At 33.2% G+C, this 71,502-nt stretch overlaps 6 protein-coding genes across 12 annotated transcripts in view; 3 read left to right on the forward strand and 3 right to left on the reverse strand.

The window, feature by feature from the left end:
* The window catches only part of LOC110422498 (tRNA synthetase beta subunit family protein), a 14,306-nt gene extending 9,748 nt beyond the window's left edge, over positions 1-4,558 (forward strand). The window contains exons 17-20 of one of the 2 annotated variants that reach the window (XM_021436443.2): positions 1,805-1,900; positions 2,054-2,137; positions 3,879-3,969; positions 4,187-4,558. In XM_021436443.2, the coding sequence (XP_021292118.1) occupies positions 1,805-1,900; positions 2,054-2,137; positions 3,879-3,947 (249 nt within the window). In that variant the 3' untranslated portion in view covers positions 3,948-3,969; positions 4,187-4,558. The remainder of the gene's footprint in view (positions 1-1,804; positions 1,901-2,053; positions 2,138-3,878; positions 3,970-4,186) is intronic. The other variant, XM_021436444.2, reaches the window with a different exon arrangement.
* A 12,742-nt stretch (positions 4,559-17,300) lies between these two features.
* Positions 17,301-20,498, forward strand: RLK902 (receptor-like kinase 902). The gene is made up of 2 exons (XM_021436494.2): positions 17,301-18,992; positions 19,531-20,498. The coding sequence occupies exons 1-2, from the start codon at positions 17,636-17,638 to the stop codon at positions 20,151-20,153; spliced, it is 1,980 nt and encodes a 659-aa protein (XP_021292169.1). The 5' UTR covers positions 17,301-17,635; the 3' UTR covers positions 20,154-20,498.
* A 3,923-nt stretch (positions 20,499-24,421) lies between these two features.
* LOC110422877 (Protein kinase superfamily protein) lies at positions 24,422-39,383 on the reverse strand. 5 transcript variants are annotated; one of them, XM_021436896.1, is made up of 18 exons: positions 38,443-39,383; positions 34,747-34,811; positions 34,438-34,620; positions 32,990-34,360; positions 32,304-32,476; positions 31,872-32,118; positions 30,122-30,214; positions 29,903-30,043; positions 29,704-29,796; positions 28,996-29,200; positions 28,597-28,682; positions 27,384-27,472; positions 26,351-26,402; positions 26,170-26,226; positions 25,900-26,073; positions 25,733-25,810; positions 25,028-25,211; positions 24,422-24,935 (listed from the first exon to the last, which is right to left on the reverse strand). In XM_021436896.1, the coding sequence occupies exons 1-17, from the start codon at positions 39,128-39,130 to the stop codon at positions 25,128-25,130; spliced, it is 3,879 nt and encodes a 1,292-aa protein (XP_021292571.1). In that variant the 5' UTR covers positions 39,131-39,383; the 3' UTR covers positions 24,422-24,935; positions 25,028-25,127. The 5 variants fall into 5 exon arrangements, with proteins under 5 accessions (XP_021292571.1, XP_021292572.1, XP_021292570.1 ...); XM_021436897.1 differs by having other exon boundaries at positions 25,903-26,073; positions 32,990-34,363; XM_021436895.1 differs by having other exon boundaries at positions 32,990-34,363.
* An 11,872-nt stretch (positions 39,384-51,255) lies between these two features.
* Positions 51,256-55,932, reverse strand: JAZ3 (jasmonate-zim-domain protein 3). 2 transcript variants are annotated; one of them, XM_021436323.2, is made up of 7 exons: positions 55,688-55,932; positions 53,717-53,907; positions 53,187-53,476; positions 52,972-53,062; positions 52,544-52,874; positions 52,371-52,428; positions 51,256-51,611 (listed from the first exon to the last, which is right to left on the reverse strand). In XM_021436323.2, the coding sequence occupies exons 1-7, from the start codon at positions 55,770-55,772 to the stop codon at positions 51,503-51,505; spliced, it is 1,155 nt and encodes a 384-aa protein (XP_021291998.1). In that variant the 5' UTR covers positions 55,773-55,932; the 3' UTR covers positions 51,256-51,502. The 2 variants fall into 2 exon arrangements, with proteins under 2 accessions (XP_021291998.1, XP_021291997.1); XM_021436322.2 differs by having other exon boundaries at positions 52,371-52,431.
* Positions 55,933-59,174: 3,242 nt separating this feature from the next.
* Positions 59,175-65,425, forward strand: TDX (tetraticopeptide domain-containing thioredoxin). Its single transcript, XM_089784554.1, has 11 exons — positions 59,175-59,315; positions 59,433-59,551; positions 59,643-59,676; positions 60,022-60,174; positions 60,289-60,381; positions 60,472-60,547; positions 60,652-60,716; positions 60,804-60,944; positions 61,031-61,147; positions 61,666-61,696; positions 64,839-65,425. The coding sequence occupies exons 2-11, from the start codon at positions 59,436-59,438 to the stop codon at positions 65,165-65,167; spliced, it is 1,155 nt and encodes a 384-aa protein (XP_089640680.1). The 5' UTR covers positions 59,175-59,315; positions 59,433-59,435; the 3' UTR covers positions 65,168-65,425.
* A 1,570-nt stretch (positions 65,426-66,995) lies between these two features.
* On the reverse strand, positions 66,996-69,774 carry LOC110422428 (ABC transporter G family member STR-like). The gene is made up of 4 exons (XM_021436321.1): positions 69,409-69,774; positions 69,158-69,337; positions 68,813-69,081; positions 66,996-68,634 (listed from the first exon to the last, which is right to left on the reverse strand). The coding sequence occupies exons 1-4, from the start codon at positions 69,772-69,774 to the stop codon at positions 66,996-66,998; spliced, it is 2,454 nt and encodes an 817-aa protein (XP_021291996.1).
* Between the last annotated feature and the right edge of the window lie 1,728 nt (positions 69,775-71,502).

Consider the following 71,502-nt stretch of genomic DNA (forward strand, 5'->3'; position numbering starts at 1 on the left):
GTCTTTGGTTAAGAAGTCACCACCATATCCATCCAGAAAAAACAGGAAAAATGGAAAAAGAAAAGTGAGCAAGGAACTTTAAAAATGAAGCCTTTGCTGAACTTAGTCTGGGCATAGATATGGACATTGGTGGTGGAGCATGAAGCGTGGATGTAGACTTGCATGAAATGATGTTGGCAGGGCAAATTTAAGAAGTAGGTGAGGGTAAAAACTGGCTTCTAAGTTGTTTACTGCCTTTAAGTAGCACTTGGCTTATGGTGTTATTTAGAAAGAGAGGATTAAATTATTGGGCAACGGGTGGAATTCGTTAAGTGAACTATTGGTTAAAATCTGCACTGCAGGCAATGCCCAAAACAGTGAAATACAAATTCTGTTAATGCTGATCAATTAAAGTCTGAGAGTCCAATGTGGTGATCTTGCCTTTTATTCCATTCCCTTGCTTTTTGGTTGAAAGTAAATTGATTAAGAGGACGAGGATTGAAACTTTGTTAAGATTGGAATCCACTTCGTTCCAATCTCCTCCATCGGTGGAGTTTGAGGGGAAAAATGAAAAAAGTAATGAGAGTTTGGAGAGATACAAAGGGGATAAGTTATGCCTTAAAAATCCTCAAATTTTTTTTTTTCAGAAGAGGAATCCTCTTCATCCCGATGCCCTCTGTTTGGGGGAGTTTGAGGGGGAAAAAAAAGCAATGAGAGTTTGGAGAGATACAAATGGGATAGGTTATGCCCTCAAAATCCTCTATCCCACCCTTAAAAAGTTTCCAAATGAGAAAGGGAGTCCTCTACTCTCTTTTGTTCTCTACCTGCTTTACTTCTCTTCCCCTTTTACTTCTTTGGAAATCAAAACAGGATAAAGTTCCATGTAAGCGATAATCTACTGCATGGTTAGGCAGTGGGTTCTGGTCCAACTGGTGTAACTGAACAGGTCAATTATGCTAATGTCAGCATTACATAGTAGTTCATAGGCCAAATAAAATTTTTATTACATGCTATATTAGAACTCCTATATTTCTTCATGACTTATAGTGGTTACAGCTATCTGCCATGATTTAGCTATTCACTAACAATTAAAAATTTCCTAATGTTAGGGTATTCAGAGCACCACAATTGGCTTCCATATTTTTTTGGTTCTACTCTCCATCCCCTTCTAAGTTCCTATCTTGCAAACTTCAATCAGCTTCTCGCCTTCTTCCTTCCATGGCAATATCTAAGCTAGCAATGGTCACTAAGAATTCAACCAGCATTGAATCATCACCGCATGAGGCTAGAGATTACAGTTTCCTATTTTTCTTCCCCTTTTTCCTTCTCCTGTCTCTATGATGAAATAGATTATAAATCTGAGGCCTTTCTCTTTACGCACATTCATCCAATTTATTTAAGGTTTCATAGATTTGGTATGTCATGCTTCTAGACACTGAACAATCTTGTTTTCCTTTGAAATGGTCAGAGTAACTTTTCTGGTTCAGCCTGATTGGGTCATCCAACTTGGAGAAGTTGACAGTTGGGGTCAAACTGATTTGACCAGCCAGTTTGGTCCAGCTTTTAAAGCACTGGTTAATTGTGCGCAATGTTTGAAGTTGAATGTTATTGCATGACATAATACATTATGTGAGATTTCACTATATATTATTGTTTAATATCGAAAGCTGACAAATTGTATGGATAGTCAAGTCAAAAAAGGAAAAATTGATTATAATCTTGGGATGAGGAGTATCTTGTTCTGTGATCCAAATTATTATTATTTACTTGTGTGTTTGTTCCTCCTGCTTTGATAGAATCTAATAATATGACTTCTTGTCTACAGCTGATTCATAGCCTAGTGGACAGAATTATGGAAGTAATTGGGACTCCTTTTGTTGAAGCTGGAGATAATACAGGATACTATATAGAGCTTTCTGATGTGAGTCTCTAGTTCTCTGGTCTCTATTTTCTTTGTTGCATGAGAGAGACAGAGAGAGAGAGAATACAAGGAAAAAGACGTGTTCTTCAACTTGTTTCTTAAAGCACCTATTGTTTGCTCATGTTGTACTCACGACACTTATGTTTTTTGAAGGAACCTGAATTTCTATTGGGTAGGCAAGCCAAAATAATTTACAAAGGACGGTGCATTGGCATTTTTGGTATTGTGCACCCTGAGGTATTGTTCTCCATTCTGGGATAATGTGCATTCTCTTGATTTTTGTTTATTTGTTTTATCAACAAGCTTCATGCAGCAACCTTTCTGGATGCAATAGACATAAAATCCTCAGTTCTGTGTTTTGGAATCCATTGGCAAAAGGTTTTGAATATATGTATTGTCTGTTACTGTTGCAGCTTAAGAGGTGTTTTTCTCTCATTTTTATTTTTTTTGTTGGATACAAGAATTTTTTTTTTAAATTATCTTAATCAATACAATTTTTTGACAGTGAAGAGGATCCCATTGGAGATTTTTTTTCCTGTTAGATTTTGGTTAAAAATGACCTACATTTCAGCTAGTCATTTTCTTAAGTTTTCCTTTGTTTTATGTTGATTGTTCAAAAGTGTTGAATTTTTAATATAATGTCAAACACAAGAACTTATAGGATCGAATTTTGTGGTGTTTTATTCATAGGTTGCATTACTCTTATCAGTTATCTAACATTCACTCAACTTTAGTTCCTGAACCTCTAATTGTACCCTCTGTTTCTAATTTAGTGTTTGCTTTTTAAATTACTCATTTTTTTTTTGAGCAATTGCACAAAGATTTAGGTATGAGTATTTTGTCTCTTTACAACTTTTACTCTTTTAAGTTTCATAAAGCTAGTGAGATCCCCCTAAGTTAGTATTTCAATGAAAGCAACATTAGCAAAATGTTTTTTATTTTTTTGGATAGTGAATATTATTTTGAAACACCCTAAAATAGTAAGATGGACATTCGATTTGAAATAAAGGTAGCAATAACCTGATAACTTTTTTGGGTATTGGAAAGATTGTTGAAAGCTCACTTGTAATTTTGTAGCAAATTTTGTGTTGAAATCCTGCATTTCCATTCACCATGCCTTTGTTGTAGATTTCTCATGTTTGGAACTCCATGTGGTAAACTAAAGAAATTTTGGCCAAAAAAAACTAGAGATTAAATTTAGGAAAAGAGTTTATCAAGGGTGTTGGGCGCTGGCTTTTAAGTACAGAATGTCTACCCTCTTCTTTTTGTTGAGTCCATTTAAATATCTATAATTTTGGTGGTAATTGGAGCAACCTTGCTGAAATAGTGAGCATACATAAATCAGCGAATTAAAATTACTGATTTGAAATCTGACATTTTCCTTTTTAAAGTTTCCAAACATATCAAACCATGGAATTGAAATGAATTAATTTAAAGTTTTGAAAATTCATTTGTTTAGGCTAAACAACTAACCTCAAACTTCAAGAATAAGGCCAGCTGGCTTAGCTGGTATATTTTTGCTGCTTGTGCCGAGACTTGGGATTAAATGTTTGCATTCCTCAAGGTTTGGGGGCTTAAGGGAAGGGGAGGACAACAATCTTGTTTTGTAGCCCATCCTAGGACTAAAATTCCAAGTTTATGTAGATAAACAGAAGTCAAGCTAATGAGACTGATACTTCTCTTTTGTGCATTTGTTCTAAATGTTTTGCCAAGTTATCAGTGTATACTCAGCTCCCATGTAATTTATGAGGGACTTTGTAGAAACCTTTTCTTTTTCTCATTTTCATTCTTTTGAAAATCTCTAATTTGAAATTCTTACTTTAGCAGGTTGCTCTCCCTGGTTTCTTTATATTTTTCTCACATATTATGGTTCAGATTCCGTTACTGCATCAGGATCAAAATTACATGACTTGAAAATCTGAGGGTTGTGGTGAGTAATACTTAATATATCTAATCATATTTTTGATATGGTCTTCAGGTGTTGAACAATTTTGATATTCCGGATCCATGCTCCTTCGTGGAACTTGACATGGAGAGCTTTTTGTAGGATTTTTTCCATGACAGCAGATGTAAGTTTGTTCCACCCTTTTGTGTGTGTGTGTGTGTTTCAGTCATTCTACCATATTCAAAGCTCAAATGTTTTCCTCTACTTAGGTTTTTGCAGTTTTTATGATGAAATATTCTGATTTATTTTCTCATTACAGGCTTTATTTTCTATATAGGAATTCTTTGTTTATTTATTTATTTTTCTTTGCAGTTTTAATAATTTATGTTGTGTTCACATAGGTTAGAGCTATCTTGCATATTGAACAAACAGGAACATCAGTAGTGGCACTTTACCTCGATACTGGTTTACTTTGGAGTTACAATGTTTGCTTCAGATTTGAGAAGTGCTGATGGAAAGGAATTTGTTGATCCATTTGCGGGCATGGCAGTCAGACCTGATCTGGCTAAGTTTAGAGTGCAGTCTATTAAGAATTTCAATGTTAGTTGGCTCTGAGGCCTAGGTTGCTCTAATGTTGACTGCGTTATGACTGTTACTTCAAGGCAGATGCAATTTTTGCGATGCAGATTTTTTGTTTTCTTTTTAAACATATCGTGTAGACAGACATTCATCATTAGTCAGTCGAAATCAAGCATTAGATCTGATTTTTATCATGATCGAATTTGATTATAATTTATCAAAGCTGTCGGATTTAAACTGTTTTTTTTTCTTTTTTAATATGGAGAATGTGATTTGAACCTTTCTTTTTAAGTAAGAAGACTATGAACGAACTAATGAGTAAAATGTTGGGGTGTTATTTCTGATTTAGACTGTTTAGCATGCACTGCTTTCAAATTTCCAAAGAGGGTTCTGAAGAAATAAATGCAGCAATGGGTAAGTTTTGGTGTGAAGGCTGGGTTCGAGATTACATCTGCAATGGATGTTGGAGGCTGGGAATTCAAAGATTTGGTTCTTCCCAATTGTGTGGAAAAGCTTTGAAAGGTGTTCATTTTTATTTGTTCAATGCAGTCAATTCTATTTGTTGGAAGTTGAAATGGGAGGCTCGTGTATTGAACCAAACCAAAACCTGTCAAAATCTTTCACGTCCAGCTCTAGGGACCTTATAAAACGATGACCAAGATAAGAGGGGGATGTGATCATTTGACAGAAAAACCAAAGAGAAAACAGGAGAGATGGCAAGGAGCAAGGATGACATCAAGTACGCAACAGCACAGGCAAAGGTATCATTTCCAGGGCCACCCATCTGCCTGATTCTGCTGCTCAGTCTCAATCTAACACTGGAGCAGCTACCCCTGCTCATTCTCCCTCCGCCGAATCTACCCCTTCCTCTGCACGACGATATTCAGTTCCAGAGCTTCTTTGTACTTTCGTTTTCCTTGGTTTTAAATTCATCGTAATTAATCAAGCATTAAACATAAGGGTTTATTTGATTTTAAGATAAAAAGTAAAATAATTTAATTGAATGTAATAAAAAATTAAAAATTTATTTAAATTTTTTACAATAATTCGGGAATTATTTCAAGCATTATGTCTTTTTACTATTAAGAATAGATGGTATTTTTTTTTAAAAAAAAAAACAGACTAGAGACAAATAGGTGTTTTAATTCTGAGATTAGAAAAAGAAGACATATGTTGGTAATTGTATTCCTCGGTAGTAAAGTAATAGATCCTTTCTAGAGCAATATACAGCAAATTATATTCCACGAGTTGATTAGGCTGTTAGAAGGGTTTTGAGCAGTGAGGTCATCCATGGCTATGTGAAAAGTGAAGACAGACAATGCAGGTGGAACCCAAGTTATGACCCCTTGGGCCTTTTGGTTTAATTTCTATAATTAAGTCCCAAGTACACAAATTTAGAAAACTTTGGAAACTTCAAATGGAGGAAGGAATCAACACTTTTTTATGTCAAAATAAATAAAAGGAAACAGACTTCACATGAGTGAAGTTGAACAATGCATAGTGATTGATAATAATTGATCATTTTTCTCAAAAAGTTTTTAGATATTCTTTTATTTTTTGTTACGTTTAATTAAATTTATTATGAAATATTAACATGTCATATCAACATCACGTAACATAGAATGACAAGAGATATTTTGACTAATAATAGTTAATGAATCGTTAGTTATAAAGATTTATTTAACTCAAAATAAAAGTACAAAAATTTAATTTAATTCAGTTTTTAAAAAAAAAATTTATTTAAATTATTCAAGTTTTATTTTTAAAAAAAAAAGTAAAATGAAAAGTATTAGTCATATATGTAATCTAGTCAAACACATGTCTTTTAACTCATAATTTTGATATTGCAGTTGCAGTTGGTTAGATTGCCGACCAAATTATCTTTCTTGAGCACATTTCTTTCTTATCTCTTGCCACGATATCCAATCAGATACATTTCCTTGGCGGAAACAGTGGAATTTGGTCAATGGCAGCACATCCCAGCAATAGTCTTTCTTTCTTGCATTGCCAGTTATGTATGACATAAAGAAGAAGCAAATTCCCTCTCTTCTAATAGTAACAGTAATGAAGCTTGAGAAGGAAAGAGAGAGAAGCAAATCCATTAGCTATGGGGCATGGGGTAGGAACAACCACCTCAGCTAACTTCATTTCTTTTCCCTAACAAGCAAAACAAAAAGGGTAATTCTCACAAGCACTTCAGAGATTCTTCTAATTTATTCTCACAAGTAATTCTTCAGTCTCTCAATAATCAAATACTAGGAAATTCAAATATTAATCCATTTTATCTAATTTATAAATTAAAATTTTAATTTCATTGAATGGATTTCAATAAAAAAAAATTATATATTTTAATAATTTATTGATTAATTTTACAAAATCTCAACTGTATATAATTGAAATAATCATGTTTATATATAATTGTCTTTCAATTATAATTTTCTTTTATAGGCAATTAACTTTGTACTTTATAAATGTTTATATTTTATATATAATTATCATTTAAAGACAAATTAAAAAACAAAGTATTCTTGTATGATGTACATGATAATAAATGATAGACAAACAACAACAAAAAAATCAAATACGATTAAAACACACCAACATTGAATACCAAGTCTAAGACTACTTTGAATTCACATGATATAATATTTTAAAAAAAACCTCTAAATTAATTAAGAATCAAATAAATTCTTATTTTTTATTATATTTAATCAAGTATTTATTTTTATATTTTGAGTTAAATAAATCCTTATTATTAATAGTTGATTTAATTAGTTAAAATATCACTTATAATTTTAAACATGATGCAACATGTCAACATGTTATAATGAATGATAACATGATAACTTAACATAATTAAACGGTATTTAATTATGAATAAACAACTTGATCAAACCGTAACAAAATAATGATAATTTATTTAAAATTTTTATAAATAATTCAAAGATAGGATGGCAATTCAAATCTTTTCCTTTGTATTCTTCCTTTTATGAAATGTTGATATCAGCCTCGGTGGAATCTCTGGAGAGTTAATGGGGAGCTCTATGGGGTTTGGACCCTTAAATGCTGATGGGCGTCGAGCCTAGACTATAAGAAACCTACAAGAGAGGAGAGGAGAGGAGAGGAGAAGAGAAGAGAAAAGAAAGAGGGAAGGCAACCGACAGTGGGAAATGGTAGAATAAAAACAATAGGCATAGCTTTCCAACCAAGGGTATCTCCTAACAGCTAATATCTCCCCATGGCCTTTAAACAATTGGTCTAACCACATTCTCCATTCTTTTATATCTCAACGGCAATTTGCACTTAAATTAAAGCTTTGAATATGATTACTTTAGAGTTGCCATCTGTGTTCTGAGTATCAAATCTTTCATTTTCTCTCATCGGTGCCTTGGAAATTATTATACACAGTTAGGTCATAGCTGGTCCTACGTTGAGATTGGAACTACCACAATATCCTCATGAAAATATTAGCCAATACTCCATCGCTTTAAATATGCTTTCATTGCCACATGCTCCTTTAAACAACTAATATCCATCAAGGGAATTTTTACACCATAACTAGAGGCTGGCACATGCATGTATCTCGTAAAAAATATATACCTTGTTTGTTAATTTAGTATGAACAATCAAAATAAAATAGAAACAGCAGCTACCAATTTATATGTAGTTTCAATATATACATGAATGCAAGAAAACATTTAAGTTTATTAGATGATTTCATACATTGGTTTAAGAATTGAAAATAGCATTAAATAAATTACTAAGAGAAAAATATAATAAATAATATTGTTGTGAAGGTGTTTTGTGAACTTTCTAATTTGTAAATAGCAGTTAAGTTAGAGTCTCTTTTTTTTTTTTTGAAGCAGATTAAAGATTGGAAGAGGCTGTAATATTTTTTTTTTGTTAGCATATTATTTGCATCAACCATAATTTTTTAACTAGGTTGACATTTTGATTAAGTTATATGATCAAACAGGTTGTGAAAAGATAATTGTTCTTGTTAATACAAAAATGAAGAGATCGACCTATAGTTAAAAGACCAAATGCAAGAACATGAAGCACCAATAATTGTCAATTGTACATGTTGCATCATAAGTAACTCTAAAATATGTTTCATTTAGATTTTTAACTATAGATTAGTCTCTTCTTATGTTAACAAGAAGAATGATGTTCTTTTTAGAACTAAATAATTATAAATGAAAGAACCAAACATTGATCCATTAATGAAAATGAAGGATTATGTACAAATAACATAAATGATCTCCAACATTAAAACAAATATGACATAAGTTCTTTAATACATTTAAGAGAAAATATTTCGACAATACATTTCAAACTTCTTTCATATTTATAAATATTTAACTGTTTTTTCAAGAATACATAAATAAAAATAAAGGTTACTGAAAAAAAAGTACAAAAATAATAAAAGTAGTGAACTCATTAAAAAAAAAGAATACTTCATGATTGTGAGAATACTGATGTTGATTATAAAAGCATTCAATATCTATTTGAAATATAAAAAAAAAACAAAAGAAATAGAGAAAGAGAGTAATAATAAGCATCAATATTATCGGTAAAACAATCAAATCACAATAATAAAATATTTATCACAAAAATAAGAAACACTTAAAATTACAGCAATCACGATAACATTAACTTCCACACTAAATGCAATAGGAGGCAGAATAATAAGAGTTTGATTTATTCTCTGTTCAGACATAACAGAATTAACAATAGAAATAAATAAATGCTATTTACATAACGAGTCTCACCAATCAAGATTTTTGATAAGAGATAAGGGGAAATTTTTTTCATACTCCTTTTTTAAACCCAATTACAAAGCCACCATACATACACAACAACAATATGTCACCATGTAAAACTTAAGTAAGTGAAGATAAATGCATTTGGTTTCTCACGTTAATGTCTATGTCAGTCATGTAAATACTCATTAGATTTGAGATACCAAGTTGTCTTCTATGTGAAATGCTGTATATTTGATTATATCCCTATGAGTCCTACCAAGGATGTCAAAATAAGATATAGTTAGTTGTAGTATGAAGCATATGAAGATAACTAAGTGTTCAAAATAAGAATCATCATCTCAAGTGATTAAAGGGACATTTCTTAATAGTTCTTAGTTGATATTAACTTATTGAATTCCTTGGCCAAGATAATTTAGAGATCATAAAAAGAGTTTCATAAGTCTCTATGGAATTAATGATCTAACTTCAAGAACGATATGGAGATCTATGAGAGTAAAGATTATATCATACTTTTATCATCTTCAAGGTATATGATGAGGGAATGAATTACACTAAGAAACTAATTACTAAAAGGTTGAGTCAAATCATTTTGGCTCTTCTAACATTTAAGTGGCCATGATGCATTATTAGATGTCAATCTTGATCTATGAAATTAGATTGATTAATTAATATTACAATTTAATTCCATTGTCAACATATTAAAAGCCTAATGGGTCACACATAAAAGTTGATGATTGAGATTAAATTGGAATAGTTGATTAAGTTGGACTTAAACAAAAATTGGAAGTTACCAACTTCAATTAAACTTAATTAAATGATGTAATTAATTACAAGGACCAATTAACAACTTAATTAAATGGTTCAATTAAGTGTAAGGATTAATTAGCAAATTACATGAAAAACAATGTAAAAGCTAATTAAGGCTGAAGTTAGCCCAAAGTATAAATACCTTGCTATAACCTACTCCTAAAAAATATAGGAAGAAAAGAAACTTAGTCACTTGTGTGCTACCTCTATGAGTATACAAGAGAGAAAAACAGTTTTTTTCTCTAACATTTTAGCAAAGGTAAATCAAAGAGAAAAGTGTCGTGAACACTCTGTTAGGAATATGTTAGCTCAATAATAATAAGGAAGATATCCAAAAAGGGGTGAATTGGATTTCCAAAAAAAATTCTTTCTAACAAATTGAAACTTTGAAGCTTGATGACAATTTTCCAAATATGTTTTCTATTTTGAACAAACCAAAGAAATGAACAAACTAATTGAAAACACCTTTTCAATACTTTTTAAGGTGAAATGAAAATGCTCAAGTATAAAGATGATGAGTTCGTGAGTTGTAATTATATTTCTAAAATATTTTCATGATAAAAGCACAAGCTCAAAGAGAAGGGAGAAGGGAGATTCTCAAATCTTGCTCTCACTTTAAAACATGTCAAAAAACTAATTTGGAAAACAAATGAGCAAGCAAGTTGAAAACAAATTCTCAAAAACTCTTCAAAATGAATTTCATAAATCAAATGTGTAAAGCAAAATGAAGAATATATTGAGGAATAAAACAAGGTAAGGGTAGATTTTCAAAACTCTTCAATCCAAGGTAAAAAGCATAAATATTTCAAAGCAAGTCAAAAATGATTTAAAGATTAAGTTGAAGAACAAGCAAGTCCAAAACCAAATGTTCAAATCTCTCCACAGCCAAGTAAAATGCACAAGTAAGGCAATGAAGTGTAAAGAGAAAAATGCATAAGTTCAAGAGTAAAGAGAATAGAGAAAACACACAAATCATTTCTAAAGGTCCGTCCCTTTCCATAGATGCCTATATCTTCTCCCTTAGCTCACCAAGGAGTTTGTAATCTACTATGAAAAGTACTTTTTCAAGGCCTATACTTTTTTGTGTCCCTAAGGGAGTGATCAAATCATACCTTCAATACATTATATTATAAATCATACAAAATTTAATAAAAGTGACCTTGGGAAGAAAGTCGGTTCTTAGTTTCAATTTCACTACATTCTTATATTCATGTTTACTTTATATTTGTTTCAATTGTTGATATGGCATGATTAAACCCCTTTCCCAACAATTAAATAGTATTTTTCATAGTGAATTTAAAACTCTTTAGCATGATAAGGAAAAGTATGTAGGCAAATGAGAAAATCAAACCTCTATAAATATACTTGTGTCTTTACTTTTATAATTGTTTTGATTTACTCCACTTTATTATAAGAAAACCATTTTTGTAAATTACTTGAAGATTTCACTTACACTTTTCACTTCTTAGTTTGTATTCTTAGTTAAGCTTTCTCGTACCATTTTAACTTATTTCTTGTTGAAAGGATTTCTTGAAAATGGTTCTTGCTTATGTTTTCACTGGTTTGTATTCAAAGTCATCTTAATCATTTCAAAAGTGATTTTAGCTTATATTGGATTGTCTAGACTTGCTTATAATTGGCATATTCATCAAAGTTTTCCTTGGATTTTATTTTATAAGCCTTGCAAGCTTGTTTCTAGTCTAGGATCAATTATAGAGTCATTATAGTTCACTAGTGGGTTGTTCAAATAGCTTTAAAGAGGTTTTGTCAAAAGGAATCACGAGCATAGTTGACTAGGGATCTTTCATAGTTGACTACAGCGCTCTGTTTTAAGTTTGAAATATTTGTTAAAGGCTAGCTCACCCCTTCTAAGAGATTCTAGTTACTTATTCATTGAGCTAATATTTCTAACAGTATCGATACTTGTGAAGAAAGTATCGATACTTGTTCAACAAAATGCTTTGGGAAGGCATTTTGGACAAAAGGTATCGATACCTTTACCTAAGGTATCATACTATGAAAGCAGAAAGCATTATGCTTGAAAGGTATCAATACTTTGGGTACAGTTATTGATACTTAGCTGCAAAATTGATGATTTCCACTTTATTTGAAAGGTTTTGAGCTCCATTATGTTTGGATTACCTCTCCTGATACTTGAGAGGTTTTGTTGGACTCTGTGGTGTCCTAGGGTATGGAAAGTGTGGTTGATTGAGCATTGGTTGAGGATTGTGCGTATTTATTTAAAATGGTAGTTGCAAATACTCTTCATTTTAGTTTATTGCTCCTCCCTATTTCTGATCACTAAGATTTTATATTTCACCACACATAAAATCTACCTTGTTTCAAATCAGTAGATGATTGATTGGCATCGTTGGAAAGTCATCCTTCCATCCCTTTTCTGGAAAGTGGTTGTTGATGCTCCCATTTGGTTAAAGTGTTCCACTCTATGTAAATCCACTGGTCAAGTTTTTCGCTATCAAATGTTTATACTTGATATTGTATTTGGTATTAGCCAATGTATGGCTTGAGATTTTGGTGATGTTATAACTACAAATTTATATTGTTGGTTAAGTACAATTAAGTTGGATTACTTTGAATCTTAAATGTTATCTATGAGATATTTTGATATATTATAATATGTGTATACATGTACATGATGAGATACGTCTTTCATATTTTGATTAAGTGATACGACGAATGGATTGTTTGGAAGCTTACTTGGGTCTAATGGACTATATTTGTGTGGATTGTTGCGTTAGTCATGTCCCCAAGAATGGGATGTGACACCAAGTGAGAAAAATTACAAAAGTCACCAATGATAATGATATGGACTCCAAAGCTAGTGATGATGCATAGTTCAAATTTAAAAGGTATAATATTGAAATTCGTGGGGAATAGAATAAATCATAATTGGAGAAATAATTGAATTTAAATGAGCTTGATGCAACCAATCGATGGTAATGACTTTGATGTTCTTATTTGTTGGAAACTTAATAGTTAAAGGTATTCTATCTTTGCTTTACTAGCTCATAATGTATTGGTGATCCCCACATCCACGGTTGCTTCGAAATCAACTTTTAGCACCAATGGTCATGTGCTTGATACATATAGAAGTTCTTTACTAAGCTTGCACAAGCCCTTATTTGTGCTCAAGATTGACTATGTGGATCTTCCCACTTGAATGATACGGAGAACGATCTGGTAGAGCTTGAGAAAATTGATCTTGGTGAGTATGTTATTTATACTATCATTTTGTTTTTCTTGATTCAATTGTCATTGCTTTATTTCTTCTAGCTTCTTGTTTAAGGCTTATTTTATGTTATTTGTGTTTATGTATTTTAGATTTGTCAAAAATTGCATTGAATCATGTAACTAATCAGTAAGAAAGGGGTGTATTGATTTTAAGGTCATGTTAGATGATATGAATATTTTAGCTTGTTTTAACTTAAATTTTATACTAATTTGATTTTAATTTTCTCAACATTTTAGAAGAATATGTAGAAAGCCATGGGAGAAGGTCCATCTTTGAAGACTATTGTTGATTTGTTGGTTGTTAGATCTTTGAAGACTATTGTTAGTTGTTGGAATTTTAAATTTGTTGTTGGAATTTCTTGAAATGTTGGAATTTTAAGATTATTGTTGTTGGAATTTCTTGATCATTGAAACGGTAGATTGAATTTTAAATTGGTTGAATTTGTTTTAAAATGTTGTTGAATTTGCTTAAAATATTGTTAAATGTTGTTGAATTTGTTCAAAATGCTGTTGAATTTCTTGAATATGTTAAAAGTTATATTTAAGGGCATGCAAATTCAAATCAAATTGAAGAATCGAAACGAATCGAAGTGAGTTTGATTTTCTCGATTCAGTTAGTTCGATATTTGATTATTTGGATTAATTAAGTTCAATTAGAATGGTTTAATGGTTTGATCTTTGATTTGGAATTTCTCAACCGAAGTAATTGAACTAACCAAAGTGAGTAATACTTATATAGTGAGGAGTAATTTGGGGTTTTCCTTGCTTAAGGAATTAAAGTATATATTTTTCATATGCAAAGTCTAAAATCAAAATATATAATATTAACTCCATATGTTCTATTGACAATGCCTTAATTACAAGAAACAGTTATAGTAAGAGCGAACACTATGTGTATACATTTACTTGAAGATATGTAAGATTTTAGTTCAAAAAACAAAACAAAATTCTTCATTCCTTCATTCTTTATTATTCAATTTAAAAACAAAATAAAAGAAAATCTCACGATGGGATCTAGTAAAAAAAGTCACATCCTCATATTTTTTCCTTCCATCTTCATTAACCAAACCAAATTAACCGAAATAGTTTGATGTTCTATTTTTTGGTTACTACAACTACTTGAGCTCGATTTCAATTTTTTTAAAAGAAAATTTTGATTTTGAGATTTTTAGAACCGGTTTTTCAAAACTAATTGTTTGCACACCCCCATTTATATATCCATGTGTTAAATTAAAATTTGGTAAGATGTTAGTCAAAAAGGTTGTTAAAGTTCGAATTTTAAAAACTGATTGAACTCACCGAAATAGTTCGATATTTGATTTTTTCAATTAATGATACTAGTTCGGTCTGATCCAATTTTTTCTAAAACGAAAATTAAATATTTTTATTTTTAAATTTTTAACACCCAACTTATCAAAATAACCACCATTTGCATAACCCTACTCCCGTCGAGATTCTCAAAAAAAAAAAATCTAACAACACTGCTTGAATCTTTTGCTACCTTGCAATTTTGCGTGCCCCAAATCCCAAATGGATCAAGAGAGTTCAAGAAGAATTCTTGGACTGATTTTATTTTGGAAACCCCAAACTACCACAACCAGACTTAAAAAATTGGATTGGAAAGTTGAAAAGGGTTGGCTTAGACTGTTAAAGAAGAAAGGAAATTCAGGTGAAGAACAAGAAAAAATTTAGAAGAAATAATTTGATTTTTCATGTATGAGTTAATTTGATTTGTGGGATAGAAATAATGACGAAACACAAGTGAATCAAGAGAAAAATAAATAAATAAACACTTGGATTCTCAAATCGCAGAGGGAGCCACTCCCGTAAGTAGAGAGAGAAGAAAGACCCCACCAAATCAATTCTCTGCACGACTTTAATTCCAAAGATTCTTCACTTTCTTCAGCTTTCCCAAGCCACTGAAATATTGTCTAAGCACCTATACCATTAATTTCAAAGTCATTTTTTGGTTTTTTTTATTTGTTTAATTTTTTTGTATCAATAATATTTTTATTTTATTATTTATGATTTCTTTACATAATGTGAATTTATGTCATATACTTGTTTTTTTTTATTTTTTTAAATTATATATAGAAGAAAATCAATTTGAAGTTAGATAGAAAAATTAGAAAATCCCTACTAGCTAGAGGAGTGGTGATATATTTGAAAAGTTATTATGAAAATTAGACTAATTAAGTGTATAAAATTTCTATTAGGGTTAAGAATAGTGATGTAGAGAAATGTACTTTGCTTATGATTTGATAAAAGCTTATAATTTTGAAAATTTGTTATTTATATTGGTATGTTGCTTGCACATATATACACACATTATATACTTTTATTTTGGTAAATAAAATAAAATTTTATGTATGAAAAAAAGACCCAAAATAAAATGTAATCTTAGTTTGACATCTCAAAACTAAAATACCCAAAGCCATTATTGATTAGTTAGATAAATTTAATAAAAACATATAATAAAATTCACATACAGTGAGACTTAAACTTGATATGAAATTAATATTTTATTTTATTTTATTATTAAAACTTTTTTTTTAACTTTTAAAATCAAATGGGACTTTTGAAATTATAAGAAGTGATAATAATGGCTGAAATTATAAGATTGAAAAATGTAACTTGCCCTATTTTTTTTTTCTCTTATAGCCAACTAAATTGCACTTTATTTACAAGTAAAAGAAAATGTAACTTGGCCTTGAATATTGGTAGAAGCTTTAGGCTTTAGGCTTTAGGCTTTAGACTGTAGTAGAGGCGGATGCTCATGTTCCCCACCCCCAACCATAATTGGCTTTGCGAAACCGAAATTTGGGTAAATTACTTTTAAGGCCATCGACCATAATTCTTTGACCAACATCGCTTCCCAAATAATGCAATGTCGGAATGCTCCATCTCCACTCTTTCTATTTATCGCCTATTTGCTTTTACCTTAGTTTTTAGTCACATATATTCTCAACAATTAATTCAAAATTATCAATGGAAAAGTTGAGAGCACATTAATTTGCTTAATGGGTGCTATTTCTATTTAATTTCATTTATTTCCTTTTTCCCAAAAAATCCTTATTTATTTATTAGTTTACCATTCTTGAGCAGAAGTGAGGTAAAAGGGCAGAACCAAACCCTGTACTGAGCAAAATCCAATGTATTATAATACAACAAGTTTCATTTTTTCAAAAGATGGGAACCACAGCCAAATGCAGGAGTGACGTACTTATTTATTTATTTTTTGTACAGCTCAAATTAAATAAGTTTTAATAATAAAAAATGAAACTAATTATATAAGATAAAAGTTATAATATTTTGTTAAAAAATATCAATTTATGTAATTAATCTTTAAATTTTATCTAGAATTAATTCCTGTACAATAATTTATAAGTCCTTGCACCTTTTAAGATTAATAAAATCATGTTCATCATAAACAATATTAAAATTTTGTATTATTTATGTTGAGACAATACTTAACAGTATTATCATAATATTGAATTTAATAACGTGATATTTAAAAAAATAAAATAATTATGATACACAATTAAATGTTGATCTTGAGTTTTAATTTTGGATCTTAAATACCATATTATCATATTCAATATTATGTCATTACACTCAAATATCATGTTAGTATAGATAAAGAAAAAATTTTAATATCGTTATTTGATTGAATTAAAATTATCAATTTTAAAGAGTACAAAAACTTGCACATAAATAGTTGACTTTTTAATTAATATGTGGTTTTTTTATTTAAAAAGTATGAATTTGATTTTTTTTAAAAAAATTAAAACTTAATTTTAGCAAATTATTCCATCAAGAAAATCCATTACTTTTTCTTGGAATTTCTGATGGGGAGGGGTTGAACATGATAAACAGACGCTGCTACATTTCCAAATTAAGAAAGGGCAGCAAAAATAAAACTCCCCATACGATACAATAAAATATACTGAAAAGGAAAAAACCATACCCACTAACTCAGCCGCATTGAAAAAAGCTTTTATTTATTTATTTATTTATTTATTTATCCGTAGCCTAAATAAATAAATAAAATATTATTTAGCATTTAGAAAATAAAAAGACAAGAGAAAATATCAAAGGCCCAGAAAAAAAAGAAACAAAAAGCAGAAAGGAAACCTGGTTGACCCAGCCAGCAGCTAGGGTTTGCCTCTGTGTACAGTCTCTCTCCCTTTGTATTCCTTTTCCTTGCCATCACTACTCACCCACTCTTCACCAATCCACACAGAAAAAATGCTCTCTCATTAACACTTCCTCTTCTCCTTTCTTTTCTTTTCTTTTCTTTTCTTCTCTCTGGAGTCTGTACCCTCAATGCCTCCAGGTTAAACAAGAGAACAAAACAGGGGTACAATCCACCCACATTATCCGCATTATCATATCCTTATCTTCCTTGTCTTGAGCAAAACACAAACAACGGAAACCAACGAGAAAATGCAAACCCAATTTTTTGTCATTGCCATTCTTTTCTTTGTCCTAGTCCAGGTAACCAAACCGGATCTTGCCACCGACAGAGCAGCGCTTTTGGCGCTTCGTTCCTCGGTCGGAGGCCGAACCCTGTTCTGGAACATCTCCAACCAGAGTCCATGCTTGTGGGCTGGGGTCAGGTGCGAGCAGAACCGCGTCACAGGGCTTAGGCTACCTGGTGTAGCACTCTCTGGCCAACTCCCACTCGGCATTTTCGGGAACTTGACTGAGCTGCGCACCCTCAGTCTCCGTCTCAACTCCTTAACCGGACAACTCCCTTCGGATCTTGCTCTCTGTGAAAATCTCCGAAACCTTTACCTGCAAGGGAACCGTTTTTCAGGTGAGATCCCGGAGTTCCTGTTTGGCCTTCATGATTTAGTGAGGCTAAATCTTGGCGGTAATAATTTTTCTGGGGAAATCTCTGTTGGGTTCAACAATTTGACAAGGTTAAGAACTTTGCTTCTTGATACCAACAGTCTTTCTGGGTCGGTACCTGATTTGAGTTCTTTGCAAAGTCTTAATCAGTTTAATGTGTCAAATAATTTGTTGAACGGGTCTATACCAAAGGAGTTACAGAAATATGGGTCCAGTGCTTTTCTGGGAAATTTGCTTTGTGGACAGCCACTTGACAAGGCTTGCCCTGCTACTGCTGCTCCTGGCAATGCAACTGAGCCTGCCAATCCAACGGATGAGAATCAACAAGAGAAAAAGAAGAAAAGCAAGTTGTCTGGGGGTGCAATTGCAGGTATTGTGATTGGATCTGTGCTGGGATTTCTATTGATTCTTATGATTTTGATGATTTTATGTAGAAAGAAGAGGAGCAAGAAAACGAGGTCAATTGACATTGCTTCGATTAAAAATCAAGAGTTGGAGATTCCTGGGGAGAAATCAGGTGGGGAAATGGAGAATGCTGGATATGGAAATGGGTTTTCGGTGGCGGCAGCAGCAGCAGCAGCCATGGTGGGTGGTGGTGGAGTGAAAGGAGGTGAAACCAATGGGACCGGAGCTAAGAAGTTGGTTTTCTTTGGGAATTCGGGGAGAGTGTTCGATTTGGAGGATTTGTTGAGAGCTTCTGCTGAGGTTTTAGGTAAAGGAACGTTTGGAACAGCGTATAAAGCAGTGTTGGAAGGAGGAAATGCGGTGGCCGTTAAGAGGCTCAAGGATGTGACTATTTCTGAGAGGGAATTCAAGGATAGGATTGAAGGGGTTGGAGCTATGGATCATCAAAATTTGGTCCCTCTCCGAGCTTACTATTTTAGCAGGGATGAGAAGCTTCTTGTCTATGATTACATGCCCATGGGAAGCTTATCTGCACTTTTGCATGGTGAGCAATTTTTTTGTTTAATTCAGAGCAACCCTTTTTGGACCATTTATTGCTTTTCTTTTTGCAGATTTTATGTTGGTGAATGGTTGTTATCATTTCCATTCGATGATTACTGAGTCTTTTTTGTGTTTCTAATTTTTTTTTTATTCTCTTATTTGTTATTGTTTAGCTCTTAGACTCAAATCCCCTTTTTGAAGATAATCATGAACTGCACTGCACTATAGTTCTTTTATCATTTAAACACAGATTAAATAGGTTGCTTATATGAGTGGAATTTAAAGTATATCTTCATTGCTTCTTTGGAACCTGCTCAATTTCATATGGTATTCATTCTTCTTATGTCAATAATTTTGCATCGATCTTGTCGTTCTGCCATTTACCTCTCTCTTTTTTCAGCAGAATTCATTTTTTGATCAAGTGTTTGTGATCATTTTTCAGCTATTTCTGGAGATTCCATCATAGTCTCTGGAGTGATAGTGCTGTATGTAGGCTTAATTTTTCTTTCATTATTCTTACTTTTTTAACTTGTGGGATTTAGGGAACAAAGGAGCAGGAAGGACTCCACTGAACTGGGACATTAGATCTGGAATTGCTCTTGGAGCTGCCCGTGGAATTGAATACCTGCACTCTCAAGGCCCTAACGTGTCTCATGGAAACATAAAATCGTCAAATATCCTCCTCACAAAGGCCTATGGTGCTCGAGTTTCTGATTTTGGGCTAGCGCACCTGGTAGGGCCTTCCTCCACTCCCAATAGAGTGGCTGGATACCGGGCACCAGAGGTGACTGACCCCCGCAAAGTATCGCAAAAGGCTGATGTTTACAGCTTTGGTGTGTTGCTTTTGGAGCTATTAACTGGGAAAGCCCCCACGCATTCGGTCTTGAATGAGGAAGGAATAGACCTCCCAAGATGGGTACAGTCTGTTGTTCGGGAGGAATGGACTTCTGAGGTTTTTGATCTTGAGCTCCTCAGGTATCAGAATGTGGAGGAAGAGATGGTTCAACTCTTGCAACTTGCAGTAGATTGCGCTGCTCAATACCCTGATAGACGCCCCTCCATGTCTCAAGTGACAATGCGAATTGAGGAACTACGTCGTTCCAGTTTGCCAGAACAACTGGATGCACAGCCTGATAAGGTCAATGATGCAGCTGACTCTCGATGAGTTAGCTCAGGCCGACCACCGTACCATAGACTCCGACTGCTACATGGGTTATCCCTCGCCCTGCTTTATTGTGTCCATAATTAGCATGTTAAGTTTGGTGGTGGTCTTGTTGTGTGCTTGACCTCCGTCTAATGTTCCTTTATTAGGTGCCAACTGGCTTTTCATCTTTTTCATTTCCCCCCCTAATTCCCATTGTACCAGTTCTTTTCTTTTCCATTTTCATTTATACTTTGAGGTGGATACCTTTCCATATGTTCTTGTTGGGTGGATTGGGTGGATCTTGGTGGTTGTAATTATTACTTTTGCTTTTACTTTTTCTCAGCTTTTTCGCTTTTGATCTGTGTAGACCTGGCTGTTTTTGGTTGCTTTAAAAGGTCGGTTGTGATGTCTCTGGTGAACACGAGATTTGCCATTGTTAACAAGAAATTACCAAGGGAACACAGATGGGTAAGTAAAGAATGATGAGAGAATAAAGAAGTGTTGATTCTTATGGGTGGCAATGTTATGAGAGGTTGTTGAGAGGTGAGAAAGGAGTATGTGACAGTGATGATGATGGAAGCTTTATGTGGACCAAACTGCAAGAAAAGCAAGCTCTCATTCTCAAATGGTGGTCCTAATTGTCTGTCCTATCACCCATTTTGATGCCTAAAAACTTTGTTGGCATCCAAAGCCTTAATGAAGGGTGGGAGTCATAGAAGAAGTAGCCGAGAGTTATCCACACTACATTACCCTAACCATTCTTCCCAACATGGGATCCCTTATCTTGTTCATTGTCTTTCATCCAAAGGGGTTTTGAATTAAGATGAATACGAAATGGCCTTTTGATGGAATAATACAAAAATTGGGCAGTCCTACTACACCACGGACCAATAATTGTTATCTACCAACGGATGGGACTCTTTTCATGTCCCTTGTTCCTACTAGAATTTCTCTACTATGACAGAATGCAATGTCTTACAAATATTTTATTAATTTTTTTATTTTTCATTCAAATCCGTACCCGAATGTTTTAGATGCTATCCCTTAAATGTTCATACGCATTAAATATATTTAAAATAATTCTATTATTAAGAAAAATTAAATTTAAAATCATATTCAGAACAATTAATGGATTTTATCAAGTATTGCATTAATTATAGAAATTTTACAAACGAAAAACAATATATAAAGTTAAAATTTAATAGTAAAAATCATTGTTTATAATTGAGTTTGGATAATTAGCATCTTAATATCATTACTTAAATCTTACTAGAAATTGTGACACGTGGTAGTTTTACTATCCGAATTATATCCAAACTCAATTATAAAGTATTCTAATCTTGCTTAATCGGATTGAGTAATGTAGAGTACTCAATTATAAGATATGGATTGACATCCTTAAGAATAACGAGAAAAGAAAAAAGCATCGGGGATAAATAGTGTTGTTTTAGTAGCTTAGGTTGTAGCCACAGCACCAAAGGTATTGAAAGCCAAAGTATTTTATCTTGCATTTTAGTTAATGCTATATTCAATTTTTGGTAAGTGAATTGAATCAATCTTACTTTGCACAAACTTATATGTATGTCTCCTACAAATAAAATACCAAAATGTTACATTTAGTCCCTTTATTATTATCATCATCTGTGTCAACTTTCAAAAATTGTTAATATCAGTTTAATTATTAATATATATTGACATAATATTAACTATGTTAATTGATATTTGACGTGACGTTTATCACCTTGGTGGATGTGGAGTTGGAATCGATTAAAAATAAATTTTAATTTTTTTTAAATTTAAAATTTAAAAATATTATAAAATAGAATAATTTATATTTTTATTTAAAATAAAAATATATTTTTATGAATTCAAAAAATAAATATAGAATAATGTTTTTATTTTTTAAAAGTAAAATCTAAAATAACAGAATAATTTTTTAATTTTAAAAATTGTGAAAGATTAAGAAAATTATTTATTTTAAAAAATTCTAAAAAATTTAAAGAAAACCAAAAAAATAATGTTTACGCTTGAAATTTTAAAAACAGAAATAATTTTAAATTTTAAAAAATAAAAACATTTTTTTATTCTTAGAAATTTTAAAAATTAAAAAATAAGTTTAAATTGTTTAAAAATTCTGAAAAAGAAAAGAAAAGAAATAGTTTTTTATTTTTATTAAATTATGAAAATAAAAAAGGTATATTTTTGGAAAAATAAAAGTATTCTTTTTTATTTTCAGGATTTTTTAAAATTTAAAAACTATTTCTTCTTTTTGAATTTTTCATAATTTTAAAAAAATATAAAAAATTATTTATTTACTTTCAGATATTTCCATAAAAAGTTAGTTTTATTTTTTTTGAATTTTTAATAAAATAAAAAAATGATTTCCATTTCTTATTTTTAGGGATTTAATAACAATAACAATATATTTTTAATTTTTCAAAAATATTAACAAATAAAAATAAAAAAAATAATTTTTAATCAACATCATATCAACACAACTAATATTACACCATAATCATTTCAGCATAAGTCAACATAATCAACATACGATCAAAATAAACAAATACTACATCAGCATATTTAACAAAAACTCTAACAATATTAACGATTGAATCAAGATTAATAATTTTTTAATACAAATAATAATAGAGAGATTTTAAGTCCAAAATGCTAATAAAGTTTGAGGACTAAATTGAAAATTCAGCTTATTAATTATGTTAATTTCCATCAATGAGTTGAGCAATTTGCAACATAAATTTGCATGATAGAGGGTATGAGTCTTTTGGCTAATTTATAAGGCTGGGCTGGACCATCCATTGGATGTTGAGATGCAAACTAGTATCCACTTTTTGTCTTCTTCTTCTTTCATTTTTATAGAAAAAAAGGATTAATATATTTTTTTGATCCAATCATTGGATTACATACTCTGTTCTTATAAATTATGCATATCAAATTTTAAGTTAATCCAATGTGTCTAATTGGATTATTTTGACATCTGTAAAATTTTGAAAGTTAAATATATATATATATATATATATATATATATATTGAAAAAAGATAATACTTTCAATCAATGTGAATTAAGTATCTCATTTATTTAAAACTTTATATAGACCACAGTTGGTGGAACTAGGAGCCAAATAATTCAAAATCAACATTTTACATAATTTGGCATTGTCATACTTAAATATCAAATTGGCTAAATATTCTTCAAAAATCAACTAGAATCGATCAAACATAGCAAAGAATCAAAACTGATCAAACATCGAATTGGTTTAATCAATTCGATTTTGATTCAAAAGGATCAAAATTTTATCACCTTTTTTTGTAAATTATAATGTTAAAATTTATAAACTCCATCCATAATTATAAAATATACTAATAATCTAAATATATAAAAAAAATAACTTTTGTCCTCACTTAGCTGTAATTTAGTAATGAAGATATATATTTTTTATATAAATTTAAAAATTAAAAAATAATATATATACACTTGAACATTTGACTCATTAATTGATGCACTATTCCCCTACCTAAAGAGCAAGGTTCAAATCTTCCTTCTCCTAATTATATATATATATATATATATAATATTAATTTGCACATTTGCTCAATTCGATTCAAAAAATTTAAAATCGAAAACCGACCAAATAAATCAATTAGACCAAACTTTTTAAACTAATAGATTTAATGAATAGTTTTACTTAATCGTATTCGATTCGATTGAATCATTGGTCCAATCTAATTTAGCTTATATGAGTATAATTGCAAAAATTAAATTTAATGATAATAGCAGAAAGAATCTATTATATACAATATTACACCCGCTTTCATCACAGAATAAAGATGTTGCAATTAACCAATATTATACACAAGTTTGAAATAAAGAGAAAGAAAAATGTGCTTTTATATTTTTATTGACTTTTAAAGATAATAATAAAGTGATAATTTGTGTCATATTTATTACCTTTAAATAAAATTTAAATAAATTAAAGTTCGGATTAACTTATGAACTCATTCGATTCTATTTCGAACCTGTCGAGTTTGAGTTAATTTAAGTATGCGTTATTTAGTAAAAAAAAAAAAAATTCCTGCATCCACATGCCATAAAAATTTCTATATACAAAATCTCAAAAGGATATATGAACAATAAGAACTTCACATACTAACAACTAACTTAAAATCAAACTGTAAAACCATCTGAATGTGCTAACCTTACCAACTGGAAAAGGTGAAGGCTTTGCAAAGAGAGATGAGTGACAAGAGACTAGGCAAATAAATAGAGGTGGTAATTGCAACAACAGAAGCAATTTATATTTCATTCCATCAGATATTTGACTACAAAGTACAATCTTACAACTTATACAATGGCCTAATCCTGTGACTCAACAGATATCAGGGCAAAACTTTTGAGAGCCAAATATTAAATGCAAAATTTAAGGCCACCTAATGTTATATAGTAATTACAACTCCCATTTTCCAACCTACCAAGGCATGGTTATAAATTGTTGGAAGCATTGGACCATTCTTAAAAGAGCCAAAAAACACTTTTGAATTGAACATAAGGGATGTGGTTTCATTGCTCTGAAGACTATGCAGAAAAAAACACAACAATAAAAAATCACAAATTACACCATTGGCCAAAACACCAGAAACCAACACTGTGGCATGTAAAATCAGGGTACACTAAGGTCTTCAGGATCTAAGCAGCTGCACAGTAAATTTGAAATCCCAGAGTGTAGACTGGTTACCTATTAAAAGGCACATCCCGAAGCAGTTTCAATCCCAAGTTTTCTTCTATCTCTGCAAGGGTGAAAACACCATATCAACTTACTTAACGGTACAATATATTTATTCGAAGAAAACACAAGTTGTAGAGACTTCAAATGACATACATGTACAGGGTATACAAACAACACAGGTGATGAGGCTCCTTAAATATGCCAAATCAATCTAATGTCAAAAAACCAAGCTCTCACAAAGAAGAGGAGCTTCCTATGCATTAGAATTTGCTGGATGATCATCCTTCCAACCTTTAGACAGCAGGTCATAGTTAATTGATGCGAGCTGGGAGAGATTCTAACAACCACAATGAAAAAGAGAGTGAGGAAATAGCAGCAAAACTTGATCAAGAAAAACTAAATACAAAAATATTACAGTCCAGAGGAGAAGCACAATGACCATCAAATTGACGCAGCTAAGTTGCAAATTGACACAAATCACCATACAGCTTTAAATCAATCAAAACTACAATAATAACGGCATATTGCAGGACAGGATACATTGTTGCTTACTAAATTTATCTATTAAGAATGTTGCAAACTGTCTTTCATATGCAGGCCAAGATGGACATTTTTAACAAGCCCACTATACTTTATGTGGGAATGTATAAGTATACATATGACAAAGTGCTGGAGGAAGGCAGCATCAATAGGACAAATAATAAATAGAAAGAAAGGAATTTGAAAACTTAAAAATAAAATAAAAAAATTAAAATCTGTCTCTAAGTGCCATGCTAGCAACAATTAAAAGCAACTAAAGCACTTAAATCCAAACTAAAACAAAAATTCTTGATGCATTCTTACTAGGTAAAAGAATACCTTAAATGAGAAATTACTGAAAGAATAATTGACAGATGAACCAGACTCAAATTCAGCCATGCCTCCAAATTCATCTCCCTGTTTCATTTTTGTTCAACAGAAAGTCAACACCACATATCATAGAAAATCATCATTTATGAAACTGCAAATTTCTGGGGTTAAGATACCACTTCGTCTTGGCGGTTGCTCAGGCAACTACTACTGCCGCTTAAGCTATCAGCATCACTGGAATCATCAAACTCACTACCAGGATATGCATGGTCATCAGAAGTATTCCATGAGTAGCGACTTGTAAAGTAACTGGTATCAAGTGCACTCTCTGAAGTGGGAACAAAAGCGGCCTGTAAAATGTGCAAAAACATGGTTTGAGTAAATATAAGACTCCTTAAAAAGGTTAGATGGTGCAGAATTCATAATTGATGGAAAGACATTCACACCTTTTGCCTTGCAAGGGTGTCCCAATTGATATCTTTGAAAAATACATGCTGCTTCACCTGTATTACAATTTTATCATTAGTAATTCAAACATTTAAGGCAATTATGAAAACCATATACCCAAAGATATATAAAAAAAGGAAAAAACCCAAAACTTGTACTTATATTAAGAACCAATATCACCTCTGATGCTCCTTTGGCTCCAAGTCTCTGATGGGGATCTTCTGTCAAGAGTCTGGAAATTGAATATATTAAGCAACTTTTGAGTCCACAGCGAGGCACTTGAAGCAAGAAAAATACTCAAATGAAAAGAGCATTAAACTAAGAGACTCCTAAAACTCATTTAAGCTTGGTACTAGTGACCTCGAAGAACCCTTGGTTAAAACGTCTTGATGTAGTTTACTTTATTGAGAAAATATTTACAAAGTTAAGGAATTCATGTTGCCAAACGCAAGGGCCAATAAAACTCAAAAAATTAAAAGTTTTCTGTTTTAAAAGAAAAAGAGCATTGATGGTGCTAAACACACAAGGTCCTTAACATATGAAGTTATTAAAGACTAAAATCAATCATTGGAACATAATATCTAGCGTATGGTTAGTGTTTAAAGATACTAATGGAATCTATAGATGAACTTCAAAATGCAGAACATAGAAACTTCTAGATAAGCAAAATTATAGAGGAATATAGAATAAAGGTTTCATCAAATATCATGTGTGATAGCAATAGCAAAAATTAAGATGATGCAGCAGTATCTCACTGCATCAGTCACAGACATGAAAATCAAACACAACTTTTTTCAAAACTCAAGACACAAGAACATATCTTCTGTAAGGTAGATCTGTCCCCATCACAAACATGAAAGCAACAATTCCAAACATATGGGGATGCATCTATACACATCAGCGCACACACATTGTTATCGTAATGAGATTTATATTTTCTCAACATTGTTCACAGCTTTCTTTTATAAGTCCACAGGACTGAAACCTCTCTTTTAGTCAAGCCATAAAGCAAATATAGTACAGCTCTCTTTGCAAACCATTCATGCACCAGAAAATGTTGTCATAGACAACATAACAACGTTATGCCCACAAAATAATGTTATATGAAACTACTTAGACTCATTCTTTTCATTACAACTGTCATTTATTTCAACATGCATAAAATTCTCATGAAATACCAATACCACATAAAAAAAAAAAACAAATTTCTTACCGATTAATTAGATCTTTTGCTTCCAGGCTCATTTCTTCAGGTGCCCGTGGCCAAGGTATTTTACGGTTGAGAATATTATCAAATATTGTCTAAAACCAAAATGTGGAAGAAAGTAATGTAAGAATGAGATATAATTTAACATGCAAATTACAGAGTGGATGGCACACCAACAATTTTAGCAGCATTTTAAAGAAAAAAGTTTAAAAAGAAAACATTCTTTAAAGAATTTTAACAGCTACATCCAGGTAAAATAAGATTCAAATGAACTATATGGGGTGAACCTTATTGTTATATATAGCAATGCACCATGCCACCTACTAATTAAATTTAACTTTAGAATTCTCAAAAAAAGAAAAGAAAATGAAACCCTTAACGCAACATCAATATTAAAGTATCCAAGTATTTTGAACAAATAAAAAGATTAGCAAGTTTCCTGCTGGGCCAAGAGTCCAGAGTCCCAAAACTACCTGGAAGTGAGTAAATGCACCACGATAACTGTGCAGTTTTGACTAAGTCAAAAAATACATATAACCTATAATTGTCTTAGGTGCAAGAAAAGACCAACATTATCTTAAGTTTTCAACATATTTCCATTATTGCCTTGGCAGTTCTATCCCTGCCAAGAAAGTAAAATCTGACTCCAAACTCAGAAATCATACCCATCAATTGATATAAAGCTTATGTCTTCCAATTCACCCATTACCACAACAAAATTATGAAGGTAATAGCACCGAGCATGGTGATTGGGTGTTGTTAGTCAAAGATATAATTGATTTTCCTATCCTTATTGAAGAGCATTAACCAGACACCTAACAACAACTCCTGTTACTAATTTAGAAATAGTTTCAGTTTTCCAACACCTCATTTTCAATGCAATCTGGATTAAAAGAAACTCATCATTAGGTGGAAATTAAAATTTAAGAACTGAATAAAGAGAAGAGGAGATATAGAGATCTAAAAGTACGAAGTAGGAAAGATAACTATGATCTAACAGTGCAACCACACATTCATATATTGAGAGCACTATAAATCTCAAACAATCATCTGGAAAAAAAAAAGTTGATATACTTCAAATAATGGACCAACAGAATAAGAGTACAGAAAAAAAAAATGCACATGTTGAAAGGAAATATAATGCACAAGAAGAAAGAGTCAAAGGGAGCAGAACAATCAGTACCAAGAACAACTAGAATGCATAGAATCAAGATACAACCTGTGGATGCTCTGCATTGAACGGTGGAATGCCAACAATCAGTTCAAACAAAATGACACCCACAGACCACCAATCCGCCGTTGCACCTGAGGAAAATTGAATGTTACAGTGAACTTACTGCTTTCAAATATGATCAACAAAAGAATGAAATGCATAAGCTTATCAGGTAGAAACAAAGACGTAGACATTAATCAGCAACCAATAAGTTTTGAGCTAATTATAACCAAGATATCCGTCACAAAATCTATTATTTAACTAAAAAATTTGGATCCAAGTTGCTTAAGCTCTAGGGGCATATGCTTTTCAGGTTGACCAAATTTTAATCTAACTTGACCTTTAAGACAAACAGATGATGAAAAGATAATTAAAGCACCTTAAATTAAAAAGGGCTATACAAACCATGTCCAGTTCCCAAAAGAATCTCTGGTGCCAAATAGTCGGGTGTTCCCACAGCAGAACGTTTCTTCCGCCTCTCTTGCTGATGCTCAGTTGCAGATAATTGAGGCTGCTCATCATCAAGTAGAGATGTTCCACTAACTACTGGACCAGATAAGTCATCAGTGCTGTTGATGAGACCAACCTTTGAAAGCCCAAAATCTGTCAACTGCTCAAATGGGAAATTTTACTATAAGTTTAAAAGGGGATATTAAAAAAAAAATGAAAGGTCCAAAATTTAATACCAAAGAAGTAATCTTGATGCCACATTCCTGTTAAGGTACACTCATTTGCTCAACAAACTATCATCTTGTAGGCATATGTAGGTATTCCCTTGACCACTCAATAACATCTCACCTTTTAACATGATGAGTTTTTTTTCCCTACTCAGCCAATACTGTAAAACACACACCTCATCTTGCCATTGTGATCTCAATAAATTTCATAAATTATGACAAAACAATAGAAGATATTTCGCATTACAACTCTCATTAAATAATAAATAGAAAGATGATATTTGGCTTCCGTCCAAAAGAAAAAAGATTACAACTGTAAATAACTGTGCAGTTAGAACTTCCGAAAACAACAGACTGAGTAACAATAATCAAGCAATGTATATCTCCTAATATCTGACAAAAGAAGGGAATCAAGGAAGGTCATATTAACTGTTACCTTGATATGACCATCATGTGCAATTAACAAATTATCAGGCTTCAAATCACGATGAACCACATGGAGAGAATGTAAATATTCCAAGGCAAGCACCTGTAAGAATATGTATATATAAATATATACTTTACATAACAAAGAAAGGGAATTCCACGAATATAACCCAAGATATATATAAGGAACAGATTAAACCAATACTTACAACTTCCGCTATGTATACACGAGCAACCTCTTCGTCCAAGCAGCCTAAATTTCTCAATAACGAATACAAATCTCCTCCATTTAAATACTCCATCACAAGATACAAGTTATCACGGCAAGTGAATGAATAGAAGAATCGAACCTGATACAGCACATTAATGTAATAGTATGATAACAAGTTCTCAAGGAAGGTAAATCTTTGCAAGCTAGACCCACTCACCACAAATGGGTTGCGAACTGAAATCAAAATATCACGCTCTGCTAATATACTTTCAACTGCATTCTTGCGAATCATATCTGCCTTCTTTAGAACCTGTACCAAACAGCATAAACATGTTTTTAATTCGAAAAATTGATTCCCCTTCATCTCTCAGCAACAAGCTAACTACAGAGAACAATGAAACTGATATGAGGAACTCAAACATGATACGAGAAAATTTAGAGGGATGCCAGAATAAAACCAAAGCAAGATATGCCTTTCACACAAACGAGACTTATATGCTTACAATATAAAAATATAAAACACAGCCCTCCTTAAGAACAGGATATAGAAATTAGATAAAAAGGCTTCAACAAAGCATATGACGAGAGAAAGCAGGAAATTTAAAATAAAATTAAACTAAAAAAATTCCCTGGGCTTCACTTTTTTTTTCTCATTTCAAAAACACTTCTATGAACTTTTACATTTGGTATTTTTGTGCCAATTACTTTAGATTATAGCCTTTTCTAGAGAAAATATATAATTAAAAAAGAAGAAACAAAGGGAATGAAAAATGAGAAAAAAATTGAATAAAACAATTTTCACAATTTTTTTCATTTACTTTTATTTAATTTTCTGTTCTTTCTGCCTTATCTTTTTCTTTCGTTTACCCAAAAACTTAAAACGTTTTACTCAACTTTAAAAATATACAAATTGATAGACCCAATGTGTACACTTGATAATATACTTTTTTCAAAATTAATAATTAATCATAACTTTTTTTTGGAAAACATTTAAGAAAAAAAAAGGCAAGAAAACTAAAAAATGGAGGAAAAAAAGGATAAATTAAGAAAAAGATCCAACACATTCATCTGGTAAAAGGTCCAAAATCATGTTTTCTCACTAAACACACAATGCACCCCAAAAAAAAAAAGCCCAAAACCCTTTTATTTGCCTTTTTCTTATTCTTTCTCTTTTCTTTGCCTTTTTTTTATCTTTAAAATACACATTGATCACTCAAATGTTATAGTTGGTGTTTCTTTCAAATTAATAAAAATTATGATCTATTTAAGAAAATATCAGCAAAAGGAGGGAAGAATAATTTTATTTTTTTTCTTCTTCCTCTCTCTTCTTTCTTTTTCACTCCTTCTCTCTCTTTCTCTGACAAACCAAAAAACTAAGATTAAAAAATATTTAAAATGACAGAAATGGGCACAGAAAATGGGAAAATTTGGACAATGGACCTCGAGATTTTGAAATACCAGGGGTACCCCGAAACTTAATTCAATAGGTAGTATATAAATAATGCACAGTTAAAGAGAAGAATACAACTTTACTCAGCAGTTTTTATAAAACGATTTACTGAAAATCAAGTTCTTTAAGCATAAATCTCTTTCCAACTTGATTTGCTAGAACACATGTTTGAGTGATCCAGATCACAGTTCTATAGAGAGTTACCAAATTTGGTAAAATCTCTTGATATACATTCAGGAATGAAAGAATGAAAAGTTTCTAAGAAAGAAAAAGTGCCCTGATAGCATCATAACACCAAAGTTACCTTTTAAGTAATTACACTTTCACATGATGTAAACACCATAAGAACCAACAAATATGAAACAAACAAATGATAAGCATCTAAAAGATTAAGAGACAGCTGCTTCATAAAACAGGATTAAGAGAGTAACATAAACTGATTTTAGAAATAATTAAAAAAACATATTATATTCATTAAGGAAAAAGAGTTTAGGGAAAGAAAATCAAACTCAGGTACCTTTATTGCAAAAAGATCTCCTGTTGTTCTCTTTTTAGCTAAGAAAACACGCCCAAATGCTCCACGACTAATTGGCTTTATTATCTCAAAATCATCTATGGAGGTACGGTCCCTAGACGAATGATTAGGGCTAGTTCTCAAACTACGAACCAAATCATCCTCTAAAGGAGCATCCTCATCAATGATGGTACTTGTTATATCAACCTTTTCATCATCCACTAACTCACAAAGCTGCAAATACTTCTCCCTACATTTTAAAATTGATTACTAAATAAGAAAAGAACAACAAACTCAATAAGAACCTTTTGCTCAAAGTTCAAATTCTCCACAAGATTGTTCAGCAAAGTTTTCATCATATGCTAAAATTTACTTTCCCCAGTGTATCTACTGCATCCTTATAATCTTAAAAATAACCAGGAGCAACATACTTACCTAATCAGCTTCTCAATACGCGCCCCAAATGTTTCTACTGTAAGTGCATCAAATTTTCTGCGGTCTATGACAAGTCTCAAGTGCTCAAGAAAAGATAGTAAATATGGTATGGAACGATCATCAACCAATGGCATGTTTGCTACACATCTTGCAATATCAGCTAGTTCATTCATCTGCATGATCCAAAAGGAATTAAGACTTAATACTGCCATAGTAAAACCAATACACACCACTGCCAGCTAGATTTTAACAAGCAACAACTTAGGACAACAAAACCCATACTCTTCAAAGCAGATAAATAATGTATCTGCACCGTATAGACTGGCTCCTACTGTCTAAACTATCTGTATGAGTACCATTAGCGATCTAATGCAGGCACATAACAGCCTTCTATTGACAACAACTGAATTGAAATAAATTCCAGTTGACTTACAACAAAGGCTACAACAATGCCTTTCATATGATTAACTATAACGTAAACAACCAAAAAGAAGAATAGAACAAGAAGAGGAGGAATGCTGGGTGTGGAGGAAAGGTCAAGGAAAAACTATAAATTGGAAAATTAAACATAAAAAAGCATACCAGTTGTATTGGCCATATAAAAGTACATAGCAATCAAAGCATGTAATTCAACAGCTGTAAAAGCAGGAAAGTCTTTCAGAATTGAAAACTGGGTCAAAAAATACCTGTGGAAGATCCTCTTGCTCAGAAAAAGCACCCTTGCCTGACAATAACAAGTCTATCTGACTAGTTCTTGGCGTCAATAAAGGAGATCTAGGAGTCATGCTTCCTCCAGATGATGTTGTCATTCCTTGATCAGACTTAGGACCAAAGCGAGTTTTGCATGACATGGAAGGCAAACCCTTAAGGTCATCCACAAAAACGGAATTATCCGCTTCAGGAAAACAATCAAGCATGTCTTCTGAACCTCTCCTGGACCAATCACTTAGTTTAGGAGATAGAACATCAGATTCTTCAGTCACACTTGAATTTGATACTTTAGCAACATCTGGGCTCCCAAGGTGTTGGATGTCCTTATTAGCAAAGGAGTCTGTCATCTTCTCCAGCGTTTCAGCAATTCTTACAAGACGTTCATCAACACTTAAGCCCTTCTGATCACATCGATCAGCTACTGCACATATTCTTGAGTGATCTTCCACATTTGAGGTGGCCACCTCCTCCTCGCAAATGCGGCATATTATGGAACTTTCTTCAGAAACATTTGGTTGATCTCCCCAGTAACCCCAAGAAACTTTGTGTTGATGCTTAGAAGATTGTTCTTGTGATTCTTTTGCAGGAGGAAGCTCCTGAAGCTTCATAGCAGCCAGATCTACATCAGAAGCTCCTCTCCTTTTCAAGGTTTCAATCTTATTATCATTCTGCTCCTTGGGAGCAATGACTTCCTTTGGACCTTTTTTGGCAGGAGATGGGAGTTTCTTCCAAGAAGCTATCCTGTCTCTGCTTGCAGGAGACTCCAAGTTCTTTGGAGTGTCATCAGAAGGAGCAATAAAACCTCCTGGCAGTACAAGAAGGTCCGTCTTCCAATCCAAGGCATGTTGCTCCTGACTATAAGCTTTCTTAGATGAAGCTGCCTTTGACGACTTCGACGCCTTTGATGCACTCACACTTTTTGCTTCTCTTAGGACACCTGAAGAAGTTCTCTTATCTACAGGGTGCAGAACTCTAGATTGGCGAAGTTGTATCACAGGTTCATCTTCAGCCAACCCACTTTCTTTGTGGAACTGCAACAATCTTGTACACCTTGTGAGAATGAAAAGCATTCGGGTATAAAGCTGCTTAAGCGTGCCTGGAGGAAGTTCTTGACGCTTATCATCTAACTCCTGAACAATACCTTCACACTGAAGCCAAAACTCTCCAGGTGGTGTCATAGCACAGCTTCGAGCCAGAACCAGCAAATCCTCAATAGTTTCCTGCCACTCAGGATGACTTTCAGCATTTTTTTCAAGAATTCCAACAAGATCTGCGGCAAAAATAGCCAGATCAGCATTCACTTCCTCCTTTGCTTTGTCAAATTTTCCACGAATCACAACCAAGATCTCCTTCATAAAACAGAAATCTAATTAGGAACACATAACAACAAGAAAATAGGTCACAAGATATAGGATTAAAGTACCTCCAAGTTGTTTAATCGTCGAGGTTTCCAAAGTGGAAAGGGTCGTACACCTTTGGAATTTAATTCATGGGAAAAGCTCTTAATATCAGCAGGAAACCTCTTTCGAGGCCCACTTGTAACACGAAGAATAGCTTGGAAACGTGGTGATTCAGACTCCTTTGGATTTTCACAATCATATGAAGTCTGGGAAGGCAAATATTCATATAATCAATAACACCAGCACAAGTTAAATGCCAAAAACGCCAATAAAGGGCAGTTACGAAGTAATAATTAACAGCTAGGAGAAGATCAATGAAAATACTATTGTACCTCTGGCGTACAAAAATCTGAACTTTTTAAGCCTCCAGAACGGCCCCATGATGACTCATTTTGCCCTGGTAACAGTATTCAAGGAAGCAAAGCAACTTTTGAGAGAAAAAACATAACAACAGCCAGCAAGCCTTCAGGAAATGAAACCATTTCCAAATTAACCAGAATTCCAAAAAAAAAAAAGTAGTTTATACCCTACAAGTCTTCTAAAATAGACAATTCTGTCCTAGTTAAAACAGAAAGGATGGAGAATTGGAGAGAAATTTTGCAGCTCAAACAAATGTATTAGCATCCTATATCAACATCAGACATGCAATTCAAATGTAAAGCAGTGCGATCTTTGTTTACGACATTAGGAACGAAGAAGATGGTAAATAGAATAGCCTTGACACTTTTTAAACCAAGTTCTAAGCTTAGCAGCCACAACTTTATAGATCATTTCAGAGTCCACACTTAGTTCAGAAAAGCTATGATGGGGCTGTGACAGTAAATACTCAAAAAAGTATTTTACATAAGAAGCATGAATAGCATTCCTAATATCTAACAATTAGGAAAAAGCAATAAGAGAAAAAGAAAAATTACTACTCATATCCTCAAAAATTTTATCACCTTCTTCGAAACAGTTTGGTTACCAAACATACATAAACCTGGAAAAAAAAAGGGGGGGAAACCAGCAAAAGAAAAGAAAAAAATATGCCATGTTAAGCTACAGAATAATAAGCATCACAAGCATATCGGCATCTGTGGTAAACAACCATGGTTCTCCAAACTTTTATCACTCATCCCTCATCTTTACTTCTACGAATCACCCATCCACAATTGGCCTTTCTACTTTTTGAGCTTTTCTCTTTTCAAGATGATTTGTCCAGAATTCAAGACAAATATGAAATCTTAGAGAAACTCCTGTTTAGACGCAGCAAGCAGAGACAAAGTTAAAAGGCCTATCAGAGTCCAAAAAAATCTAAAAATTCAATCAATAGGACGATAGGTACTACATTTCTTCATTCAACATGATATGTCTACCCAGTGTGATCAGAACTGACCATACCATGCATTTTCACAAATTGATTTTCAAATTTAAAGAACTGTTTCCCTCAGCAAATATCTGAGTATCAACTGATGAGCAAAATGATACTTCACAGAAATAATTTTTGAAATCACATGCCTTTCCATTTTGAATCCATCAGCTGCACCTAATAGCACAATTTTGATTTTTTTTAAATATAATTAACAAAAACTTGAATATAGATATTTTCATTACATAAAACATTTAAGGATAAATTAACCCCACTCACTTTGGGTTTGATCATAATTCACTTTGGGTCCATTAGTATTGAAAATGGATACTTCACCCCAAAATAATATGTTGCAGGACACATAAATCTTGTCATACTCCACCATTTGAGTTTCCATTTACTTAATGATGTGGCATGAATTTATACCCATTTTACCCTTCTAGCATCAAAGAAACAACTGGTAATCAGAATCACACTGAGTGAAATCACTCTCTAACTCAATAACCAGGCAAAAGCAAAAACTTGGTCTCTCAGTCTCTCTCTCCCTAACTCCCCTAGCTTGAAGGTTCTGCTACTTCCACTCTTTTTTAATAAGAGGCCTAAATATAAAAGTTCCTCGGAACAAAATTTCAGTCAAAATTATTGAAAAATGTTTGGGTCCTAACCCACTCTACGAGATCCAAAGGAAACTTGTCCAATCTGTCACCATTGTAGAGAGAGCTTGTAGGTTCTGCTGCTTCCACTTATGAGCACCAGAGGAAACTTGTCCAGTCTGTTGCCACCATGGACTCCTCTAGTGGTGTTACCTCCTCTTTCTCTCTTGTCTGGATAAGTTGACCAACAGCCATTTTCCCAGCTTCCACTCACAAGAACATTCCATAGCTGCAATGGAAGTTCAATGATAACAGGTTCAACCTTTCAGAAAGATATCAGAAGCTGCTCAATTGATGGAAATCCTATATGGGGAGATAGATTATGAGATCACCCGCCAAATGGAGATATTATTAGAACAGTTCCAGCAACAAGATAAGAGTCCCAAGATTCCTGACTTTACAGGTTGAGGAACATCCCTTTCTGTTTTAAGTGAAACTCTAAAAAACTCATCTGCAGTTGAATGCCCATCACGATTGGAGTCAAACACATGGAAAATGATCTCAACAACATTATCTGTAAGTGATATGCCACAGACATGAGACGCTGTTTTCCAGGTGATAATTAGAGGTGGCAGAGGAGGAGGTTTCATAGGAGGTGGAGCAACAATTGCAATAACATCATTATGGTTAGGTGACAAAAATAAATACCAAGGGATCGATTTGCTCTTCAAGCCAAGCTCTCTAACATGCTTTCTAAATCTTATTCACTATCTGAGACCAAGGAGGGATGAGAAACAATAGCGAAAGTGTTCCTTAGCTTTTTCATTGTTGGAATTGTATCGCCATTGGTTGCAGTTCATTGTTTATACTAGTGGAGCAAACTTTTTCCCCTTTCAGGTAGCTCTGTTATCTTAGTCAGAACAGTTCCTTTTGGCACTACAAAACCATCCTGCCTATTTCATTAATCATGTAAACCCGGAACTCTAATTTGCTCACCTAATATATTATCCTGCACTTACTAAATCTGAGCATAGATAAGAGAGTGTTTCTTGTATAGCAATAGTTGCCTTTTCTTTTTTTTCGGCAAGAGCTTTAATTATATTTCAATGATTCTCTGGGTGAATGAAATGTCAACTTATCTGTAAGTGATATACAAGAATCAAAGGTCTGTTTTCATGTAGAAAGAAAGATTGAGATGAGATAGGAGCAAGCAGTACATGACAGCTAGGGGAGCAGCTGTCAGACTGCAAGCTCAAAATCACGTGAAGGCAAGCGAAAGAATAGAGATATGGCATTTTAATCATTTTATAAAATCCATTAACAGTGTTTGGGGGTCTAAGGCAGAGTGTCCATTTCCAAAACTAATGGACCCCAAGTGAATTATGGTCAAACCCTAAAAGGGTGGGGGTTATTTACCCAATATTTAAACTCCAACTCTCTGCAACACACCAACTGCTAATTGTCCAAGAATAATGCACAAGTATGGTAAAAGTAAATCTTATAATCTGATCCACTCGGTGTCCTTTATCACCACATATTGTATGTCAGATCAGAGACTACTATCAAACCCTGTGGAAAGGATAACCCACTTGAAAGCACCTTTAATGTCTCAAACCACACAAATCCCCCCTCTCTTCCCAATGCCAAAAAGAGGACAGGAGAGAGAGATGGCGGTTTAGAACTTCACATTATTTGCTTTTAGCAATTTGATCTGTGCTAGAGAGTAAAATTCTTAAACCTCATGCCTCTTACAAAGTTTAATAAGGCTCAATAAATATGCATTATGCCTGTGTTAAAGTTAAGCTTCCTTTTTATTCTGCCTCGCCTCCTAGCTACACCTATTAGATCAATGCAAGAACAGCTCAGAGCTAAACAATTGATGTGGCATAACGAAATGTTTCCAGCATTCTATCCACCAACTAGTCATTGAACAGGGAAATCCAAAATCAAGTCCCAGAATAAAGGGTAACCAAAAATAAGAATCTATTACTATAAAGCAACAGCTCTGCCATTAAAATCATCAATGGCATAATCGAAACAATAACAATTATACAAGAAACAGTAATAAATCAAAGTAAGAGCAGTACCAGCTTCGGAGGATGATTCCCCATTCTGCAACCGAGACTTCCCTTGCACACTAGGGCTCTGTTCTCTTGAGTGCCACCCACCACCACCACTCCCAGTCGACATACTATCCGAATTGCTCGCATTATCAAGCAAACTCTCTTGCAACAACCTCTGATTCAAACTGTCTTTCTTCCCAGAACCCGATTTCCCCGAACTACCATCGCCAGCAACGCTCCTTGAACCTCCGGGCCTGGACAAGTTACTAGCTCCAAGCACAGAAGCCGCCGCACTTTTCTCCCCTCTGAAACTGAAAAAGCTCTCCTGCGGCAAGGGGCCGGACCGGGTTTTTATCCGATTCAACCCCAAGGAAGAGGCCAGAATCGGCGACACAGAGGAGGGCCCGTCCTTGGCATCGGGCTTCTTGGGGGTAGAAGAAGAGGGCTTGGCACTTGGGGTTTGGGGTTGGGGTTCTTTGGCTTTGAGGTCCAAGCGTCTGAGTCCATCTTTGACTTGGGTTTTCTTGCAAGCTACGGGACTGAAAGGGGAGGTGGAATTGGGGATCTGCTGGGAGTCAGGCTTCGAGGTTGAAGCTTTGGGTTTTTTCTTGTCGGATCGGATCGGGGAATTGGAAGTGGATCGAGGGCTATTGGATCCATCAGAATCCGATTTCTTTGAAGAGGAAAAGAAGAGCTTGTTTTTGAACACCATTTCTGTCCTGTTTGCTTCAGCATAAGGATTGGATGAACGAAAGCAGCCACTAAATGGTTCCTGCACCCAGGCCAGCCATCCGTTGCTCCATTTTATGGTCTTTAAATTTCTGTATAAGCTTAGTTAACTTGACCCTGGAAGCAAAGAAGAAAGCGTTGAAGAGGCGGGGGATTTTTGCTCAGAGTAACGGGGGATGGATGAGGTTGAAGCCTTTCCAGGGAAAGAGCGGAGAAGCGACTGCGACTTCAAAGTGGCCAATGTGCATATGGAAAAACAAACTACGACTTTTAAACGTCAAAGTTAAGTGGTTGAAAAAACGAAAAAAGATCAAGTCAATTCTTCTTTCCTTCTTTTTTTTATTTCTTAGGTTAGGTGATTCTGCCCTAAAGTTTTTTTTTTTTCATCTTAATTTAAACACTTAAATAATTGGTTTTAAGTATAACATCTAAAACAAAACCCAAACTATTCACAAAAATTCTAATAAATTTTTATTATTTTAAATTAAATAAATCTTTATTACTAATAATTTACTTATTATTTTTATATATATACTAACATATTATAATATATATTGACATTGTATGCTTTTATTGTGATATAATGACATGATATTACATGTCATTTTACAACATTCACGCCATATGAAAATGATAAATGATATTTTGATTTATGACAGTTAATCAATCGTTAATCATAAAAATATATTTACCTCAAAATAAAAATACATAAATTTATTTGAATTTTTTAAAATGATTTATGAGCTTTCTAAAGTATTATGTCTTGATTTTACTAAGTTGAATTTATTTTTTAAATAAAAAATAAATAACAAAAATAATTAACAATTCTTGTTACAAAATTAACATTTTGAGTATTATTTTTTAAAAAATAGTAACAAGTAAACTTATTACGTGTTTATTTATTTGAAACTAACGAAAACTAACTCAAAGGTACATGTACTTTTTGTATCAGCATCATAAATTTGCTAAATAAGTTTTTAAAATTTCTTTTTATAAATGGGTCCCATATATAAGGTATTTCTAAAAATAGATTTCTTCATAATTTTAACTGTTTTTAATTAAGAGAATTAAAATTAAGATAAAATTATCCTTGATGAAACCAACTCATTTATTTGGCTCCGTGCCTCAAACCGAAACCTATTAACGGGTAAAGTATGTTTACAAGATGTGTAACTCCTCAGTTCTCATCGACAGACCATACATCTCCATACAAAGAATACTGTCGAAAGCATTTCTCACCAGTTCAACTTTCAAGCATTTTTCACAATGGTAGAAGTATTTTTGAGTGATTATTATTCGCAAAAGGGTAGTTCACATATTGAATAATGAAAGGAAGTTCACATTACGCGAAAAGAGATATAATATATTTTTATTTTACTTTGAACCATGTAGACAAATGTTTTTAGGGCTATTATTATTCTTCATGTTTTCCATTTATAGTTTCTGAGCATAAATGTATGCATATTGCTTATTCATATTGATATTCTTGTTATTTAAAATTGTCGAATATAAACATGAAGTTGGTATTGTAGGTGCTTTTGAGGTCAAAAAGGTGACAGAGCATGCATGACTGGTTGATATGTACGTATTATCACCGTTTGATAGGAACTGGTTTAGGGTTTAGGTATTGCGTGACTAAGGGCTTGCATACGTAGTTGACACCTTATGCATGACTGGATTTTGGCATGGCGTCACTTAGGGTGTGCGTGATTGCATTAGGCACTGCATTTAGGGTTGAACATTACATGACTAGTTGATATGTCATTACGTGACTGGTTGATAAGTCATTGCATGAATATGGTTTAAGTGTGCTATGCTTAGTGTGTGCGTGATAGGTTTAGTTATTCTTAGTATTGTACGACTTGTTCAAAAATCATTGTGTGACTTATTGATAAGGCATTACATGATTATTTCTTGTATGAAATTGACGTGTGATAACTGCATGAAATTTATCTATGTGGCATTGCATGACTAACATTACGTTCATTCTGTATTATTTTAGGTCAACTATATTGCTTTAATATATATATGTTGATTTACTTAATAATCCATGCTCGACACATGCAGTTGACGTGTGTCTATTTCAGGTCTGAAATTGATGTGTGATAACTGCATGAAATTTATCTACGTGGCATTGCATGACTAACATTGTGTTCATTCTGTATTATTTTAGGTCAACTATAATGCTTTAATATGTATATGTTGATTTACTTAATAATCCATGCTCGACACATGCATTAATTATTCTATTTCAGAATTGTCTAAAAATAGTTAAAATTATCGTGAGGGTTATTTTTGGAATGAGCTTATGACGATGGCTATTTCTTAGAATTTCCTTTTGTTTTTTTAATCTACAATGATCATATTAACTGAAATGGAAATGTTATCTATTGTATGTTGCAAATGGCCAGCATAGGAGCAGAGTAGGATAATGTGGAATCTTTGCTTTGTGTGCTGAGGCACCGATGAGGGTTCAATACCGGCATTAACATTTACTGTAAGTGGTCATATTTGCATGTGATACGTGAAATGCTGCGCAAAGTAAATGAGTTGGAAGCCTTGAAGAGAATATGCTTTAAGCATATGATAGATGTTGAATCTAAAAAGAGTTTATTCTGCATCAGTCTCGTGCACAACCTAATGCTGTGCAAAATTAATGAGCCTGGCGCCATCGAGGATGAGTTATGGTTTGCTATAGGCAAAATGAAGACCCGGTTCTCAAAGAAGGAGTTTTGTCTGATGACAAGACTAAGTTTGGTACCCTATCAACCCTTAGTGTCAATCCCTACAAGATAGTCCCCGGAGGAATTCACCAATGATATTGGAGACCGAGAAATGAGGTGAAGACACAACATGTTTTAAAGACGTTCAAAGGAATGTAGTTTTAGCATGAAGGAGATGTGACCAAAATGACCCTCGCCTTGGTCTTTTTAAAGTGTATAATCAAAAGGGTAGGCCATAAACATCCAAAAATAATGAAAAAAATTGCACACTTTGCAATTACATGGATTACTTAAATTAATAGAAATGAAGTGATATTTAAAAACAAAGAGTAGGATAATTGGAAATCATTAAGTTAAAGGTGGCAATGTTGGTGAACGCTAAATGACCACAAGATTTTGTCTTGGGCTTTTGATGCATACAGGCAACCCAAAGCTAAAAATATTGTGAGTAAAGAGAAGATGTCAAGACGTGATACAAAATGAGTTAGACTAGAGTTTAGTGAGGTTAAGTTTAATATAGATGGGGCTGCTAATGGAAGCTCAAGTGATGTTGGTATTGGTGGGTTAATGAGAAATGACAGAGAGAATGTTCCGATTAGATTTTTCAAAGAAGAAATTGTTAAAAATAACCCTCCTCATAAACTCAATTTAAAAATGCTCCTCATTATAATTTTAATTGTTTTTATCCAATTTTGGCATGACTTGACAATAATGCCTTTTAAATAATTTCAAACAAATTAAATCGTCTCAGTTTTCTCTATTCTGTCATTCAAACAAAATTTTGAAATTAAATCTCAATTTCTCTCTCTTGTCAAATGCTGTCTACCTCATCATCTAGCTCTCTCTCGCAATCTCAAATAGCAAAGATGACATCAAGGTGTGTGGTTTGAGTTCTTAGGTTTATTAGTTCATATTCATAGAACCCCAAAGTTGAAGGATTGAAATTGATTAGACATATTTGTAAACTAGAAAACTGTATGACTTTGGTAATTTAAACCTAGCTGCAAGCAAGCATATCAATTCATTATTAGGCATTGCATAACTAATTTTTAGACATTGCATGATTGGGTTTTAGGCATTTGTGACTTGTTTTTAGGCATTACGTGACATATTTTTTCATTTTTGATAAATTGATTATAACACTTATTTTCTATTAAATTTTAACGGCATGCCAAATATGAAACTTATGATTATATACAGTGGTCATTGGATCAATGACGCTTACAAAGTTAGTGAGACACAAGTGAGGGGTGTTAATAGTGATTTGTCATTTTCGGGCCTAAAGAAACTAGTTGAAGATATTGTTAGGGTAAATTCACAAAATCAAAAAATCAAGTTACATATATTGCTCAATCATGTCATAGGGTTTTACACCCAGTTATCAAAGACAATGAAGATTTAGCAAGTATTCTACAAGATGAAAAAGGTGTTGTAATGTTTGTAACTGTTAAGGAACGATCATATGAACAAACTGTCCAACATAGTAATCACCTAAATCAGATTGACATTACTTCACACAAATCACACCATACAGTCCCTAACAGACAACAATGGCAATCACCATCGACGCATGCACATGAGTTTCAGTAGCCCAACACACACATTAAGGGTCAACAAATGCTATTTGCATAATTCCGATCAGCATGTGTATCGAACTAAATACTTTGTTCTTGCCAACAAATGCATCCATCATTCGAGACTGTAGTGGGTTCATTGCTATTCTTAAACGACATTGTGACTGCCATGAGTGATGATAATGGATGATTATTTTGGTAGGCATAAGATTGTTTAAAAGAGGATAGGGGTGACGATAATGACATTTTAGATTGCAATCATGTGGATAAAGGTACAAAACATGCCATAACTATTGTCTTAGAAGATATTTAATACGATGACCTTATTTACAACAACCCCATCGTTGGTAACAAAGAGATTCGTTCACCCGATTACAATGATCAAGAAAAGGTAAATACAAGGGTATCTCATCAATGGATTATTCCGAATGTAGATATGATCTCCTTCCAAACAGTTGCCACCGAGAAATCCAAATCAATCGATGACTGCTTATCTTGAGGAAAAGTGTTTCCTTTTAAGGCCAAATTGAGATAAGTTTTGAACATGTTAACATTAAAAACGCATTTTAAGATTAGAGTTAAAAAGTTATGTCATACTCATTTTGAGGTTGCTTGTAAAGACAATGCATGCAAGTTTGTTGTGCATGCAACAAAGTTGCCTAACGGAGATTATTGGCAAGCTCGCATGTTCCACAAGGTACATACTATACCGTTGATGGTTTGCAAAGTGGATACTGAACAACGAGTGCAAGGTTAATTGGTGAACTTATGTCCTCCAGGTTGCAAGAAAATAATGTAACACCATTGAGACCTAAAGAAATAAGGGAAAAGATGAATCATAAGTGGGGATTGCAATGCTTATACGGTAAGGCCTGGCAAACAAAGGAGTATGCGGAAAGTATTGTTTTTGGTCCCTCGAAGGAGTCATTCCAACTCCTATGTTCATATTTTCATTTGTTTGAATGTGAATATCTCAGTACAATCACAATTGTGGCTATCGATTAGGCACAACAATTCAAATATTTTTTATGGGCATGCAGGGCATGTATTTTGGGGTTTAGTGTTGTAATACTGCTTGTAGTTACAATTGATGCCACACATTTGAAAGGTAAATTCAAGGGTATTCTATTTGTTGTCATTTGTAAAGACAAGAACGAGCAGATATGTCTAATTGCATTTGGCATTAGCTACGTTGAGGACGAAGAGTCATGGTTGTGATTTCTTTCCCAATTACGTTGTGCGATTGGTTGTCCTAAAAATGCAATGCTCATTTCTAATCAGTATATTGGCATCAAGAATATAGTTGAAAAAGTGTACCACGACATGCACCATAGTCTATGTGATTACCATTTAGGAAAAAACGTAAAAAAGTAAGTTCAAGCACCAAGACGTTGCAGCGATTGTCACCCTTGCAACCAACTATTATAGGGTAGCCAATTTCAACAAGCATATAAAGCAACTGAAATAGATTTGCAAGGATGCTTATGACCACCTTATGAAATTATGCCCTAAAAGATGGGTACGTACACCATCACTAGTAAGGCACTACAAACTCTTGACAACCAACATTGCGGAGTGTATTAACTCATGTTTAAGTCAGGTATAAAAAATGCCAATCACCATCTTGATCGAGTGTATTAAAGGCATGTTCTAGCGCTAGTTCCATGAATGACACAAGGAGGCTCTTAATTTGACCACACCCTTCAGTCTTTGGGCTACCAATCCATTAAACACACGATTTAATAAAGCATGTCACTTTTCTACACAAGCAATCAATCAAATGGAGCTCAAAGTTATAGACAAGAATAAGGACAGAGTAGTAAACTTGTCCACCAATACGTGTTCATGTGGGGAGTTCTAAATCGATCTACTCCCCTACAGCCATGTCATGGCATCAATAAGGTATAAATATCCATGTTTCTTATTGCTTTGTAAATGAATTGAACTTTTACATTGTTCCTTAACTATGAGTTCATTGTTTTTACAGTACATGCAAACGTGTAGCTATTGAATTCTACTCAGACTATTACAAGACTAAGTATTAGATGGAGGGTTATGTTGTTCTTATTCATCCGGTTGGACATCCTAGTAATTGAAAACTCTTTTTAATAAGAAACAAATTATCGTTTTGCCATCACCTTAGCGAGGTCAAGAAGAAAGACCTAGGAAGAGAAAGATTCCATTGACTAGGGAAAGCAATTGATAAAAGAGATGTTCATAATGCAAAAGCTACGGTCATAATAGACAAAATTGCCCAACGCCATTTGTAGTTCCATCAACAAACTTGACACCATTTTTTAGTCAACTGACGCCTCAATGATGACGACAATCGAAAACATGTTCAACTTGTAAACAACCAGGGCACACACGCAACAACTATCCAAGGCGAATGACAAACTCTGAGAACGTAGAGGGTCTTGTAGATGAAGATAAAGGCTTTTCAAAATGAAGTGTATCACATATACCATGATTTATATGCTAATTAATTACTAGATCTAGAATGCTCTTGTTATGATATTTTGATCATTATTTATGAACTTGATGTTTATCCCAGTATGTATGGTTCGTTGTCATGGACAAATTAAATGTGTAACATCATTGTTCATTACTTTTCAAGACATATTTGTTAATTAGTTTCCTCATGTCTCATTAACGCTTAATATGATCAATGAACATGCATTCTGAAATTATAAAACTTTTTGCCATCGATAAAAGCATGATATTGTCAAGTGACATGGCTTTCCCATTGATCAAAGCATATGGTAATTAATTCCCAAACTATAAAAGAAAATGAGAAAAAAAAAGAAGAAAACATGCTGCTGTATATTTTCTTTATTTTCAAGAAAAATCATACTCTTTTGTTTCTTGGGGAAGCTAGCCTTTGATAGAAAGTGATTAATTTTAGAATAAAGGATGAGAATGTTGGTGGGAGGAACACCATTATAAGCTTTTGTCAATTTGCTTCACTTAATATGGGAAGAAGTTGCCAATTTCTCAATTTTTTTTTTATGGTTTTGCCTATAATGTTTATGATTCAAGTCAACAAACATTTAATTTGAGTGTTGAAAAGCCTTAAACTGCAAGTAAATAATGTTCAATATAATGCAATGCCAGATGTGAGGTCATGCAATATTTAAAAACTAGTCAAACAATACCTAAGTCAAGCAATGCAAAGCTGGATGTGGGGTCACGCAATGCCTAAAATGCCTTAAAACTAGTCACGCAATGCATAAGTCACACAATACATAACAACTAGTCACGCAGTGCTTAAAAAATTATCACATAATACCTTATCAACCAGTCACGTAATTCCTTATCAACTAGTCACACAATGCCTTTATGCTATACTCATGCTTAGTTTTGAATTGTAAATTGTGTAATCTATTGACAAAATATATGATTTCCACAATTGTAAAGCTATACATAATTCAAAAGTTTATAACTCAATGGTCAGGAGCAATAATAAACAGAATTACTTTACAAAATTAAGCCTGCATCAAAAAATTAAACAAAGTTACTTTGCATGTTATGATGAATCTGTCTTAATACTATTAGCAAAAGTCTCTAATGCATATATTTTCTTAAGCATTTTAATGGCGTCCTTCCTTAGTGTCATGTCATGCGTATCGATCAGCCATTCCATTACAATAATTACCTAGTCCCCACAACTATTTTTGTTCTCTTGTTCCAAGATTGAACAATTTAATTGCTCGCTCATCTGTGTCCAAGGTCATGTTCTACGATGAGGTGCTCTATCGAAGCAACGAGACATGTGGCATATAAAGGGAATTAACGCGATTAGGGGATGCATATGATCCTTGTGCAATGAAGACTTAATTGCATCCTAACGAACGTAGTACCCATACAAATCCGTATAAGTGGTAATGTTTCTTCGAAGATGTCCCCAGTAGGGAACTTGAAAACCTCTCAATACATAGTCCATAGTCAAACTTCACACATAAGTACCCCATGGGAACACATTTCACTTGTCAATGTTCTCGACTAGCGACAATAGCCATGATCATCGATCTTCTATAATCGTGTTCGAATAAAATATTATTTGCAATCAAAAGTAGGGCCATCTTTGTTGCGTCTTTGTCCTAATCAAACTAGCCTCTCTCAACTCTATCTAAGACATCTTGGAGCTTCACCTAGTTTTCCACTCCCTAGTATTTCTAGCGAATTCCTCCAAGGATGACCTTGTAGGGACATTAAATAACATCCAGCATGAGGCCGAACTTCAATCCTATCACTTAGTAAACCTCACATTTGGAGAAGTGCGTCTTTGTGTTACCTTTAGTAAACCATAACTCACCATGGATGGCACCAAGTTCATCAATTTTGCACAGCGATAGGTTATGCGCGAGATTAGTGCAAAATAAGCTCTTTTCTAATTCTTCATCCATCAGCTTCTCAAAGCACATCCTCTTTACTACCACCAACTCATTTTTTTCCATAACACCTCACGTATGACAAGTAGCTACGTCCATTTATAATGGATGTTAATGCCATTGTTAAAGCCCCACTTGTCCCTCGGAGCACGAAGCAAAGTTTTAAGGTATCTTTGCTCTATTCTGGCTATTTGCAATAGAAAACAGATAACATATCCATTTAGTAAATATGATCAAGGAAGATTAAAAAACAAGAACTAGTTTTTGCTATCTTTGCATACATAAAAGAAAATAAATGGAGCATGTGTGAAGCATGACTTATTAAGTAACAAAATAGATACATAATACAAGCATTAAAGTTGAGCAAAAAACAAAAAATCATTAATATCCAAGCAATGCCTAGAAAGTAGTCACGCAATGCCCTAAAAACCAATCACGTAATACTTACAAATCAATCATGCAATACCTACATGCCAGTTATGAAATACCCTAAAAACCAATCACTGAATACCCAATCAAGCAGTCATGCAATACCTAAAAACTAGTAACGCAATGCCGTACAAACCAGTCCCACAATGCCTTATCAACCAGCCACATAATGCCTATCAACTAATCATGCAATGCCTAAAAACTAGTCACACAATGCCTAAAACCCAGTCACGTAATGCCCTAAAAACCAATGATGCAATACCTTAAAAACTAGTCACGTAATGCCTAAAAATCGATCACGCAATGCTTATCAACTAGTCACGCAATGCCTAAAATTCAATCAAGCAATACTTTATTAACCAGTCGCGCAATGCTTAAGTCATGCAATGCTTAAAACCCCTAAACCCAATACCTAAAACTAGTTATGCATACCTTATTAACCAGTCACACATGCCTTATAAACATTCAACCCAAAAACCACCAAAACTACCAAAATCAACAACTCTAAATAACACACCATATTTTATTTAACAACATAATCAACAAAAATGCCTACTTGGTAAAGAATGCTTAAAATGCTCAAAGGTTTTTCTTTGTGTACCAAAAACCACTCCAAGATACTCAAAACGCTTTAAGGTTTTTCTTCCTAGCAAGGAATACTACAAAGATGAATAGTCTGGCGAGGAAAGCTCAAAAGATACGGGTCGGTTTGAAGCGTGGACCCAAACAAATGGATCGGCTTCATTAAGGGCAATTTTATCCAAAATTAATTTATCTTATCTAAAAATAATTAAAATTATAGGGAGCATTATTTTTAAAAACACTTTATATGTGAGGGGTACTTTTGAATAGAATCTTTTTTATAAATCCATTAGTACTAGTGATTCTACCTTGACGAAAATGTTAGCTATTAGGGAAACTTATGTGTTTTTTTCTGATCATGTTTGGATTGTAAACAATCGTCTTGTGGTTGAAAGTGATTCATGAAATGTAGGCTAATGAACTGTGTTGTATCCCATGGAGATTTAGGAAGTGTTAAAGAAAAAAGTGACAAGCTGAAAGGTGGTTCATATAATGAGTGAATGGAACCATGAAACTGATATGGTGGCAAATGAGGGAGTTAATAGAAAGGTGAGTTTTCTCAAAGTTATATACATGTGATTTTCCTTAATTGCAGCATTTTTGTGAATTTTGGTCCCTTGTGATGCAACTTTACTATGTTTCTTGTTTGGGCATAAGCTATTAATCTCTCTTGCAACCTGAGGATAGATTTTGTTTATGTTTAATGGTCTGACAGGGTACCTAAGAGCTGCTTGGTCTATCATCATTGTTGCTGGCCTTTTGTAACTAATTATTAGAATCAAAGATAGCTAACCAAACAGCTCTTAGTTGAGTCTTTAACTTATACTTCCTTATTACTAGCAAATCTTATGGAGATTTGCAAAAGATTCTTAGAAACTCACAATCCAAAGTTTATATTATTAAAATTTTTTTAAAAAAATTAAATTATATATTTTATCAAAATTAAGTTAATTTGGTAGTGACAAAAAGACAAATATTATAGTTCATAATAAAATATAATAAAGTAGGTTAGATCTCTAATTTCATATGTGAGTTTAAGAGGTCTTTATAAGAAATTGTAAATCTTATAATGAGTAGGACTAAAGATTCACTATACAAAGTTAAAGTTAGGTCTCTTCTTTTGTTTACAAAAACATTAAAATTCTCACTCATTGAAGAGTTAATTGATCAAGGATGAGAAATATCCTAGTGCACTAAATTCTTCGATCAGTATTATTTTCGTTCCCAAATCATGGATTAAGAATCAAGTACGTTTTTGTATTTTAAATTCTTACTAGGGTAGATCTTGAATTGGTATAAATTAATTATACATAAAATTGAACAATTGATATCAGAGGCTAGTTAGGATTTATAAACCTAAAAAATTATATATTAATTACATAAATCATGACTACATGTTAAGATCTTATTTAGTTGTGAATCTATATATTTACGCCATTAAAATTAATAATTTTTTTAGGGATAGTGCAGTTAAATTTTGAGCTTGCTTAACTGATGATATATTATCATTCGTATAATTGTTTGGTTGAATAATATCTATGTAATGGAATGAAATCATGTTTGAGACAATTGGCATTTTTCGAAAGCCAAGGGTATTAATAATTTTAAACCAATTACAACTTGATTTTACATAATTCTTATTAAATTACTTTGAGATTATTGTTTCTTGATGAATTCAGATTGTTATGAAAGCCATAATGCTTTACTAAACGGGTAGATTTCATCAAATTAGACACTACAATGTTAAAATTTTATACTCAAGGGTTTAGGTCTTCAAATATGGCTTAAAATTGATTCAATTTATGCATTTTAATTTTAATTAACATAAAGCTTTCATTCATCTTTGTACAATGGTTAAATCGATTGTAAAACTTGTAATTTGATTTGAATTGTAGAGAAAAAAAATCAAAACTTAAGATTTCAAATCCAAATTTAAAGGCCAATAAATAAAGGAATTAAAACCTTGACATGTTATGTGTTTTAGTTCGACTTTATCTCCATAAATCAGTTTTTCAAAAGTGAATATTTAATTTAATTTATCTCTATCAAATATATAAACATATATATATATATCATTGGAAAGGTGAATATTTAATTTAAAATAAAAAGTATAATTTTATGAATATTTGAAATTCTAAAAAAATAATTTTTGAATTCCACGTGAAATTAGAAAAAAAAATTATGATAAAAATTAGTAAAATTTAATTTAAAAAATAAATATTCAATTTGAAATGAATAAAATTACTTAGACAGTAGTTAGTAATGGATGAACTGCAGGGAATTAGGCCCTGTTAAGCAGTACACTGAGAGCCCAAACGTTATTCTAAGGCTAAAAAGAAAGCATCCACATGCTTCTGAAGCTAAAAACACATCAAGTTTGGCTTCTGTAAGTCTCTGCTACAACATATTTGATAAAGCATTATGCTTTTTGGAGTAGAGATGATATGCTTTTACAATCAACTGGCAAAGCAGACAATCAGTTACATGGTGTTTGTAATGTTTTAGGGGAAAAAGGGAAACCGAAAACATATATCTAATAAAGTGAACTAAATTTTGACACTAAAAGAATCGAGTTTTATATAATTACCAGCAAAAATAAATGTCGACAAAGACCTCTTACATATCTATAGTAGTGACAGTCTAACGACCTCCACCCCTAGTTGATGGCTGGTAGAGGACTGGATCCAGCAGAAGCCACAGAGAAACTTATATCATCAGATCCAGGAGATTTCTTGCTGATATAGTACGGAGAGGTGTTTGTTACCCTGGATGTAAACCAGCAATGTGTAAGACTGAGAAACTCAGATTCCCAATGCATCACAAATGTTCAATACTCAACTCCATAGCTACATATCCAACACCTTAGCTTCAACAACATACGAAATAGTTTCTTATATACTAAAAATTCAGCAGTTATATCTGACTTTTTTAATTTGTCGAACGGCACATAATAAGTCCCTTCACATATTTCAGAGGGCATTTAATATTATTTGATACTGACAAAGAAGAAAATAGTTAAAATACATCCAACAGCAGCCAGAGTACAAATTCTCCAAAAGCAAGCATCATAGTGAGGAATGAGGATAGCACTAAAATAGCCCAGAGAACCAAGTAACCCCATTCTAATTCTTATAGCATATGACAGAATAATTACAATTTCTATAATGCAGCAATCATCACTGGAAATTCAAAAGGAGCCTTAAACGAAAATTGTTACTACATGTATTAAACAAATACCAATGTAAAATCTAATTCCAGGGGGATCAGACAGTTTAATACGTTACACATAAAACTTAGATTCACCTCACTTACTTGGGATGATAGTACCATCCAAGTGCTTCATCCCAACTTTCACTCTTTTCAAAGCCACAGATCCTAAACTTTTGACTTTGACAATATCAATATTAAACTATGACTTCCCAATACCTAATACTTAAATATAAGGTCAACTCGTAAACAGGACTGAGTAGTATTTCTATAGACATTCAAATAATTGTCACCAAATTGAGAAAACATGCAAATACCTTTCTTTACGCTTCTCTAAAAATCGAGCCAAGGATGCCTTGCGAGCCTGAGGCACAGCTACTGCACATGAGACAGAAAAGCAACACAGAGTATATAAAATCAACAATAAAAAGTGTTTAGAGAAAAATACATTAGATACCGGAAAATAATACCCAAAAAAAGAGTTTAAAACCTGCTGGAATTAGACTTGTTGCAGATCCTACTGAATTAACCACTTTGGGAGGCTCTGGTTGATTACTAGAAGATGTTATAGCTCCAACTCGTGTGGCAGCTGTTAGATCATTGGTGCCACTAGATCCTCCACCTGGCTGTAAACTGACATAGGAGGTTACAGAAATAGGACCTGGAAAGCCAGAGCAGGGTGACATGGTAGAGCTATTGTTTCCAACAAAACCATCAGCAGTACAAGGTCGTGGCATAGGTGCCTGTGCTTGAGTCATGGGAGTCGATTTACTCTGAGCTGCAGAAGACCCATTTCCAGCCAATAACATAATAGCCTGTGCCTGGATATGGAAGCAAGGAACTAAGAAACGAAAAGAATCCCACCTAAAGTTAATTGTGTCAATCGTATAAATCAAAAAGGCTGAAACAATAAGTTACCTTCTCAGGAGACACATCGTCAAACACGCACACAGAACCAGCATAGAAGATAGTCAACTGAGATGGTGCCTGAGAAGATTTGGCAGCATTCCTACAAGAGAAATTCAGCATCACTTGATTGTCCCAACTATATATTTAGACTGATAGTTTAGTTCATCATATATTATAGATATTCACTAAAATGACATTTAGAAAAATTGTAGAAGTTTAGATACCTAAGCTCAGTTGTACCAATAATGGAACTTGATGGAGGAACAACAGATACAGGGGGAGCCATGATTGGGACTCCTGCAAAAGGCTGTGGGGTTACTGTATTACCAATTGTATTCTGTCCAGTGGAAACAAGATGGGACTGGAGAAGAGGAGTGCTCATAGAAACTGTAATTGTTTGATTCGGCTGGCTGGAGACGGGAAATAACCTCACTTCCTGAGAAAGGTGGGGTTGGTGTCCATCAAACTGTTGCAGACCAAATGTTGTCACTGTGTAGTGGTTTCCCTCTTGTTTCTGTAAGTCATAGGAGGGGAAAAAGGGTAAGGAGAAATCATTAAACCTGCAATGAGAGTACAAGGCAATCGGGTCCAAAATCCTGCATATTGAACTTTGGAGATCTAAAATAACAAAATATGGGCATAATAAAAGCTCAAACTTCCTCTTAAAGCTAACTTCTACTTTTCCAAACATGAAATAAAATTCTGAAATATAAGAAATTAAAAACCAAGAAGTTCACCATGGCAATTAACAAACCTGGGTCAAGCCAGAATATGGTCTCGGGTTAGAATCAGCAGTTGGTTTAGCCATAAATCCAGATGACACTAGAGGATCATGAGCAGCCTTCCTTGGCCTATCTTCTTGAGCAGCCTTGAAAGACAGGAACTGAGGAACGGCAGATACCTTGTTTGAGAAAGACAACTGCATCCCTGAACCCCTTAAGAATACTGCAGAACCAAAAGGAATGGACAATTATGCCTGATTCGTTGCATGCTCATTATTATCGCCAAGTGAACTTCAACTCAATTGCAAGGCAAGCAAAAAAAGGAAAACAAAAAAGAAACCGAAACATGGAAAGGAAACAGAGATACAGAATTCATCTATATAATTTTCTAAATACCTCAAAACTTAAAACTATGTAGGAATTGGTTAATCTTTTGAGTCAAGAAGATCAAAAGATTTAAACCATACTGGAAAACATAATGTTCATGTTCTTGAATGGTAACTATATTGAAAGAAATTGAGAAAAAGAAATATTCTCAAAGGGTGTCCCTGACAACAATTGAAAGTAGAAAGAAAGCATTTATTGACATTTAAAAAGGGAGTAGAATTAAATTAAAAATATGACATTGATATATGAAACCAAAACCACCATTCATCTATCATAAAGCATCCAATTCATTTCGTTTTTTTTATTATACCATTTTCTAAGTAGGAAAAGAGAATTACACCCTCTAAATACTTCAAAAACCATTGGTCAGAACATCTAAGGCACATGCCCCGTGATAAGCAGCCATCAACTTTGGAATATATTATTCATCACAATGTAAACCAATACTTCTTTAATGAGTATTTCCGTCATAGATGTCCAAAGCACATGTCACCAGGCACTACCTTTCAAAATTCCACATTTAACAAAAGTTAAGGTGCATGATTATTTAATCCCCTGATAAGATCATTCTCTAATCACATTGTACCCATTCATGTTATTTTATTCACACGCAACCATGTTATCCATTATATTTTATCAAACAAATCCTTCTTTTTCCAAGCCAGCTATATATTTTTTATCTCAAATCATGTTGTATCAAGCCAGGCACAACTACTCATAACACCATTTAAAATTAAATACATATAAATATATAAAAGTTAATTGAAGAATTATGTATAACAAAAAGGGTATCACGACAACTCAACATGGCACATTAACTTATTCAACAACTAAATTTTGTAAGTCTTAGGATTTCTATTCTTTTAATCTTTTGGTTTTTGGGAAAAGGACAAGCTTCGGCTGGACAGACAAAAGGTTCATGTGTTACTACAACAAACTCTTCGACCGTCAAGCAAACCCCCACGCACCGCCCCATTTGACTTGACTGATCAGAAGCACCCCATGTTAGCATTTACCACTAAACTAGGAAAGGAATTACTAAAAGCAATTATTTTCAACCTCTTAATGATCACCCATTTTTAACCGTATAGGTCCACGTCAACTTTATTAAAGGTGTCCTGGGACTGCTGTAAAGTGATTGTACCTTATATTTACAAACGTTGTACCACGAGGCTCTGTTCTGTTTCTTTTTTATTTAAACCGTAAAGGCATTTTACTCGTGGGTTTTCCTGTTGGCGCAAAACCTTTCCTAACCCACGCCCCCTATCCCTCCCCTTGTTTGGTTACCAAGAAAATTGAGCACATCAAGAAAATATAATCACTCAAAAAAATAGAAAAGAAATATATACATATATATATATATATAAAGAAAACTAATTCCTAAATACACGCAGCTTAGCTCGACAGGCAACTAAACAGTTTCAACTCTCAAGTTTCTTTCATCTAAAAAAGTTATAAACTTGATAAGAAAAGGCATATTCAAACATAAGAGAACCCAGACAAGAAGATTTTATGAAGTTTCAGTCAGAAACACCAACTTTTATTGCATATTTTACTTATTTAATTGATTAATTAGGGAAGATATTGGGAAAACGAAAGAGAAAACGAAACAATACCTGAATCCTTAAGCCCTTCACAGGCCTCTTCTTTAACAGTAACTGGAGCATGTTTTGAACCCAAACCCATGAAATCTCTCTCCATATCTCCAAACCAAAAAGGATAATATTGATCTTGTAGAGGTCAAATATAACGTAAAAGGCAAACCCGAAGACGAATGAAAAGCTCTCTCTATCTTAACCCACCGAGGGCAATGCTTAGCTTCCAAGAGCAGAGAAAGAAAGGAAGGAAAAAACATACCGCAACAAATATGAAATGCAATATAAAGGAGGTCAGGCCTGATTTTTAACTTTAAAATCACATGTGAGATGTGGACCGTCGGATTTTTATTTTTTTAAAATAAATTAAAATAAAAAAGATTCCTTCTTCTTTTCGGGGGGTTTTACTGGATGGTCCGGTCTAGAACCGGCTGTTGCCTGTTTGTGACCACGTGCCTCACCGAACTGTTAGATTGGTGTGGGGTTGGCGGGTGACACGTGGCGAGGCACGTGATCATTTTTTTAAAAATTTATTTATGGAAATTAAACGTGAGCTTTTTCTGCACGAGTGAACGTTTCACGAGAGAAAATAAAGGTTACGGTGCAGAAGATTCTCTATTGGACATTGCCTTTGGCGCCTTATCCGTCAGGTGCGGCGACGCTAGTAAATGAATGGCCAATCAACTTCTGAAGATCTAGTCACAAAGCGCCACGTGGTGAAAGGGTTTTTTCCTTTGACGAAATCAAAATAAAAAACATTTTTTGTTGTATTCTTTTTATTTAATATCAGGCATAATTTGGATCAGATCTTTCAATTAACCAATTACAAATCTTATCACATAAAATTAGTAAACAAAGTTTTGATGCTTTATAAAATTATTATTTTATTTATTGATATTAATGAAGTAGTTAAAGAGAGTTAAACGGTGGTTAAATGTTTAATTAATTTTCATAAATATGCTCTAATCTAATAAGACATTTATGGATATTTTACAACGCTTGTGAAATTTTATTGCGTAACGTTGATGAAGGTGCAGGGGGTTTTATTAATTAAAAATAATAAGGCGCTTTCAGCACGAATGCTTTAAAATAATCTTTGGTTTTGTTGTTTGTGATCAGCCAATTCATTTACAAAATGGTCAAAGGATTGAAAGTGGTAACTCACGAGGTGATGATAGAGATAATTAAGGAACACAAAGCCCTCAACCCATCACTATTCAGCATTGACCAAGCATCCATTTTCCATACTTCCTTTTTGGGGATAATTTTAGGATAATGCCAATTTCAATGTTTAAAAAAAATTTAAATTATTTAAAGAAATTTATATAACTTTTTAGTTTTAATTAAATAAATTTTTATAATTAATTATTAATTAATTAAAATATCACTTTTCATGTCATGCTTATATAACGCTGATGAAAAATATTATATGATAATGTTATTATATCGCGTCATTATCCGTTGTGACTTGTCAAGATGTCAATGTTAAGTTACATAAAAAATTTATATGTGACATTTTAATTAAGTCAATTGTGAGTCATAAGTATTTATTTGGTAAAAAATAAAATGACAATGACTTTATTAATTAAAAATAAAAATATTTTATTTAATTTTTTAAAATAATTTATATATTTTTAAAATTATTATATCTAAAAATATTTAACACTCATCGTTTTGAAATGCCATACCAAGCATTATTTGCAAAATCAACATCCATATTTTAAAAGCCATACCACACATTGTTCGTAAAATCAACATCCATGGCTTACAAGCCATGATAAGGTTATGCAACCTACCAATATCTTTTTAAAGTAGAAAAAGCATCATGTTCATCTACGCATCAACATGCTATCGGGGTGGATTCAAAATTTTTTTTAAATAATGTTATAATTAAAAATATATAAAAAATGTTAAAATTTATAAATTAAAATTTTTAACATTAAATTAAAATAATATAAATTTAATACATTTATTTAATACAAGAAAAAATATTTAAAATAACTGTAATTGTCTATGACGATTTTTTATATTTTGAAAACGGTGTATGATAATATCAATAGAAACATTATCAAACATATATTTTTCAATATATATCAATAAATAATCATTCGTCCACTTATCATTCATTCGGACTTGAATTTTTTTTTATAAGAAAAGTGAAAATCACAATCAAGGATAAATAAGAAGAAGCGTCATTATGAGTGTCAAGAGTAGAATGAGAAAGAAGAATAGTTTAGGTTTTGATTTTTTTAATAAAATCTTAAATTATAAATTTTTTTTTATCTTTTCATGTAATATTTAAATATTAATATATAAATTATTTTTTAATAATTTACTTTAACTTGAAATCTTTGACCTTATTCGTTAGAAAATTGTAAAAAAATTAATAAGTTCATTAGTATTATTAACTACATAAAACTTAATAAAATTCTATAAAGTTGTATAAAAAGCAAAAAAATTTTGCTAAATGAGTGGTGTCATGTGACACCACTATCCTCTATGTGAGTTTGCCCGTGCATGCGTATCATATAATATAAAATAATAAGTGACATTTTGATTAACAACAGATAATTAATTATTAATTATAAAAATTTATTTTATTTAAAGTAAAAACAAAAAAGTATGATTAAATATAATAAAAGAATAAAATCTCATTTAAAAATTTTAAAATAATTTAATAATATTTTAAATATTATACTTTAATAAAACCAAAATTAAAAACCTTAGGCCTTAGGATATTTTGCATATTCTGTAGTGGACAATTGTAATGCTTTCCATTTTTTGGAAAGATAGTGCTAAATGCCTATGGATTAAAGTGGGCAACTATAATCCAATCATTGCATGCCCTGTGATGCCCACAATTTCTTCTCTTTTACCAAACAAGAAGCATTTCCAAACTCCAATCATCCAAGGCACCAAATGAATGACAACCATGTACTTCTTGCCCCCATCACTCAAGTGTGCAATCTTTTTCAAATTCAGATTATATATATTAAATTAAATTTAAAATATTTTATATTTGTCTTTTCTATATTAAATTAATTTTTTTAATTATATCAAAACATGTACAAAGATAACATTATAATACATTCAAAAATAAAAAATATATATACTATCTAAAATAGTTCCTAAAGCAATTTTAAAAAATTTAAATACATTTTTATATATTTTTTATACTTAATTAAATTTTTATATTTTTATTTTGAATCAAATAAATTTTTATGATTTATAATTAATTAATTTTTATTAATTAAAATATTATTTATCATTTACTGACATGTTATAATGAATGATAATGTGACATGATAATATGATCATATGATATTTTTTTTCTTTATTTATGTGAGTATAAAATAATACGTGATATTTTTATTTAAAATAAAAATATATTTAATATAAAATAAAAATATAAAAATTTAATTAAATATAATAAAAAATAAAAAATTATTGTAAATAGTATTATGTAAAAGTAATTGTTAAATTTGGAGTTAATTCAAAAAGGATACATGCGATTTCCCGCGAATGAGATTCCAAGGCAGAAGGGATGAGGATGATGATGTACGCTCAGCTCCATCGGTAATTCCGTGAGCCTTTTAGATCAGCAAAACATCAACGGTATCACCGGTTTCAGTTTGATCAGAGAGAACAAGTAGGTCCCCCACTCACCACCGAGAGTCTTCACTTGCTTTCCAGATTCGATTCTGTAATAGAAAGGGGGGAGAAAAAAAAAATAGAGGCATAATAATTTGTATTTGAATTTTTGAAGGCTATGGTGATGGATGCGTCACAGTTAGCAGAGCTAAAGCTATTCGTTGATCAGTGCAAATCAAACCCTTCAATTCTCCACAACCCATCTCTTTCCTTCTTCAAATCCTACCTCCAAAGGTAATCTTTTTCTTAGCTTTTTTTTTTTGTTAAAGCTTTTCTGATTCTTTAATGGGGAGTCGATATGTGTTTTCATTTCTGGTTTTTGCAGTCTGGGAGCTCGAATTCCATCCGGCCCACAAACGGTGAGATTCGATTTATTTACAAAAGCTTCAATTTTTGATTCCTTTTTGCTGTTTGTTTTCTTTATCTAAGAATTGCGAGATTTGTTTTAGTTGGTGGAGCTTGGCGGTGAACTGGGTTTGTTTCTTTTCAATCAAGCTAGTGTTTTAAGTAAATTTCTTGTCTGATTGCTCCACGTCTTGGAGACGGAGTGTTTCTCTATTTCATTATGGTCTTGCTATTTCTATGATTTTAAGAGAAGATATTGGAAAATTATATGCCAAACAAGGCTGAGATTTTCTAGAGGGATGGTGGTGGAAAGTAAGTATATTTGGTTCATTAGCTTCATCTTTTATTGCAATTTGCAGGATAAAAGTGGTGTTAACATGGCAGAGCCCGGGCAACACTCTGATTCCAAAAACCCCAATTTTTCATATGAAGAAGATGATGATATTGTTGAGTCTGATGTTGAGTTAGATAACACCGGTGTGGTGGAACCTGACAATGATCCTCCACAAAAGGTGCGTGAGCCTAGGAAATATATGATTTCATTTATGTTTGATGTATTCTTCGGTTTGGTAGACCTGTGATAGCCTTTTACACTAAACTAGTAAATGTTGCATCTTTTAATTCAGATGGGAGACCCTTCAGTTGAAGTTACAGAGGATATGCAGGATGCTGCGCAAAGTGAAAAATTAAAAGCTAATGATGCAATATCTGAAGGCATGGTGTCATTGCTTGTAATGACTAGCCTTTTGAATTGACGTTTTGTTGATAATTTCTTTCTGAATTCTCCGTTTTTCTCCCCCTCAGGTAAGCTGGATGAAGCGATTAATTATCTAACAGAAGCTATCATGTTAAATCCCACTTACGCAATATTATACGCAACTAGAGGTAATTTTATTTACAGCATAAATTATCCTTAACTTACTTTTTTCTGTTTTTTTTTTCCTCACTACTGGATTATTCTCTTGAAAGTCTGAAATACTTGTTTTCAGGTAGTGTTTTCATTAAATTGAACAAACCAAATGCAGCAATTCTTGATGCTGATGCAGCTTTAGAGGTATCAGATTAAGGAGTCTCTAGATTTTTATTATATTTTTGTTCAGCATGATGGTGATGACCTGGAGTTCTTTACTTTTTATGTTAGATCAATCCTGACTCAGCAAAAGGATATAAAGTTCGAGGGATGGCAAGGGCCATGCTAGGCCGATGGGAAGAAGCAGCTAGTGATCTGCATGTAGCATCAAAGCTAGATTATGATGAGGAGATTGGTTCAGTACTCAAAAAAGTAATTTTTATGCCCTTTGACTAATATTCCTCTGCAAATGCCTTTTTGTTTTTTGTTTTTTTTACTGTAATGCACTTAATTTGCAGGTGGAACCTAACGCACACAAAATTGAAGAGCATCGCAGGAAATATGACCGCTTGAGGAAAGAAAGGGAATTAAAAAGGACTGAACGTCAGAGGCAACAGCCGAAAGCTGAAGCACAAGTAAGTGGAATTAATTAATATGATTATCTAATTATAAGGCACAAAGATTTTTCACTCTTTGCTTTGTGCATCAGCTTTGCCGTAGGTTCATTATGATTAAGGATTAAGTGCAATAAACATCTTATGAAAATAAAGTTTAGGATGCACCTACCACTTCAGCCTAGCGCTTTTCCAAATTTCTGCTATATTTTCTTGATCTAGGAAGATTACTATATAAAAGCAATTAGATATCTGTTCAAGAAGTCGGGTGTTCTAGTGCATTTAGACATGCCCAGCACAAGCTGATTCATTGATCAAGGGCATGGTGCATTTTGGTATTGTTAGATACGATTATGAGAGGAGCTTGTAATTGATCTTTTTTTGTGTCATTTTGTATGTGGTGGGTTGGGGCCAAGCGAATCAAATAACTCAACTGTTTTATTATCGGCACATACTCTCATCCATTGCTAACTTCTGTCTTATGTAAGAGTCATAGCCTTTATTCTGAAACTTATAACTTAATCTTTGAATTTGTGCAGGATCAGGAAGCATTTTCTGCTTTTAAAGATGGTATGGATGTTGTTATCTTCTGTCATTCATTTTTCTTGTGGTATATGATCTATATAGGACTTTGCCTTTACTGTAGCATTCTTTACAGAGAATGTTATCTTTAACGAACTGAGACTAACTAAGCATCTTTGAGAAGGCTACTCTTGTGTCTAGAAGAGGCTATTATGTTTCTGTTAGGAATCCCAAGTGAAGGGCCTTAGATTTCATTACTATAATCTTTATAGAAAAAGCTTATACTGTGAAGTTTTGTCTTTGCTTTAGTTACCTCTGGTTAACCATAATCATCACTCTGATGATTGAACTGAGTATGTTTAATAACTCATCAATAGATTGGTTAGATAGTTCTTTTCCTCTTTAGAAGTGGCTAAGAGTATATGTTTTTCATCAACGAAGAAGATGCCCTTTGTAATGAATTGGACATTAAGGCGTCAGGTTAATTGAATTTTGGTGTCCAGGGTTATTTTGATAATCTTCTGTTTTCTAGCAAGCATTAACTTAATGATCATTGGGTTTCATTTTGTGTTTGGTTGAGTTTTTAGGGTTTAAAAAAATCCTTGGTTGATATCAGTTGAGTTTTGTTCATATGCCCAGTGGTTTCAAGAATCCTACTGGAGAAGTAAAAGGTAATATTTGCCTACTTCACTCCTTCTTTTGCCAGACTTGTTAGAGTTGAATTTTTTAGAGGACTTGAAACTAGACAGAGTTCTGTGGAAATTTATGATTGCTGATTGACAATGGCATCTCTTCTTTTTTCAGTTTTACCTCTTGACTTCTACAGTGCATCGGGTTACTGTTCACAGCAGAAGAAGAGAACCTGTAGACTTGTTCTCTTCTAATTCAGCTGCTGCCAAAAAATTCCACCAACTTTTTCTGGACATTTTCACATTTTCAGCCCTCTTTGAAGATTCAATGTTAGTTGAATCATACCGTAACCCTTTCTAATCATAGGCTTATATCCTAAAGTCTTTAATTCCCTTGCCTAGCCCACCATAAACCCTATGCAGGCAGACTTCGCCATATCTGTTCTAAATCATTTAGCTTACTTGGTTAAACTTGTTTTGAATAACATTTAACCGAAACTACTGTTTTTTCTGATGGATTATGATGGTTTCGCAATGGCAAGGATTATAAGCTCTTTTATCTGCAAAAAGAATGAGGTGAAGAAGAGAGAAACCTAGATTAGAGGATCAAAAAATCTTTGGGTACTGTAACGTATGAAAAACCTTCTTTGAGTTTAAAGTAACGTAGATGTTAAGCACAAAAGTAAAACACGGAAGTTTTTAGGGACTTATTGTTAAGGATCTGGCTGCCATTGGGGGAATTAATGTGATATTATAGAATGTGCAGTAGGTGTGTCCCATCCAGGGCAAGTGCTTGTCAACGTAGGACGTGAATCTCCTTTTATGAAGACGGTAAGCAGTAAGCACTAAGCAGGTTTCTTGTGGGCAACCAATAGGGCCAAAACTTGAGCTTCCCAGTGGAACATCTAGGGTAGTTTTTGTGCACATATTTAGATTGCTGTTTGACACTCTACTCTTTGTTTTTTTTTTTTTTTTTCTGTTCATTATTAATTAAGTCAATTCTAGACAAATATGGCTATATTTAATTCTTTAAACATTAGAATTTAGTATGAATGCCACTAGCTTGTATATTCAGCCTTGGGATAGCTTTCGAAGGATTGTTTTAAAGTTTCCTTATCAAAAAAGTAAGTTAGCACAACTCTTTGCAAAGTCATGAGCCCCACTTCGTTTGCCTTAATAGGTGGTGTATAAAAGAATAAAAGAAAAACCAACAACAGTCTGCAAAGCATCTGTAAATTTATAATTTTTAAGAGTCAAAGGAGTGTAATACCTTGCTTAATGAATTGCATCTTTATAAACATCGTAAAATGAATTTTTTCAACTTTGCCATATTGTTGCGTACAGTGATCTAACTACAGGGGTGATCTTATTACTACTGTAATGTGATCGCTAGTGATTTAAGATCACACCATGTTTGGTTTAATTTTACTTGATAGTCATTAATAACTGAGGTTTAGAGATCACCATGTTTGATATCATATAAAACAGACATCATTTTGTATGAAACAGCAATGTAACTATGTTCCAAAAGTTAATAAATAAATCATTTTAATATTTTGTTAGTGGAAGAATTTGTGAAATACTAATATTCTATTTGTCAAATAAGTTATAATTGATCAAATCAGTAAACAAATATGAAAATATATTTATCTTTGATAAGGTAAAATATATTTCTATTTGATAAACTAACTCTTAACTTTTTAAATTAAATGAAAAACCTTTGAACAGGAAAATAAAATTTTAATTTCTCAAAATAATAATGATTTGCTACCAAAACAAAGATTATACACATAACCAAAGAAAAAAATTGTGGGGAGAAATATTTAGTACCCTTTAAGTTAGCTACTAAAATATTTTTGGAAGAGTAATAAGTTACCGTGTAAAGATTAATTTATTTTTTAAAGGAAGTTCTTTTATTCATACATTAAAAGGGTAAAATTGTTGGTGACCAAAAAAAAAGGGTAAAATTGTTCATAATTGATTTTACAGATCACTACACCTCGATGAAAAATGTTTCTCACTCCTTAAGATGAGAATTAGATCATCCCTCAAGACAATGATCAAATCACCACGACATAGGATCATCAAATTCCTACTAAACACAATGAACTAATTATTGAATTTAAATCAGCATGGAGTTTTTGACATGATCATCCCAAACCACACCACCTATATGAAACTAGGGACAATGATCTTTGAATGTCCGTTTCAATAAAAGTTTTAGTTCTCAGAATGACAAGATCAATCCTTGGGGACAATTTGAGTAGAGTGCAGACTGGAATTAGCAAGAAATCCTCTCAAAATACTTCTTGTGAAAATAAATGAAGACTTTTTCTTCTAGTTCTCGTTGCCATGGTTTTATTTTTCTTTTAAATTGGTAGAATGACATCCATGTTGATCTTTCAATAGTTGCTTTCATATAATTCTTGACTTTTAGGTCATAATAATTTATGGGACAGTTATTAGGATCATTCTTTTCATGCTTATGTGAATTATGTTAGTGGTAGTTCTAGGACAAGTATCCATGTATGTTACCTCAATATGCTTTTTGAAATTAACAGGGCAGGTTATTGGCATTCACTCCACTGGTGAGCTGGAAACTAGGTTGAATGCTGCTACAAGAGCATCTCGCCTGGTCATATTGTACTTCACTGCAGCATGGTGTGGTCCCTGTCGCTTCATTTCTCCACTTTATACAAGTTTAGCTGCAAAATATGCGAAAGTAGTGTTCTTAAAAGTTGATATAGATGAGGCAAGTGATGTGGCTGGCTGCTGGAAGATTAGCAGTGTTCCTACCTTTGTCTTTGTAAGAAATGGAAAGGAAGTCGACAAGGTTGTAGGGGCTGACAAAACTGCACTCGAAAGGAAAATTGCCCAATATGCAGGCTGATGTTTAGCCTATCAATTGAGGTAGATTCCAGCCAATTCTACTCACTTTTTACAAGCATGTTTGAACATGTCAACAGTGTTAAGACATGAGCAATATCTTAGGAAATCTGTACCATATATCTTAATAAAAATGACCTGCTGGAGCTAAGCGTTTTTTACCCAAATTTGATAATATAATACTACTGTAACTCTAATGGATCATTTGTATCAGAAATTTCATGAAAAAAGGATAATTACCGATCATAGTATCATTGTAGAAGAAGAGCTGTGGTAAGGTTTATCGTAGCAAGTAAAATAGCGTAAGATCAACTCCGACCTTGATTGGATTGTGTCCTTAAGAGCGTGTTTGAGAGTTAGAAGTAAGCTAAGATATCTTGATCTATGATTAATGCTAGGAACTACATGTTTATAGTGTCTCTTGATGCCAGCATCGATCCTGTCATTGGGGGAAATGCTAGTATTATATTCTAGTTTTATGACATTTTCCCTCCCCAACTTGCTTTTTGAACTGGGTGCCCATGCCTAGCCTGGTTGGTTCTTGGGCAATCTAATCCAGGCTTTGTTTATTTATTGATGCAAAACAGGATCGGTGTGGAAACTCCAGCTTCAGGTTGGTATACTTGTATGTGAATTAGTCTTGAGTGAAGGCACACAATTAAGAAACGGCAACGTAGCAAAGCTATTGACCCCGATACTTAATAATTTCCTAAAACCGAGGAGGATGTTAAAGTCCCAGTCCCAGTCCCAGTCCCAGCATGATAATAATATGCCATAGAAATTAACAAATAGTATTTTGATTAATAATTATTAATCAATTATTAGTTAAAAAAGATTATTTGACATAAAATAAAAGTATAAGGATTTAATTGAATTTAAGAAAAAAATAAGAATTTATTTTAATTTTTTTAAATAGTTTACGGGCTTTTTTAGATAGATTATATGTTCAATTTGAAACCAAAACTTTTGAGTTTTTTTTTTTCAATTTATAATCCATCATTTCAATTGTAACAATTAAGGGTCAAACGTTTTTGGTTCTTTACAATTAAGGATTAAGATGAAAGGTGTCTAGTGCATGTTAGACACGCTCATGATATGAACATTGATTTGGAAGGATAAGATATAGACGAGCAGTGTTGTTGAAAAGTTTTTTTTATCAAGTCAAAACTGTTCAAATTATGAGGTAATGTGTAACAATTTTTTCATCATGGTATGTAATAATTAAATTTTTAAACATAACATGTAACAAATAAATTTTTATAACAAATAAATTTTTAACATGTGTAACAACTACATTTTTTCTTACGTGTGATACACGCTGCATTAACTTGTCAACTTAACTCTTAATTACGAGGAATCAAAAATATTTTACCTTTAATTATTACAATTGAAACGTTTGGTTCTTAATTAAAAAAATGCTCAAAGGTTTAGCTCCAATTTGAACAGTTAACCTTTTATATATTACACTTACAAATTACAATCAAATAATTTTAAATAAACATGAATCAAATAAAATGAAGTTAAAGACAAAACTTTTATATGTATATATGGGGAGATTTGAATGTAAATTTGATAGGGTTTCATATATTTTTGCTTGTCAGGAGCTTATATGAGGTTGACCAATTCTCACAATTTGGTCAATGGATTGTCTGATGCTGCCACAACCTGCGGTTCATTTATTTTTTATTTTCTTAAATTTTATGACTCCAAATAAATGGGAGGAAAATATGTGGTTTTGCTAGTGCTTTTAACAGTGTGTTCATGCATTAGCAACGAAGAGAGAATTTAAGTGACAAACGTGGAAATCCTAGAGATACAATCCAAGAGTTGGATCATTTTCTCTCATTCTTGGAATAAAATCTGAGAATCAGGTAGAAGAAGAGCCTGTAGAGGACTCCCCAAGCTAGCAAGATAAGAATGTCGTACCAAAGGTTCTCCAATTTAATGCCCATTGAGGATAGAACATCTTCTCCAATCATTATGCAGTTTTTAAGACCCGGGTTGCTTTTATGCAGATCACTGAGCTTTAACTCCCCTAGAGGGCCTGGTGAAAGATCCGATGGGTTCCCCGAATAGCAGATATCCTTGTCTTTGAACTCATTCACTAACAATGCCTCGAATGGATATTTGATTGCTGAAATGTAGTGGAGCCACCTCCAAGCACTGGGTATCTTACTTCCTTTGAGGAAAAAGCCACAAGTCAGGAAGAAAAGTGCTGTTGTGGCAATTACAACAGCATAACCTGTGATATAACTGGGGACAAGTGCACTGACAAGCATCACATAACCATTGGTTGTTATCAGAGAGGCATAAAGGATCAGCCAGAAGTTTAAGAGGCTGCTTTTCAGGTCAAGCCAATATTTGGTGATTGCAGCAAATGTGAAACCTTGAATAGCAAAAAATGGGAGATAGACTATTAGGGAGGAGACGACATAAGATGAAGCACGGTAGGCATTGTGGGAGGTCTCCCGAATGAAGATGAATCTTTCTTGAATGAACGTTGGGACAGCATCGTTAGAGGAGAAGAACACTAAGCAAATTGCAAAGATGTAGAAATTGAGAAGCCGGTTCACTGTTTGGAAATCATAGTGACTCAAGTTCCTGAAGAGTGAGGATAGAATGATTGCCATGACTGTCAACACTATCTCACGTGAAAGGAAGAGTTCTGGAGTTCGAACCACATTAAGAGCTGTGCGCCATGACAGAACTGCAATCTCTCGGAGCCATGGATTTGCAAACTTGGGTCCATGCTCTGGTTCATCTAGCACTTCTTCATCCATATCGAACTCTTCATAAGAAGAAGCGTACGGGTCTAGAGATGGGCTTAAAACTACCGGGGCTTTGTGGCGAGAAGGTGGTTGTTGAGGCGTTGGATATCGGCCTGAAACATAACTTCTTGCTCCAGAACTTGGCGTTTTAGCAGGTGTTTGTCCCGGAGTTCTAGCTGGAGTCCACGATGGTGTACGACGAGCAGTTCCAGTGACACCACGGTAGACCCACATCGAGAAATCTTTGTAGAAATGAGATGCCAATCGTGGATTATAGACACCACTCTGCATACTCATTGGTGTCTGGGACCTCTGGGCAGCTCTTCGTTGCAGAGAGTAGTCAAATTCATCCTCATCTTCTTCATCATCATCAGCGTAATCAAATTGGCCAGACTCTGATCGAGATGTTCCATGGCCAATAGAGAAAGCATGGCTATGAAGGCTAATAGCGTGCCTGGATCCAGGCGTTTTCATGTAGGGAGTCCTTGGTGTTTTTGGATCTGGAGTCCTGGCAGCTTGATCAGGTTTGATACCATCACGTTGGTACAGCACAATAGGGTCAAGTCCCACGGTTGATTCATCGTACTCCTTGATAACATCTAGAAGATATTCCACACTGTTCTCACCATCAGGAACTGGCCTGCCGAATCCAGAAAGGTGAGCAGGGAGAGAGCCTAGGCTTCCTATATATACAAGTCTACCCCTGTGACATTTTGATATATATAGCTTAATCAGTTGTAAAGATCAACTTCAATTAATCTTGAGGCATGGCATCTGATAGACTGGGTGCTCGAACGTTTTAGATGAAATATGACCATGCGTTCTAAACATTTTTGTGTGTTCTTGACCAAGACTTTGTATGATAAGGAGTTACTTTGTACCTTGCTAGAACGGTTATGCGGTCTAAGAGCAATTGAATTCTGTAGGAAGGTTGGTGGATGGTCAGGAGGACGATGCTGCCTCCTCGAGCGATTTCCTTCACCTTTTCCACCACGCTGTAAGCACTTGTGGAGTCAAGACCTGATGTTGGTTCATCGAGGAACAGTAGAGATGGCTTATGAATAATATCGATGCCAATAGACACCCTCCGCCGCTCTCCTCCGGACACCCCTCTCCTTCCTTCATCACCGATGTACGTATGCGCTGCGCTCTGCATGTGTTAGAAAGTGTTTTAGTATTTGTGTTTGTAATCAAATAAAGGCATGCAGAAGATACTTTTGTCTTACCTCTAGGCCTAGCTGATCAAGCAGCTCAGTCACTCGCTTTTTCTTCTCCTCCCTGGAAATGGAGGGAGGGAGCCTCACTTCTGCTGCAAACATAAAGGTTTCGTGAACCGTCAACATGGGAAACAGCTGGTCATCTTGCAACACATATGATGAAATCATCTTCATGTAGCTTGCAGTCACCTGAACAAGTAATACAGTACTGAGAAAAGAGATGAGTATAAATTTGATTAAGATGATAAACATAGACTGACCGGCTTTCCATCGATTCTAACAGAACCTTCAAGACTTCCTTGTGCAATCCGACCTGCCAAGCCATCAAGAAACGTGGATTTTCCAGCACCACTAGGCCCCATGATGGCCATGATCTCGCCCCTCATAGCCTGCCCCGATATATCATTGAGAAGATAGGCCTCTTTCTTGATCCATACTCCATCTTTCTTTTGTTTCTTCATGACACTGTAAGAGAGGTTACTGAACTCAAGGCCGTGGCCTGGAATCGCCTTCTGGACCGGCACAGGTGGCACCCTGTTGTTCTTGCCGACAGCTGCTACTGATTTGTCTATGTCTAAAAGACTCTCAAGGGTTCTATTCACGTTATTCCGGCCTGGCTTCCCCATTGAATCAACGGTTAGCAAGCACTTATTTTGGCCTTGGCCTAAGTTACCGAGTTAAGGGTGCCTGAGGCTTTAAGAGCTGGTGATGAGAGTAAGACTAAGACTGTAGACAAAAGGGTGAGGGTTACAAGTGAGCCGGAGATGTGTAACGAAGATTGTAGACAAAAGGAAAAACAACGACGAAATAGACGGTAACACTAATGCAAACTTGAGCTAGCCCTCTCTCTTTTCTCCTTTGGGCTTCTCGTTATTTTGCCTTGATGTTACCGGGAGGCTGCTGTGGCTTTGTTCTCTTGTGCAACTACAGACAAAACACTTGTTAATTCCTTTCAGCTCTTTTCCTCCCTTGTTGGATGATAGACAAGTATTAGTATTAATACACAAGTGTACTTTTTGTTCATTCATGTGCTCATAGTTGGATCTTTTCACATCTTTTATATCAAATTTATCCTTCATTCAAATTAAGAAAAAACAAATACTTTCTTCACATTGTGAATGAAATATTATTCATATATATATATATATATATATATAATTAACATTTAAACTACTCATTTCATCGCATTTTTTTTATCTCTTTTTCTTTTTTGAGATGTTATGGAAAGAAGTCATCTTTTTAAAATTTTTTAAACATTTAATACACTTATTTTTTTTATTCTAAATTGATTTTTCAATATTTTTTAAATTTTGACAATAGAAAGTATTGTATATCAATATTATAAAACATTCTTGGACTTATAATATAAAAACCAAAAAATAAAAATAAAAAAATTTCGTAATATTCATGAAAGTCAAACAAAGACAAACGTATTAAAACAAAAAAGAATTGATTGAAAAAGTTAAATTATTATAACATGAGTAAGATAAAAGAACTACTAGAAAATTTATACATGGTAATACAAAAAAAAATAATTTGACTCTTAGTGGTATAAAAGTTTTAATTTTTGGAGAAAAAAAATTGTATTTATAAAAAGTTACAACTATTTGATTAAGTGTCTGTCAGGTTTGATTTTTCTTTTTAATTTATTTACTTTTTAAAAGTAAAAGTCGGACCTTAATTAAATTGTATTTATAAAAAGTTACAATTATTTAATTAAGTAGCTTCCTTTTTTTTTATGAATACAAAATACGGATTCGGCTCTTCTTTATTAGTTTTCAATCAATTACCTTTTTAATATATTTTTAATCGCCATTTACAGGTATAACTTTCACAACTTATAGAAAACAATGGATTGAAAAGTAATGAAGCATTGAACAAGCCAAGCTACCCCATCACATGATTTTTATCCTTATTTTGCCTTTATTCAAATTACAAAAATCTCAAATTAAAATATGAAAGAGGAAGGGAACACAAGAATTTTTTTTTGAAAAAGTGTATATCTTATACCGTTTGTAGACATTTTCCTTATAGCAGCATATCCACGTCTAAAATCGGATAAATCGAGGATTCGTTGGTCACATAACTTAAGGATAAGTTAAGGTATTCTAATCGATTCTAAACTCTCAAACGTTTTTTTGGTAACACGATTTAGTCAATGTTTAATTTTTATAAATTATGTTGTCGTGTTACAATAATAAAATTATGAAATATTGACTTTTAATGTTAATTCATTGCAGTGATATACGGTGATATGTAATTAATTTCATAAGTTTCTAATACAAAGGATCTAGGACTTAAAATTTTCACTAACATCAAAAGTAAAATTGAAGTCAAATTATGATAAATTTATA

The sequence above is a fragment of the Theobroma umbraticum genome, unplaced genomic scaffold (genome assembly GCF_002168275.2).
Source record: "Theobroma umbraticum cultivar Fairchild unplaced genomic scaffold, ASM216827v3 scaffold_146.0, whole genome shotgun sequence".
In the NCBI taxonomy this organism is placed as follows: Eukaryota; Viridiplantae; Streptophyta; class Magnoliopsida; order Malvales; family Malvaceae; genus Theobroma; species Theobroma umbraticum.

What these genes read in the sequence shown, in the direction of transcription:
- RLK902 (XM_021436494.2), top strand. Translation starts at nt 17,636, where the DNA reads ATGCAAACCCAATTTTTTGTCATTGCCATTCTTTTCTTTGTCCTAGTC. An exon ending in CTTATCTGCACTTTTGCATG is followed by an intron (nt 18,993 to 19,530) that starts GTGAGCAATTTT and finishes TGTGGGATTTAG; the next exon opens with GGAACAAAGGAGCAGGAAGG.
- LOC110422877 (XM_021436895.1), bottom strand. Translation starts at nt 39,130, where the DNA reads ATGGTGTTCAAAAACAAGCTCTTCTTTTCCTCTTCAAAGAAATCGGAT. An exon ending in GCAAAAGATCTAATTAATCG is followed by an intron (nt 26,403 to 27,383) that starts GTAAGAAATTTG and finishes TTCAATTTCCAG; the next exon opens with ACTCTTGACAGAAGATCCCC. An exon ending in GAGCCAAAGGAGCATCAGAG is followed by an intron (nt 26,227 to 26,350) that starts GTGATATTGGTT and finishes ATTGTAATACAG; the next exon opens with GTGAAGCAGCATGTATTTTT.
- LOC110422428 (XM_021436321.1), bottom strand. Translation starts at nt 69,774, where the DNA reads ATGGGGAAGCCAGGCCGGAATAACGTGAATAGAACCCTTGAGAGTCTT. An exon ending in TTAGAATCGATGGAAAGCCG is followed by an intron (nt 69,338 to 69,408) that starts GTCAGTCTATGT and finishes TTACTTGTTCAG; the next exon opens with GTGACTGCAAGCTACATGAA. An exon ending in CGCATAACCGTTCTAGCAAG is followed by an intron (nt 68,635 to 68,812) that starts GTACAAAGTAAC and finishes AAAATGTCACAG; the next exon opens with GGGTAGACTTGTATATATAG.
- JAZ3 (XM_021436322.2), bottom strand. Translation starts at nt 55,772, where the DNA reads ATGGAGAGAGATTTCATGGGTTTGGGTTCAAAACATGCTCCAGTTACT. An exon ending in CATATTCTGGCTTGACCCAG is followed by an intron (nt 53,477 to 53,716) that starts GTTTGTTAATTG and finishes TATGACTTACAG; the next exon opens with AAACAAGAGGGAAACCACTA. An exon ending in AACAAGTCTAATTCCAGCAG is followed by an intron (nt 52,432 to 52,543) that starts GTTTTAAACTCT and finishes TCTCATGTGCAG; the next exon opens with TAGCTGTGCCTCAGGCTCGC.
- TDX (XM_089784554.1), top strand. Translation starts at nt 59,436, where the DNA reads ATGGTGATGGATGCGTCACAGTTAGCAGAGCTAAAGCTATTCGTTGAT. An exon ending in ACAATGATCCTCCACAAAAG is followed by an intron (nt 60,175 to 60,288) that starts GTGCGTGAGCCT and finishes CTTTTAATTCAG; the next exon opens with ATGGGAGACCCTTCAGTTGA. An exon ending in AATATTATACGCAACTAGAG is followed by an intron (nt 60,548 to 60,651) that starts GTAATTTTATTT and finishes ACTTGTTTTCAG; the next exon opens with GTAGTGTTTTCATTAAATTG.